General features: G+C 47.6%; 2 protein-coding genes across 2 annotated transcripts; one reads left to right on the top strand and one right to left on the bottom strand.

Annotated features, from left to right (window-relative positions):
- Window positions 1-26,213: 26,213 nt before the first annotated feature.
- Window positions 26,214-26,886, bottom strand: LOC141027563 (uncharacterized). The gene is made up of 2 exons (XM_073504630.1): window positions 26,455-26,886; window positions 26,214-26,402 (listed from the first exon to the last, which is right to left on the bottom strand). Exons 1-2 carry the CDS (start codon window positions 26,884-26,886, stop codon window positions 26,214-26,216), a joined length of 621 nt encoding a protein of 206 aa, XP_073360731.1.
- An 841-nt stretch (window positions 26,887-27,727) lies between these two features.
- LOC109784787 (transcription factor GTE12) lies at window positions 27,728-34,024 on the top strand. Its single transcript, XM_020343384.4, has 10 exons — window positions 27,728-28,250; window positions 29,362-30,121; window positions 30,220-30,268; window positions 30,364-30,428; window positions 30,543-30,597; window positions 30,670-30,729; window positions 30,886-31,007; window positions 31,131-31,197; window positions 33,220-33,341; window positions 33,428-34,024. The coding sequence occupies exons 2-10, from the start codon at window positions 29,417-29,419 to the stop codon at window positions 33,794-33,796; spliced, it is 1,614 nt and encodes a 537-aa protein (XP_020198973.1). The 5' UTR covers window positions 27,728-28,250; window positions 29,362-29,416; the 3' UTR covers window positions 33,797-34,024.
- Window positions 34,025-72,089: the final 38,065 nt, after the last annotated feature.

Raw genomic sequence — 72,089 nt, 5'->3', positions numbered from 1 at the left:
CAATTGGGTCGGCCTGCGTCTTTCTTGGGCCCGAATGATTGGGGCCTTCACACATTGCGCCAGGCCCAAACTTACACCGGCCTATATTTTAGTTGGGCCTTTTGTCGACCCAGCGCTTAGTTTGGCCCAGGTAGCGTTGGGCCATTAACAGGCTGAATATTGTACTGGCCTGTTACGGCCGAGATGAAACCACGGGCCTTTAGCAGGCCAAAATGCATGTTGGGCCTCAATTTTCACTAGTCATCGACGGGCCTTCAGCAGGCCGAAATGTAGACCCGGCCGTTTTGGGCCCAGTTAGCTCACGGGCCGTTACCAGGCCGAAACATATCTCGGGCCTTAGTTGGCCCACTGATATCGTGGGCCTTTAAGAGGCCGAAAGCTTAGCACAGGCATCAACGGGCCGAATTACGCGACAGGCCTTTAACAGGCCCAAAGTCACGTTGGGCTTAACTGTTGCCACCTTTAGCACGGGCCGTTAGTGGGCCCAATGTCCCGTCGGACCATATATGGCCCATGGGCAGCACGGCCATTCCCAGGCCGAAAGTCACACCAGGCTGAAATGGGCCCATGTCTACATCAGGCCTCTAACAGGCCGAAAGTCACTGGGCTGTAGTTGGGCCCAAATATTCGGCGAACAATTAACGGGCCAGATCTGGCTTCGGGCCACAAATGGGCCCAAATATTGGGCAAACAATTAACGGGCCAGATCTGGCTTCGGGCCGTAAATGGGCCCAAATATTGGGCGAACAATTAACGGGCCAGATCTGGCTTCGGGCCGTAAATGGGCCTTTATTAAGCGGGCCGTTATTGGGCTGGCCCACTAGTACCTGATTAAGTTCTACGGGCCTTTGACTGGGCCGGCCTTTTTAACCTATATGGGCCTCTGTTGGGCCCAGCCACGTGTCGACGTATCATAGGCATGTCTCCTCCAATGGACGGGCGACATCTGGCCCACTGACGAGCTGACAGGTGTTCCCTTCGGCCAATCAGAATTTTACACGTGGAAATTTCCCATTGGTCAGGGCTGTTAACGGGTTATCGGATCCAAAATCCGACCCGATAGCTTAACGGCATTCCGTTACGGTGGATGCCACGTGTCGGTCACCCTTGACGAAAGCACTTCTGTGACACGCGATTTATCGTCATGGAAGTGGACACTTCCGTGATGATAATTTTGGTAATGTCATGGAACACTTCTACGACAGCACAGGTATGACTATCTTCAGTCTGTCATAAATTTGTCATGGATGTATATGCATGACCAAAAACGCGACCTACTGTGACAAACACGTATCATCACGGAAGTGTATTTTTTTATAGTGTTGGATCGGTCGGATCGTGAAGACGTACGACTACATCAACCGCGTTGTGCTAAGGCTTCCGCTTTCAGTCTACGAGGGTACGTGGACAAACACTCTCCCCTCTCGTTGCTATGCATCACCATGATCCTGCGTGTGTGTAGGAATTTTTTTGAAATTACTACGTTCCCCAAAAGTGGCATCCGAGCCTGGTTTATGCGTAGATGTTATATGCACGAGTAGAACACAAGTGAGTTGTGGGCGATACAAGTCATACTGCTTACCAGCATGTCATACTTTGGTTCGGCGGTATTGTTGGATGAAGCGGCCCGGACCGACATTACGCGTACGCTTACGTGAGACTGGTTCTACTGACGTGCTTTGCACACAGGTGGCTGGCGGGTGTCAGTTTCTTCAACTTTAGTTGAACCGAGTGTGGCTACGCCCGGTCCTTGAGAAGGTTAAAATAGCACTAACTTGACGAACTATCGTTGTGGTTTTGATGCGTAGGTAAGAACGGTTCTTGCTCAGCCCGTAGCAGCCACGTAAAACTTGCAACAACAAAGTAGAGGACGTCTAACTTGTTTTTGCAGGGCATGTTGTGATGTGATATGGTCAAGGCATGATGCTATATTTTATTGTATGAGATGATCATGTTTTGTAACCGAGTTATCAGCAACTGGCAGGAGCCATATGGTTGTCGCTTTATTGTATGCAATGCAATCGCCCTGTAATTGCTTTACTTTATCACTAAGCGGTAGCGATAGTCGTAGAAGCAATAGTTGGCGAGATGACAACGATGCTACGATGGAGATCAAGGTGTCGCGCCGGTGACGATGGTGATCATGACGGTGCTTCGGAGATGGAGATCACAAGCACAAGATGATGATGGCCATATCATATCACTTATATTGATTGCATGTGATGTTTATCTTTTATGCATCTTATTTTGCTTTGATTGACGGTAGCATTATAAGATGATCTCTCACTAAATTTCAAGATAAAAGTGTTCTCCCTGAGTATGCACCATTGCCAAAGTTCGTCGTGCCGAGACACCACGTGATGATCGGGTGTGATAAGCTCTACGTTCATCTACAACGGGTGCAAGCCAGTTTTGCACACGCAGAATACTCGGGTTAAACTTGACGAGCCTAGCATTTGCAGATATGGCCTCGGAACACTGAGACCGAAAGGTCGAGCGTGAATCATATAGTAGATATGATCAACATAGTGATGTTTCACCATTGAAAACTACTCCATCTCACGTGATGATCGGACATGGTTTAGTTGATTTGGATCACGTGATCGCTTAGATGATTAGAGAGATGTCTATCTAAGTGGGAGTTCTTAAGTAATATGATTAATTGAACTTAAATTTATCATGAACTTAGTACCTGATAGTATTTTGCTTGTCTATGTTGATTGTAGATAGATGGCCCGTGCTGTTGTTCCGTTGAATTTTAATGCGTTCCTTGAGAAAGCAAAGTTGAAAGATGATGGTAGCAATTACACGGATTGGGTCCATAACTTGAGGATTATCCTCATTGCTGCACAGAATAATTACGTCCTGGAAGCACCGCTGGGTGCCAGGCCTGCTGCAGATGCAACTGACGACGTTAAGAACGCCTGGCAGAGCAAAGCTGATGACTACTCGATAGTTTAGTGTGCCATGCTTTACGGCTTAGAACCGGGACTTGAACGACGTTTTGAACGTCATGGAGCATATGAGATGTTCCAGGAGTTGAAGTTAATATTTCAAGCAAATGCCCGGATTGAGAGATATGAAGTCCCCAATAAGTTCTACAGCTGCAAGATGGAGGAGAATAGTTCTGTCAGTGAACATATACTCAAAATGTCTGGGTATAACAATCACTTGATTCAACTGGGAGTTAATCTTCCGGATGATAGTGTCATTGACAGAATTCTTCAATCACTGCCACCAAGCTACAAGAGCTTCGTGATGAACTATAATATGCAAGGGATGGATAAGGCAATTCCCGAGCTCTTCACAATGCTAAAGGCCGCGGAGGTAGAAATCAAGGAGCATCAAGTGCTGATGGTCAACAAGACCACCAGTTTCAAGAAAAAGGGCAAAGGGAAGAAGAAGGGGAACTTCAAGAAGAACAGCAAACAAGTTGCTGCTCAAGAGAAGAAACCCAAGTCTGGACCTAAGCCTGAGACTGAGTGCTTCTACTGCAAGCAGACTGGTCACTAGAAGCGGAACTGCCCCAAGTATTTGGCGGATAAGAAGGATGGCAAGGTGAACAAAGGTATATGTGATATACATGTTATTGATGTGTACCTTACTAGAGCTCGCAGTAGCACCTGGATATTTGATACTGGTTCTGTTGCTAATATTTGCAACTCGAAATAGGGACTACGGATTAAGCGAAGATTGGCTAAGGACAAGGTGATGATGCGCGTGGGAAATGGTTTCAAAGTCGATGTGATCGCCGTCGGCACGCTACCTCTACATCTACCTTCGGGATTAGTTTTAGACCTAAATAATTGTTATTTGGTGCCAGCGTTAAGCATGAACATTATATCTGGATCTTGTTTCATGCGAGACGGTTATTCATTTAAATCTGAGAATAATGGTTGTTCTATTTATATGAGTAACATCTTTTATGGTCATGCACCCTTGAAGAGTGGTCTATTTTTGTTGAATCTCGATAGTAGTGATACACATATTCATAATGTTGAAGCCAAAAGATGCAGAGTTGATAATGATAGTGCAACTTATTTGTGGCACTGCCGTTTGGGTCATATTGGTGTAAAGCACATGAAGAAACTCCATACTGATGGACTTTTGGAATCACTTGATTATGAATCACTTGGTACTTGCGAACCATGCCTTATGGGCAAGATGACTAAAACGCTATTCTCCGGAACAATGGAGCGAGCAACAGATTTGTTGGAGATCATACATACTAATGTATGTGGTCCGATGAATGTTGAGGCTCGCGGCGGGTATCGTTATTTTCTCACCTTCACAGATGATTTGAGCAGATATGGGTATATCTACTTAATGAAACATAAGTCTGAAACATTTGAAAAGTTCAAAGAATTTCAGAGTGAAGTGGAAAATCATCGTAACAAGAAAATAAAGTTTCTACAATCTGATCGTGGAGGACAATATTTGAGTTACGAGTTTGGTCTACATTTGAAACAATGCGGAATAGTTTCGCAACTCACGCCACCCGGAACACCACAGCGTAATGGTGTGTCCGAACGTCGTAATCGTACTTTACTAGATATGGTGCGATCTATGATGTCTCTTACTGATTTACCGTTATCGTTTTGGGGTTATGCTTTAGAGACGGCTACATTCACGTTAAATAGGGCACCATCGAAATCCGTTGAGACGACCCTTATGAACTGTGGTTTGGCAAGAAACCAAAGTTGTCGTTTCTTAAAGTTTGGGGCTGCGATGCTTATGTGAAAAAGCTTCAACCTGATAAGCTCGAACCCAAATCGGAGAAATGTGTCTTCATAGGATACCCAAAGGAAACTGTTGGGTACACCTTCTATCACAGATCCGAAGGGAAGACATTCGTTGCTAAGAATGGATCCTTTCTAGAGAAGGAGTTTCTCTCGAAAGAAGTGAGTGGGAGGAAAGTAGAACTTGATGAGGTAACTGTACCTGCTCCCTTATTGGAAAGTAGTTCATCACAGAAACCGGTTCCTATGACACCTACACCAATTAGTGAGGAAGCTAATGATATTGATCATGAAACTTCAGATCAAGTTACTACTGAACCTCGTAGGTCAACCAGAGTAAGATCCGCACCAGAGTGGTACGGTAATCCTATTCTGGAGGTCATGTTACTTGACCAAGGCGAATCTACGAACTATGAAGAAGCGATGGTGAGCCCAGATTCTGCAAAATGGCTTGAGGCCATGAAATCTGAGATGGGATCCATGTATGAGAACAAAGTGTGGACTTTGGTTGACTTGCCCGATGATCGGCAAGCCATTGAGAATAAATAGATCTTCAAGAAGAAGACTGACGCTGACGGTAATGTTACTGTCTATAAAGCTCGACTTGTTGCGAAAGTTTTTCGACAAGTTCAAGGGATTGACTACGATGAGACTTTCTCACCCGTAGCGATGCTTAAGTCTGTCCGAATCATGTTAGCAATTGCCGCATTTTATGATTATGAAATTTGGCAAATGGATGTCAAAACTGAATTCCTGAATGGATTTCTGGAAGAAGAGTTGTATATGATGCAACCAGAAGGTTTTGTCGATCCAAAGGGGGCTAACAAAGTGTGCAAGCTCCAGCGATCCATTTATGGACTGGTGCAAGCCTCTCGGAGTTGGAATAAACGTTTTGATCGTGTGATTAAAGCATATGGTTTTATACAGACTTTTGGAGAAGCCTGTATTTACAAGAAAGTGAGTGGGAGCTCTGTAGCATTTCTGATATTATATGTGGATAACATATTGCTGATAGGAAATGATATAGAATTTCTGGATAGCATAAAAGGATACTTGAATAAGAGTTTTTCAATGAAAGACCTCGGTGAAGCTGCTTACATATTAGGCATCAAGATCCATAGAGATAGATCAAGACGCTTGATAGGACTTTCACAAAGCACATACCTTGACAAAGTTTTGAAGAAGTTCAAAATGGATCAAGCAAAGAAAGGGTTCTTGCATGTGTTACAACGTGTAAAGTTGAGTCAGACTCAATGGCCGACCACTGCAGAAGATCGAGAGAAAATGAAAGATGTTCCCTATGCTTCAGCCATAGGCTCTATCATGTATGCAATGCTGTGTACCAGACCTGATGTGTGTCTTGCTATTAGCCTAGCAGGGAGGTACCAAAGTAATCCAGGAGTGGATCACTGGACAGCGGTCAAGAACATCCTGAAATACTTGAAAAGGACTACGATATGTTTCTCGTTTATGGAGGTGACAAAGAGCTAGTCGCAAATGGTTACGTCGATGCAAGCTTTGACACTGATCCGGACGATTCTAAATCGCAAACCGGATACATGTTTACATTGAACGGTGGAGCTGTCAGTTGGTGCAGTTTTAAACAAAGCGTCGTGGCGGGATCTACGTGTGAAGCGGAGTACATAGTTGCTTCGGAAGCAGCAAATGAAGGAGTCTAGATGAAGGAGTTCATATCCGATCTAGGTGTCATACCTAGTGCATCGAGTCCAATGAAAATCTTTTGTGACAATACTGGTGCAATTGCCTTGGCAAAGGAATCCAGATTTCACAAGAGGACCAAGCACATCAAGAGACGCTTCAATTCCATCCAGGACCAAGTCTAGGTGGGAGACATAGAGATTTGCAAGATACATACGGATCTGAATGTTGCAGACCCGTTGACTAAGCCTCTTCCACGAGTAAAACATGATCAGCACCAAAACTCCATGGGTGTTAGAATCATTACTGTGTAATCTAGATTATTGACTCTAGTGCAAGTGGGAGACTGAAGGAAATATGCCCTAGAGGCAATAATAATGTTATAATTTATTTCCTCATATCATGATAAATGTTTATTATTCATGCTAGAATTGTATTAACCGGAAACATAATACATGTGTGAATACATAGACAAACATAGTGTCACTAGTATGCCTCTACTTGACTAGCTCGTTAATCGAAGATGGTTGAGTTTCCTAGCCATGGACATGAGTTGTCATTTGATTAACAGGATCACATCATTAGGAGAATGATTTGATTGACTTGACCCATTCCGTTAGCTTAGCACTTGATCGTTTAGTATGTTGATATTGCTTTCTTCATGACTTATACATGTTCCTATGACTATGAGATTATGCAACTCCCGTTTACCGGAGGAACACTTTGTGTGCTACCAAACGTCACAACGTAACTGGGTGATTATAAAGGTGCTCTACAGGTGTCTCCGAAGGTACTTGTTGAGTTGGCGTATTTCGAGATTAGGATTTGTCACTCCGATTGTCGGAGAGGTATCTCTGGGCCCTCTCGGTAATGCACATCACTATAAGCCTTGCAAGCAATGTGACTAATGAGTTAGTTGCGGGATGATGCATTACGGAACGAGTAAAGATACTTGCCGGTAACGAGATTGAACTAGGTATTGAGATACCGACGATCAAATCTCGGGCAAGTAACATACCGATGATAAAGGGAACAACGTATGTTGTTATGCGGTTTGACCGATAAAGATCTTCGTAGAATATGTAGGAGCCAATATGAGCATCCAGGTTCCGCTATTGGTTATTGACCGGAGACGTGTCTTGGTCATGTCTACATAGTTCTCGAACCCGTAGGGTCCGCACGCTTAAAGTTTGGTGACGATCGGTATTATGAGTTTTTGTGTTTTGATGTACCAAAGGTAGTTCGGAGTCCCGGATATGATCACGGGCATGACGAGGAGTCTCGAAATGGTCGAGGCGTAAAGATCGATATATTGGACGACTATATTCGGACACCGGAAGTGTTCCGAGTGGTTTCGGAGAAAAACCGGAGTACCGGGGGGTTACCGGACCCCTCCCCCCCCCCCCACGGAGAGTTAATTGGGCCTCATGGGCCTTAGTGGGAGAAGAGGAGGGGCAGCCAGGGCAGCCGCGCGCCCCCTCCCCCTCTAGTCCGAATTGGACAAGGAGGGGGGCGGCGCGCCCCTTTTTCCTTCTCCTCCTCTCTCCCTTCCTTCGTTCTCCTACTCCAACAAGGAAAAGGAGGAGTCCTACTCCCGGTAGGAGTAGGACTCCCCCCTTGGCACGCCCTCCTCCTGGCCGGCCGCCTCCCCCCTTGCTCCTTTATATACGGGGGCAGGGGGGCACCTCTAGACACACAAGTTGATCTATTGATCTATTCCAGCTGTGTGCGGTGCCCCCCTCCACCATATTCCACCTCGGTCATATCGTAGCGGTGCTTAGGCGAAGCCCTACGTCGGTAGCAACATCATCACCGTCATCACGCTATCGGTCTGACGGAACTCTCCCATGAAGCTCTGCTAGATCGGAGTTCGCGGGACGTCATCGAGCTGAACGTGTGCTGAACTCGGAGGTGTCGTACGTTCGGTACATGGATCGGTCGGATCGTGAAGACGTACGACTACATCAACCACGTTGTGCTAACGCTTCCGCTTTTGGTCTACGAGAGTACGTGGACAAACACTCTCCCCTCTCGTTGCTATGCATCACCATGATCCTGCGTGTGCGTAGGATTTTTTTTTGAAATTACTACGTTCCCCAAAAGGGGGGAGTCCTACTAGGACTCCACTCCTAGTAGGACTCGCCCCCCTTCCTTCCAACAGAGAGGGGAAAGGGGAAAGGGGGGAGAAGGAGAAGGAATGGGGGGCCGCGCCCCCACCCCTTGTCCAATTCAGATTGGGAAAGCAAGGGGGCACCACCTCCCGTGGCCTGCCTCCTCTTCTCCACCATGGCCCATGAGGCCCATTAACTTTCCCGGGGGGTTTCGGTAACCTCCCGGTACTCCGAAAAATCCCCGATCTTCTTCGGAACCATTCCGGTGTCCGTATATAACCTTCCAATATATCAATATTTACCTCTCGACTATTTCGAGACTCCTCGTCATGTCCGTGATCTCATCCGGGACTCCGAACAAACTTTGGTCACCAAAACACACAACTCATAATACTAATCGTCATCGAACGTTAAGCGTGCGGACCCTACGGGTTCGAGAACTATGTAGACATGACCGAGACACATCTTCGGTCAATAACCAATAGCGGAACCTGGATGCTCATATTGGCTCCTACATATTCTACGAAAATCTTTATCGGTCAAACCGCATAACAACATACGTCATTCCCTTTGTCATCAGTATGTTACTTGCCCGAGATTCGATCGTTGGTATCCTCATACCTAGTTCAATCTCGTTACCGGCAAGTCTCTTTACTCGTTCCGTAATGCATCATCCCGTAACTAACTCATTAGTCACATTGCTTGCAAGGCTTATAGTGATGTGCATTACCGAGAGGGCCCAGAGATACCTCTCTGATACACGGAGTGACAAATCCTAATCTTGATCTATGCCAACCCAACAAACACCTTCGGAGACACCTGCAGAGCACCTTTATAATCACCCAGTTACGTTGTGACGTTTGATAGCACACAAGGTGTTCCTCCGATATTCGAGAGTTGCATAATCTCATAGTCAGAGGAACATGTATAAGTCATGAAGAAAGCAATAGCAATAAAACTAAACGATCATTATGCTAAGCTAACGGATGGGTCTTGTCCATCACATCATTCTCTAATGATGTGATTCCGTTCATCAAATGACAACACATGTCTATGGTCAGGAAACATAACCATCTTTGATCAACGAGCTAGTTAAGTAGAGGCATACTAGGGACACTCTGTTTTGTCTATGTATTCACACATATACTAAGTTTCCGGTTAATACAATGCTAGCATGAATAATAAACATTTATCATGATATAAGGAAATATAAATAACAACTTTATTATTGCCTCTAGGGCATATTTCCTTCAAAAATCACGACCCCATTAAAAGCGTCAATTATCGCATGCAATCACGATCCCATTAAAAGTGGCAATTATTCTCACGTTGACTCTCCTCTCAGTTTATGATGTCTACTATGCAATTTTTATTCTTGTAGTCTCGGTTGGGCCTAGGACAGTAGCAAATTTCTCAATTGGATGACCTAAGGTTTATAAATTCATAGGAGGTGTAGAATGAACATGGTCTCTCTCAAACAACTCTGCAATCAAAAACAAGAAATCTCTTCTGTCGTCAACACACCCAATACAATGGTAAATTGTATAGGTACACTAGTTCGGCGAAAAGATGGTGATACAAGTGTAGAATAGATAGTGGAATAGGTTTTTATAGTCTAAATAAATAAAAACAACAAGATAGCGAGTAACAAAAGTGAGCACAAACGGTATTTCAATGCTTAGAAACAAGGCATAGGTTCATACTTTAACTACTGCAATCTCTCAAGTGCTAACATAATTGAATAATATAACAATTTCAATGTGCGACAAAGAATCACTCGAAAGTTCTTATCAATAGCGGAGAACATAAGATGGAATTGGTGTACATAGCAAACCATCTCAAAGTTATCCTTTACGATCAATCTATTAAGTCATCCCTATAAGTGCCACAAACAACCCTAGAGTTCATACTAAAATAATATCATATGATATGCATCAATTAATTTTAATGTCACCTAGATACTCCAATGTCACCACAAGTATCCGTGAGTTAATTATTCGACATGCATGACGTACATCAAGTGTTTCAAATCCAAAAAACTCAATCCGATAATAATGAAACCTCGAAGAAAAAGACTCAATTAATCACAACAAGATAGAGAGGGAAGAACACCACATGATCCAACTATATTAACAAAGCTCGTGGTACATCAAAATCATGCCAAATCAAGAACATGAGAGAGAGAGAGAGGGAGAGAGAACACATAGCTACTGGAACATACTATTAACCCCGAAGGTAAACTACTCCTCCTCGTCATGAAGACCGTCGGGATGATGAAGATGGCCTTCGGTGATCTTTTTCCTCTCCGGCAGGGTGCCGAAAAAGGCCTCTAGATGAGAGTGCTTCGATGCAGAGGCTTGCGGCGGCGGCGTGGAAGTTCTAGATTTCTTTCTAGGGTTTCTGCGTTTATAAGAATTTTAACATTGATTTCATGCATGTGGGACCCACGAGCTCCGAGGACTGCGAGATTGTTCGAATCTATATAAAAAAGTTTGGTTGGCCAAATAACTTTTTTGTTCCTTATTATTATCTTATTAGAAATGAAAACCTTGGTTTCACACAGAGCTGGCCAAATGGGCCTGCCCGGCCCGACACGGCCCACCCACCTTAATCATGCATCGCACGACACGACCTGCCGTGGCACATTTAATAGCCGGGTCGTGCCGCGCGGGCCCGCGTACTGGAGCCTGCAGCCCAACCATGGTCTAGATGTTAATTGGGCTGACCAACCAGCACGCCATACACGTAGGCCCACCTACTGTTTGGCATGTGGGGCTATTTTTACCTACTGGGCTGGTATTAGGCCATATATGCATACATAAAAAACAGAAAAAGATAAAATGGGACGTGTTGTGCCAGCCTGCATGCTCAGCCTAGCAGCCCAAGCACGTTCCAGGGTATGCCGCATGCCTAGCATGGCGCGTTTAGCCCGGTGTCATGCCTGGCCCGTCACATGTCGTGCCAGCGTGCTCGTGGGCTGGCATGCCAGGCCCGGCCCGTTTGGTCAGCTTTGGTTTCACATGGGACTGCTCCCCTTAACTTATGGTTTAAGTATTTTTTAAACTGGCTCGTGGTTCAAGCTAGCCTATAGTAGAAAAACTTGTCATTGGTGCACACCATGATGCAAAAACAATGGCAACAGTAACCAGCCTGTTCTTGTTAAACAAATGCCACATCAAGCTCCGGGTTTTGTACTAGCCGTTCTGCAAGTTTGGATCTGGAGTAGGAGAGTAGTGGGACACACACTAGAAAACTTCTTGGGTTGTGTCAGGTGGCATGCCCTTTTATTTATGATGTCGTGCCTGGGTCTGGAGGCTGGGCGAGGGACAACACAATAAGGCTTGTGTACTAAACGTGCCCTCGCAGGCGGTGCTGTGACATACACGTTTAGCCTTGGGGTGGGTCGTGTCGGCCCAGGTGGCCAGGTCTGGGAACAAACATGCTACGGGTCAAGATAGATTCCTCCGTCCGAGGGGCACATTAAATTAAATGTCGATGGACTGGCCGCAAAGACACAAAACAATGGTGCAGTGGGCTTGATTTGTCGCAACGAGCAAGGGGCTTTCCAGGGTGCGTCGGTGGTCGTATTTGATGGCATAGTCGATCCTGAGATCCTCGAGGCTCACGCCTGTTGGGAGGCCATTTTTTTGGCTGAAGACCTAGGACTAACCAAATTACATGTTTCAACCGACCGCCTGAGAGTCGTCCGGGAGCTTCAAGCCAACAAAAACTTCAGAAGCCACTGTATGATCTTGCAGAAGATTAAGAAGCATAGTCCGTCTTTCACAACGCTTCAAATTTTACACGAGGGGTGTAAGGCCAACTCCACCGTGCGACTCCAAACGGACGTTCGCTTTGCCCGGAATCGGTCCGTTTGGGTAGGGCAATGGGGTCGTGTCCGGACCTGTCCTGGGATCCGTTTGCCCCATCCTGTCCGCCAGGGCAAAAAATGCTCATATTTTCAAATCAAAACAAGTTTGCACGTCCAAATATTAATTGTCTGAAAATAAAAATAACCCAATCGAAATTGTCTCTAATAAAATAGTTTTACAACCAAATCGAAATTGTCTTGAATAAACATAAAATGAACCAATACATCTATTGGTTGCCAATGTGATCCCACATGTGCTCAACCAAGTCATTTTGAAGATCCAAATGAGTGTGCTAATCACGCAGCTCATGATAGAATTGGACAAAATATTCAAATGTGGCCGGTTCTTGGTGCAGGGGCTCAACATTTTCACCTTGATAATCAAATCCTTGGTCGAAGATACTCTCATCACGTTCGTCCTCGACGATCATGTTGTGCCTGATCACACAAGCAGTCATCACCTCCCAAAGCTTCCTTTCATCCCATGACAGTGCAGGGTTTCGAACGATACCCCACCGGGATTGAAGCACACCAAAAGCATGTTCCACATTCTTTCTAGCACTCTCTTGCATTTGGGCAAATCTCTTTCTCTTCTCACCTTGGGGGTTCGAGATTGTCTTCACAAAAGTGGACCACCGAGGATATATACAATCAGCTAGATAGTATCCCTTGTTGTACTGGTGGCCGTTGATCTCAAAGTTGACAGGTGGGGAGTGGCCTTCTGCAAGCCTTGCGAAGACTAGAGAACACTGCAGCACGTTGATATCATTGTGAGAACCTGCCATGCCGAAGAAAGAATGCTGTCGTGGAATTGCCACGGAAGATGTCCTCGTGCAAGGACTTAGTCGTGGAGCCATCGCAGCTAGGAAGCTTAAATGGGTTAAACGGGACAAGGAACACGAGGGTTATACTGGTTCGGCCCCTTACGGTGAAGGTAAAAGCCTACGTCCAGTTGAGGTGGTATTGCTTAGGGTTTCGATGAGCAGGGAGCTTAATCGCTATGCCCGGTTCTCGATCTGTTGTCTCCCGTCCTAAACCGCCGCCGGGTCGTCCCTTTATATAGAGAGGTTGACGCCCCGCGGCTTTCAGAGTCCCGGCCGGCTTATAACAGTATCCGGCTCGGACTCTTAACTACTCTTGCCTTACATTACAAGTCTTGCCATAACGGCGGTTTATCACTACGGGCCTTAAGCCGCCTCCGGGTCTTAAGCCCACTATGAATCCGCCATCTTCTAGGCTGGTATTGGGCTTTACGTGATGATCATTATCACATAACCCGGCCCCTCCTGGGCGGGTGACTCTGATGGTTATATCCTCAACATTAGGCCCCAGATTGATTTGAACCGGTTCATGTCAATCTTCAATCCCTTTGAGAGAAAATCTTCCGGCTTCTGCTTGAGCCAAAGTTATAACCCGCCGTGACGTCATCTTCTGGATTCTTGATAACCCGCCGTGACGTCATCTTCCATTAAGTTCATTTTTTATTCCGTCATATCCCAACGGATCTTATCTTTAATGATCATCCCGAAAATCGAGGCGTTTTTGTGGCGAGATAATCACGTCTTGGCCTCCTCGTTTCTCGCACCCATTTATCAGCCACCCTTATAAATAGGCCCGGCCCATAAGCCTTCATTCTCTCCTCTCCTCCATCGTCTTCCTCCTCTAACGCCCGAGAGCTCGAACTCCGCCGCCGCCGCCGCGCCCCTTGTCTTCCTCAACCTTGGCCGCTGCATCACCCTGAACTGGTTCAGAGAAACGGCGGTGACCTCCGCATCTCATCAGCGCCAGTATGTCCTTGCACCTCCCTACAGTAGATTCGCATTAGGGTTCCGTCGTTCTTCCCCTGTTCTTCGTAGTTCATCCCAAGTTCTTCACAGTTCCGCCACCGCGACCTCTTTTGATTCGGAAAACAGGATAGAACTCCTGCGGTAGTGGTTTCGCACCCATTTCCAGTACTAGCAGATCCCTCTTGCTTGCAAAGAGGCCTCATTAGAACTTATGAACTTCTCTGTGCCAGATTTTAGGTCTAGAAAAATTTTCTTTCTAGACGACCGTTTGATCCAAAACAATTACTGCGATCGGTGAAACCTGTTTGTGCCACACTTAGTCAAAAATTGCATCTGTTAGCTATGGCGGCTCATATCTCCGGTTTAAAAGAGGTCATGCGCTGTGAAATTTCCGGCTCATTTATGATAGAGTTTTAAACAACTTGAATTACTCATGACGCCCACAACGGCTTAGATAACCTGACACAATTAGCCATATATCATTAGGCCCCTTCATAAGCCGCCATCTTGAATACTGAACTGGAATCTTCCTCTGGCTTATATTTGAACCGGACATTTCCTTTTGTCCTAGGCTTTCGTCTTTCACAATGCCGCCCAAGGCTCCCAAGGCACCCATTATGTGCAACTGGGTGAGGTCCAACATTACTGATGACACCTTAGATGATTTCGTGAAGACGGGTTACCTGCCTAAGAAGGAGGTCATGTCCTATCGTGCCCCTGACCCGTCGGAAGAAAGACCTCAACCAAGAGATGGAGAAGTTGTGATATTTGCTGATCACATGAGCTGGGGTTTTGCACCTCCCGGCTCAAAATTCCTTAGAGACGTTATGAACTTCTTCGATCTGCGACCTCAAGACATTGGACCCAATTCCGTGTCAAACATTTGTAACTTTCAAGTGTTCTGCGAAGTATACCTTGGAGAAGAGCCCAGCCTACTGCTCTTTAGGGAGCTGTTTTATCTGAACCGCCAGAATGAGTGCGCCAACAGGCCTAGCTTGGAGCTTGACGGAATTTCAATCCAACGACGCAGAGATTGCCTCTTTCCTTATGCTGAACCGCCAAGCCACCCAAAGGACTGGAACCAGACATGGTTCTACTGCCAGGATACTTCTCCGGCTGATGAGAACCCTCTGCCCGGCTTTCGCGCCCTGCGTCTGGAGTCAAATCATCCCCTGCCAGACAAGCTATCTCAAGCTGAGCGACAACCGCTTATCCCCACCATCAACAAGATCAAGGCTCTTCTGGGAAACGGCCTTAACGGTGTTGATCTGGTCCGGTTCTGGATTGCTTGGCGGGTGATTCCCTTGAGCCGCCGCCCCGGCTTAATGTGTGATTACACGGGCCGGAAGGATGATCCTCTGCGGCACAGCCCCAACGACCTACCTGAGGACGTCGTTGACGACATGACCAAGTCCCTTTTGAACGAGAGCTTAGTAGACTGCGGGAGGACAGGCTTAAGTCCCTTCTGCAAGGCTAACCCGGCTCCGGCGGTAAGCTACTGACCTGAGCACCTTACTTTCCAATTTTAACAATTTTCATCTTAACCTCAAGAAACCTTTGTTGTCTTTTTCAGGCTAATGATAAGTTCTGGAAGGTCAAGTATGATCATGAGGCTGCTAAAAAAGCCAGGAAGGTTAAGAAAGCCGCCAGGAGAGCCGCTCCCCGCAAGAAGGGGAGTAAGCCTAGCGCCTCAGAGCTGCTTCAGCTGGATGACTCCTCCGAGTCAGAGGTAACCCTTTATTCTTATGCTCTTCTCTTGTTTTTTGTTTGTTCTTAACCACCTTATTGACATTGATTATCAGCAGGAGGACACCGGAGCGAGTAACCCGATGATTGAAGAGGTAACTATACTTTCCTCCGACTCGGACCCCTTGCCAAGGCTGAAAGTCCGAAGAGTAACCCGGAAAGTAAGATTTTCCCATCCTTTAACTTATCAAGATCCTCAATTTCTTTTGAAGCAACAGATTCATGAGAGCCGGAGGCAAACCCGGGCCAACAAGGATGCAGACCTCTCCTCCGGCTTACCTGAAGCATCAAGGAAGCGCCGGACCGAGGTTATCTCCAACTTATATCCTTTTCATCCTTTGGCGGGCATCACTCGCCAACCACTCAATTCTTCTGATTCAAACTATCAGGACACTTCACCTTCCTCCGGTGACTCCATGCAATCTAACTTGCCGGCTTTCAAGACTGCACCCGGGTAATGATAATCATCTTATTTTGTGCTTATCTTACTCATGTTTTTGCACTAACCTTTTGACTTTCAGCGCACAAGCAAAACTCAACAAGAGGGCAAAGAAACGTCACCCGGTCGAAGACCCGGTCTTGACTGAACCCAACGCCTCTGCTTCTGAGCCGCCGTCTGCACCAGCTCCAGAAACCACCGCTCCAACTGAACAACAAGCCATGGAGAGTTCTGACAACCCGGAGATCCCCAGCTCCGCTCAACCGGCCGATGACCCGGATGTGGTGATTACCCGGATCGAATATGTTGAGCCGGGAAGACCCACTGTGCTGGCCAGATGCTCTGCTAAAGAAGAACTGCTGGAGCGCTGCAGGGCCAGACTGGATATCACTGACTATACTAACTTGAGCATTGGAGACATTGTTTCTGGTTATATTGGTCAAGTGCACAACAGCCGGGACCTGGAGATTGACATGGTGAAGCAGATACAGCAAAAATCTGAAGTACAACTCCCTTGTTTACTCCATAGTCATCCTTACCATGCTAGCCCCCAAGTCTATTACTTATGATAGAATATGTTGTAGACTTAACTTCCGGCTTACCTTCATGAACCGGCACGATAAATAGAATCTTTCAGCATACATTAGCCCCCAAGTGCCAAGTGTCTTTGCTTGCAAAGTGCTTGGGACTTTAATGTTTCATGATAACCACTCAAATTGTAACCCAGAATTTGTATAGGCTGCCTGCAAGAATTTCGAATCGGAAATCGCTGAGCTGAAGAACCGCCTGAAGACTCAGGAAACTGAGACCCGGAAGGCCAATGCCAAGTTTGAGTTCAGTGTTGCTGCACAAGAAAAATTGAAGAAAAAATTTGAAACAGAAAGAAAGACTTGGGCCGAGGAGAAAACTGCCTTGCTCAGCCGGGCCGAACAAGCGGAGGCTGCTCTGACTGAAAGAACCGCCGAACTCTCCGGCTTAAAACGCCATGTGTCACAGATGGTCTCCGTAATCTTCGGTAAGTCATTCTGCAAACTTTTAACAAGTTCACATCATTCATGTCTCATGAATCCCACCATTGTCATCAGCTCACCTGACTTTGCTATACAGGTCCCAGAAGCTCCAATCTGAATCAGAACGTGCTGACCAAGTTGAAGGCGGTTTACACCTTGGTGGAGCAACTCTACACCGGGTCACAACGTGCTTTAGCCGTTGTGGCTCTGTCCAATGAGGTTCCCACTCACCTGGCAGACGTACTCAGGCGGCTTGCCGTTCTTCCTCGGCGCTTCCAAGAGCTGAGACGTGCTTCTGCAAGAGCCGGAGCTATAGCTGCTCTGAGCCGGGCCAAGGCGTTTCTCCCGGAGCTAGACCCGGCCGACATCGCTCTTGGATACCCCAGCCTGAAGGAAGACGGTACCCCCTTTGACCAGAAAGACTTTGCCGCCTGTGTGAAGAGCGTGCGCCCAGTGGCTACCTTGATTGGGAATGACACAGATCTTACCAAGTATCAGCCGGGCTATGACGCGGAGAATTAGAGGATCCCAACCCCACGATATGAAGCAGTCAGCCTGATCCCGCCGACTCGTAAGCACACCTTCGCCCCAGAAATTGACCCGGCCGGGTTAATTGATGATGAGGCTCAATTTGAAGCTTTGAGCGGCATTGACTGGAAATCATCAACCTTCCAGGTCATGGGAACAGCCGGAGAAGCGGAGAGGGATGAGCCGGGAGCTTCAACCCAATAAGCATCTTGATTTCTTAGGCAGCTCATGGTTACACCTTAAAAACAATGCCTCACCTTTTGGACTCGGGGAGTCTTGTAATAGAGTAGGACAAACACTTAATTCCATCGTGCCATCGTGCACGTGTGGAGTACTTAACTCCGTTGAAGCTGCTCTTCATATCCCTCCGGGTTATGTTTGTTCTTTTACTTTCCTTAAACGTAAAAAGCTATCTTTAATTGTCCTGCATAGAAAGCAAATCACAAGTCTTTTAAGCGGCTTACCGCACTGAAAATCATATATTTTACAAATAACCCAGAATATGAACCAAAGTCATAAAAGACCGGCTCTCAATTATATCCTCGAGGTAACCATAACAGCATACTTGCAAGCCTTCAAGCACACTTCCGGTTTATGTAACCCAAATAATAAGGTTGAGAACTCAACTCCGGTTCACCAGCATCAATAATGCTTATTGTGTGCTATCAACATTGTTAAACAAAATTAAGCCGGCGGAGTAAGAACCGCCCTTGCACACTATTGCAAACCAGAAGATCAAAACTTAGGGGCTTCTGATTCGAATACAACCAGAGAACCGTCCCAAAGGGGTTAAGCTAAGATTCGAATGCGATCATATAGCCCCCAGTGGCTTTGGCGTTGCCGATCAAGAGGGTACCGACAGCTATGTTCTCTTCGGTTCGAATACGACCTATGTTTGAACAAGAAGCCCCCAAATGACCTTGAGAGTTGTTTAACGACGCTGATTCGAATACGATCCACGTCGGTTCCCAAAGGGGGTTGAGCTATGATTCAAATATGATCAAGAAAAACTCCCCAATGAGCTCGGCAATTTGCCAATCAAGTGGGTATCGACAGCTATGTTCTCTTTGGTTCAAATACGACCTATGTTTGAACAGGAAGCCCCCAAGTGATCATATTGTTAACGGCTAGATTCGAATACGATCATAAGCCGGATCCACCTCCAAGTGACCATGTGATGTTGTAATGGAAATAACACATTTACCTTTGGAGGAGAAAAGGACAGAGGTCCTGCTTTATTATTCATCATAATATATACATGGCTATAGAAATATGTACATTATGAGAGCCGGTGGCTCAAGTGTAGTAAGGCCGAAGCTGAGCTATGTTCCACGGCCGACGGGTCTCTTCCTCCGACTTACATGAATCTTTGTGCTCCCGAACATCGATAAGGTAGTATGACCCGTTGTGCAAGTTCTTGCTGACCACAAAGGGCCCTTCCCAAGGCGGGGATAACTTGTGTGCATTTGTTTGATCTTGGATGAGCCGGAGCACTAGATCACCTTCCTGGAAGACCCTCGACTTAACCCGGCGGCTGTGATAGCGGCGCAGGTCTTGTTGGTAAATCGCCGAGCGAGCTGCTGCCACATCACGCTGTTCGTCCAATAAGTCAAGAGCATCTTGACGCGCCCGCTCATTATCCGCCTCAACATAAGCCGCCACTCGAGGCGAGTCATGACGGATGTCGCTAGGGAGGACCGCCTCCGCTCCATAAACCATGAAGAAAGGCGTGTAACCCGTAGACCTGTTAGGAGTAGTATTGATGCTCCATAACACGGAGGGTAACTCCTCCACCCAACAACCCGGCGTCCGTTGCAAAGGGACCAAAAGCCGGGGCTTGATGCCTTTCAAGATTTCCTGATTAGCTCTCTCAGCTTGACCATTGGATTGAGGGTGAGCCACTGATGAAACATCAAGCCGAATATGCTCTCGTTGACAAAACTCCTCCATGGCGCCTTTAGACAGATTGGTACCATTGTCAGTTATAATGCTATGTGGAAAGCCAAAGCGAAATATCACCCTCTTCATGAACTGAACCGCTGTGGCCGCGTCACACTTGCTAACTGGCTCTGCCTCAACCCACTTTGTGAACTTGTCAACCGCCACCAAGAGGTGGGTCTTCTTATCCTTGGACCTTTTAAAAGGCCCAACCATATCAAGCCCCCAGACCGCAAATGGCCAAGTAATTGGAATCATCCTCAATTCTTGAGCCGGCACATGAGCCCGTCGCGAGAACCTTTGGCAACCGTCACATTTACTGACCAAATCCTCTGCATCAGCATGAGCCGTCAACCAATAGAAACCATGACAAAAAGCCTTGGCCACAAGGGATTTTGAGCCGCCATGATGGCCACAATCCCCCTCGTGAATCTCACGTAAAATTTCTTGACCTTCCTCAGGGGAAACACAACGCTGGAAAGTTCTAGTGACACTGCGACGATGCAGCTCACCATTGATGATTATCATTGACTTAGACCGCCGGGTTATTTGTCTGGCCAAAGTTTCATCCTCAGGCAATTCTCCCCGGGTCATGTAAGCCAAGTATGGTACTGTCCAGTCTGGGGTGATGTGGAGAGCCGCCACCAACTGTGCCTCCGGGTCAGGGACAACCAAGTCTTCCTCTGTAGGCAACTTAACGGAAGGGTTATGCAAAATGTCCAAGAAAGTATTAGGCGGCACCGGCTTTCGCTGAGAGCCCAGCCGGCTTAATGCATCAGCCGCCTCGTTCTTCCTGCGATCGATGTGCTCTACTTGGTAACCCTGAAAGTGTTCAGCAATGGCATCAACTTCGCGGCGATAAGGCGCCATGAGAGGGTCCTTGGAATCCCACTTGCTTGACACTTGTTGAGCCACTAAATCTGAGTCGCCAAAGCACCTTACCCGGCTCAAGCTCATCTCTTTAGCCATCCGAAGACCATGGAGCAAGGCCTTGTACTCAGCCGCATTGTTAGTACAGGGAAACATCAACCGTAGCACATAGCAAAACTTGTCACCTCGAGGGGAAGTTAATACAACTCCAGCCCCCGAGCCCTCCAATTGCCTAGACCCGCCGAAGTGAATAGTCCAGTATGTATTATCCGGTTTCTCTTCAGGCACCTGCAGCTCTGTCCAATCGTTGATGAAATCCACCAATGCTTGAGATTTGATGGCAGTGCATGGCACGTATTTCAGACCATGAGGCCCAAGCTCTATAGCCCACTTAGCCACTCTTCCTGTGGCTTCTCTGTTTTGGATGATATCCCCTAAGGGAGCAAAACTAACCACAGTGATAGGGTGACCCTGGAAATAATGCTTAAGCTTCCGGCTTGCCATGAATACCCCATAAACAAGCTTCTGCCAATGTGGATACCGTTGTTTGGACTCAATGAGCACTTCACTGACGTAGTAAACCGGCCGCTGAACCGGATACTCCTTACCCTCTTCCTTGCGCTCCACCACCACAGCCACACTGACGGCTCGTGTGTTAGCGGCTACATACAGCAATAGGGGCTCCTTGTCAATAGGAGCAGCAAGAACTGGGGGCTCAGCTAGCTGTCTCTTCAAATCCTCAAAAGCAGCATTAGCAGCATCATTCCAGACAAAGTCATTTGTTTTCTTCATCAACTGGTATAGTGGCATGGCCTTTTCACCCAAACGGCTTATGAACTGGCTCAAAGCAGCGATGCGGCCCGCCAGACGCTGGACGTCGTTTATGCACGCCGGCTTAGCCAGAGGGGTGATTGCCTTGATCTTTTCCGGGTTAGCTTCAATGCCTCTGTGAGAAACCAGAAAACCCAAGAGCTTGCCTGCGGGAACACCAAAAACACATTTGGCCGGGTTAAGCATCATCTTGTAAACCCGGAGATTATCAAAGGTTTCTCTAAGATCATCTACCAGGGTCTCCTTCTCCCTGGATTTAACCACGATATCATCCACATAGGCATGAACATTGCGCCCAATCTGGTTATGAAGACAATTCTGCACACAACGCTGGTAAGTCGCCTGTGCACTCTTGAGCCCAAAAGGCATAGACACATAACAGAAGGCTCCAAAGGGAGTGATGAACGCCGTCTTCTCCTGGTCCTTAACTGCCATTTTAATCTGATGGTATCCAGAATAAGTATCCAAAAAACTTAAGTGCTCACAACCCACCGTAGCATCGATAATTTGATCAATACGGGGGAGAGCAAAAGGATCAGCCGGACAAGCCTTGTTTAAATCCGTGTAGTCCACACACATCCGCCAGGTGCCGTTCTTCTTGAGCACGAGCACCGGGTTAGCTAACCATTCTGGATGAAAAACTTCAACAATAAACCCGGCCGCCAAGAGCCGGGCTACCTCCTCACCAATGGCTTTCCACCTCTCCTCATTAAACCGCCGAAGGAATTGCCTGACCGGCTTAAATTTCGGATCAATATTGAGAGTGTGCTCAGCGAGTTCTCTAGGTACACCTGGCATGTCAGAAGGTTTCCATGCAAAAATGTCCCTGTTCTCACGGATGAACTCGATGAGCGCGCCTTCCTATTTCGGATCCAGATTGGCACTGATGCTGAACTGCTGAGATGAGTCACCTGGAACAAAGTCAACAAGTAGTCTCATCAGCTGACTTAAATTTCATTGCCGGCTTATGCTCCGTGGTCGGCTTTTTCAAAGACGTCATATCTGCCGGGTCAACATTGTCCTTGTAAAACTTCAACTCCTCCGTCGCACAAACAGATTCAGCGTAAGCCGCGTCACCTTCCTCACACTCCAAGGCTATCTTTCGGCTGCCATGAACCATAATGGTCCCATTGTGACCCGGCATCTTGAGCTGCAAGTACACGTAACACGGTCGTGCCATGAACTTGGCGTAAGCCGGTCGCCCAAATAAAGCATGATGCAGACTTCTTATCTTAACCACCTCAAAGGTTAATTTTTCCGCCCTGTAGTTGTACTCATCTCCAAAAGCCACTTCCAGCTCGATCTTACCAACTGGATATGCCGACTTACCAGGCACCACACCATGGAAAACAGTATTGGACTGGCTGAGGTTCTTATCAATCAACCCCGTACGACGAAAGGTCTCATAATAGAGGATGTTAATGGTGCTGCCTCCGTCCATGAGCACCTTAGTGAATTTATATCCCCCCACCTGAGGAGCCACCACCAGGGCCAGATGACCCGGATTATCAACCCGGGGAGGGTTATCTTCCCTACTCCACACAATAGGCTGCTCAGACCATCTTAAATAGCGTGGAACTGCCGGCTCAACAGCATTCACAGCCCTTTTATGAAGCTTCTGATCTCGCTTGCACAGACTGGTGGTAAACACATGATACTGTCCACCATTGAGCTGCTTTGGATTGGTCTGGTATCCCCCTTGCTGCTGGTGCTGATGACCCTGGCCGGACTGCTGATTAAAGCCCCCTTGAACATTCTGAGAATTGGAATTTGAACCGCCGCCCGGGCCATGAAAACCGCCAGCGCCTGAGCCGCCGCCCGGGCCACTGTTGCCACTGAAAGCATTGGAATTTTTAAAGGCCTTCATGATTGCGCAGTCCTTCCACAGATGAGTGGCCGGCTTTTCCCTAGAGCCATGCCTTGGACAAGGCTCATTTAACAATTGTTCAAGCGTCGGGCTTGACCCGCCGGCTCGGGGAGGTGGTCTCCCCTTGCGCCGGTGGTTGTTACCCTGTGAGTTGGTGTTAGCCACAAATTCCATACTGCCATCAGCCTTACGCTTGTTAACTCCTTGGTTCGCCGGGTTATGCTGGGGGCCCTTGCCATTGCCATTCCGTTTTCCCTTCCCTGTCCTTTCATCATCCGACGCGGGATCCTTGGTACTATCAGAGTCGGCGTACTATCAGAGCCGCCATCAGCGTACCCATATCATTGCAATCGCGCTTGAGCCGCCCGAGCTTCATCTTCAGGGGCGTAAAACGACAATTCTGCTCTAACATTAAGACTGCAGAGCCGGCATCCATCTTATCAGATGAATGTATTATCTCTTTGACCCAGCGAACCCAATGGGTCGTAGACTCACCCTCCTGCTGTTTGCAATTAGTCAAATCCACAATTGACATAGATTGCCTACATGTATCTTTGAAGTTTTGGATGAACCGGGCTTTTAGTTCAGGCCAAGACCCGATAGAGTTCGGTGGCAGTCCTTTCAACCAAGTGCAGGCAGTCCCATCTAACATCATGGTGAAGTACTTGGCCATTGCCGCTTCGCTGACCTCCAGCAACTCCATAGCCATCTCATAACTCTCGATCCACGCTCCGGGTTGTAAATCAGCCGTGTAATTAGGTACCTTCCTAGGCCCCTTGAAATCCTTGGGCAGACGTTCATTACGGAGAGCCGGCACCAGACAAAGAACACCTCCGGTCCTCGTAGGTATACCCGCGTCGATGGAAGCCGTCGGATAAGCCGGGAGTGGCTGGTAAGCCGTCAACTGAACCGCCCGCTCCGCCTCTTGCCGTGCTCTGTCTTGGTCCACCGCGTTAAAAGCTTCATTTTGATCCGGGCCGTGCCAGGAGGCAAGTCACGGCGTCGGACATTGCTTGAGCCGGTCGCTGTGACCATGTGCCTGCTATAACTCGGGCTCCGGCCTGGACGAGGGGTTGAATGAATCCTGTCCCGGCTATAAGAATATGCCTCCTGTTGCGCCAGAGCCGTCTGAAGGAGCTCTCTGACCCGACGGGTTTCGACCGCCGTTGGAGAGTCGCCATCGATTGGGAGAGCCGCCAGTCGGGCCACCGCGGCGACCATGTTTTCCAACGGGTTGGCATAATGACCCGGTGGTATTGGCACGTGCTGAGGCGAGGTAGTGTTCACCCGGGGAGGCCCCATCACTTGGGGCTGGATTGGCGTTCCAGCTCCGGGCGCCGTGATCTCTGGCGGGTTACTGGGCCCTGCACCAGGCGTGTTGAAGAGGTTTCGAGGATCGTAAACCGGAGGGAGTCGAGATTGGGCCTTTTGATGCCTCCTTCTCATGACCTCATTGGACGCGTTCTGATCCATCGTGAGCCGGAAAGACTGCGCTTGAATCAGCTGAGTCTGGGCGTCGAGAGCCGCCCTCTCTGCAGCCATCCTGATCCCTTCCGCCGCCAGATCCTCCTTGGCCTTTGCTAGATCGAGCTTTAACTGTGCCACCTCCGCGTCATGCTGAGCTTGATCCGCCGTGGCGACCGTAGCGGTTAACAGGACCGTCATCTTGTCTGTGAGATCCATCAGCACCTGAGCCGGCGAGGGCACAGGGCTTCCTGCCCCGGCGGTGGGGTTTTGAACAGGTTGTGCGCCAGCCATGAAGATTCCAACCCGGCTCGGCGGCTCAAAGGGGTCCGGAATACTGTCGCCATCGGAACAACCCTTGAGCCTGCCATCTTGAAGTTGGTATAACGAATCGGTCTCTTCTGTGGATGACTCGCCGTCAGAGCGAGCGGTTGTCTCATCACCAGATCCAGATCCTTTAGAGAGCTCTCCATGGACGCATCCCACGAAAGCACGCTTCAAGGCAGGCAAAGTCCGAGCGGGTCTTGCACGTTGAGCCGTCTCGATGAGATCGGCGCAGAGGTCCGGCTCACCAATCTTGCCAATAAAGACATGGATTCCGCCGAAGGGGACCCGGTACCCGTACTCAATTGAGTCGGCGTCGGGGCCCCAATTTGCATCATCGATGTAGAGCTTGCCGCGACGACTCTTGGTCATCCGGCCCACAGCGTATCCCTTGAGCCCTTCGAAGCTGCCCTTCAAGAACTCAAATCCACCGCGCGCGAGCCCCACGGTGGGCGCCAACTGTCGTGGAATTGTCACGGCAGATGTCCTTGTGCAAGGACTTAGTCGTGGAGCCATCGCAGCTAGGAAGCTTAAAGGGGTTAAACGGGACAAGGAACACGAGGGTTATACTGGTTCGGCCCCTTACGTTGAAGGTAAAAGCCTACGTCCAGTTGAGGTGGTATTGCTTAGGGTTTCGATGAGCAGGGAGCTTAATCGCTATGCCCGGCTCTCGATCTGTTGTCTCCCGTCCTGAACCGCCGCCGGGTCGTCCCTTTATATAGAGAGGTTGACGCCCCGCGGCTCTCAGAGTCCCGGCCGGCTTATAACAGTATCCGGCTCGGACTCTTAACTACTCTTGCCTTACATTACAAGTCTTGCCATAACGACGGTTTATCACTACGGGCCTTAAGCCGCCTCCGGGTCTTAAGCCCACTATGAATCCGCCATCTTCTAGCCTGGTATTGGGCTTTACGTGATGATCATTATCACATAACCCGGCCCCTCCTGGGCGGGTGACTCTGATGGTTATATCCTCAACAAATGCCATATCCAAAGATCCTGCGAAGCCACCGCTTCTAATATGACAGTTCACGCTTTGACATGCCCCTTGTACTGGCCCTGCCAAGCAAATGGATAGTTCTTCCACTCCCAGTGCATACAATCTATGCTGCCAAGTATGCCTGGAAAGCCTCTAGCTGCATTGGTCGCCAACAATCTCTCTGTATCAGCGACAGTTGGCTGCCTAAAGTACTCCGGGCCAAACACCTCGATCACAGCCTGGCAGAACTTGTACATTTGACATCAGACATGTTGTCTCACTCATACGCACATACTCATCCATCAGATCGCCTGGAATTCCATATGCAAGCATGCAGATGGCCGCGGTGCATTTCTGGTAAGAGGAGAATCCAAGCTTGCCAAGGGCATCCGTCTTGCACTCGAAGTATGAGTCATGAGCAACCACTCCCTCTCGGATACGATTGAACACATGCCTTGCCATTCGAAAACGGCGACGAAATTTATCCGGCTTGAAGAGCGGGGTGTTCGCAAAGTAATCGGCATAGAGCAGGGCGTGGCCTCTCTCCCTGTTGCGGTTCAGGTTGGGAGCACGGCCAGGGAGTGACCCCCTGTACCGAGGAAGCTGCCGTTGAATGTGGTCGTGAACGACCAGTGCAGCCACCACAAGATCTTCATCATCCGACGACGAATCGTCCGATGAACAAATGAAGTGGTGGAAGAAAAACTCATCTCCATTATCCATACCTTTGTGGGCAAAGTGTTGAACACCTTGCGGTCGTGGTGGAAAAGAGGCCGCGATGATCACCTCAATGCAGCAGGGGTGGTTGGCGGCCGGCTAATGGCCGCTTTGGAGCACTCGTCAGAAGCTGTCGTGGCCGCCGTGGTACGTCGCCGGCGGTCGTATCCCCTCTACCGCCGGCTGCAACGGCGACGGCCAAACCTCCTCCGATCGACGGCCAAAACTACGGCGAAAGCGCGGGCGTGGTGGCGGCCATGTCGAGACGTGGTTTGGTATGGACGGCTGGGGCTGCGCGGTGAGGAGGCAGCCGGAGAATAGCGGCGGTGCCGGCGGCGTGGCGGGGAGAGGGGGTGGAAGCGTTGGAAGCGAAGGGACTGCTTGTGTCCCCGACAGGCGGGCCATGGGGGGACAAGGGCGAGCGGCGAGCCCGTCCGCGCGATGTCCATTTCACCCCAAACTCGGCGCAAGTTTGGGCCGGGGATGCGTCGAAAACGGACGGAATCCGAACATTTGTCCGTTTAGGGCCGCGCGTTGGGCCGCGCTATTCGTCCATTCTACCCCAAACGGACACACCCGAATAAAACGGGGTCGCGCCGTGGAGTGGCGCCTCAGACGGGCTGCACGCCATGGAACGGGACGCGATGACTTCTTGGTCTTAGCAGCTCCGACCGAAAAAGAACCAATTTTTTTTGACGTTTTTTGCGGGTGCATACATTTTCTTAACAAAACCAGACACACACACGCGCGTGGGAGGACTTGAAAAAAAACCCGGGGGAGATTTCCTGATTGTAACAAAATATCGCTAGTTCTAAGTTATTAGCCCCTGGAACGAGCCTGTATTTACGCCGATATTGCCACTCCATCCACGAAACGAGCCGGCCCTTCTCTCCCCGCCCCCTCTGCCCTCTCCCTCTCCTCTCTCGCACCAAAAAGAAAAAAAAAGCTCTCGCGCTAGGGTTCCTCCAGCGCCGCCGCTCCCCTACCCCCCCGCCGTCCGGCGGCCCCCATCCTCCCGCCTCCGCATCCACCCCCAGCCGCTCCTCCCCCGCCCGCCACCGACGCCCTCCCGCCGCTCCTCCGCCCCCGCGACCGACCACCCACCGCTCCCGCCCAAATTCCCCGCCTTCCGCCGGCCCCATCCTCCCGCGTCCGTCCCCCGCCGGCCTGTTCCACCGCCCGCCCCCCGACGCCCCGCCTCGACGCGGAGGCCGCGCGCCGCGGAGCCCGGGCCGAAACCCTAGCCTCCGCGCGCGTGCAAGTCTCCGGCTCCCCGCGACGCCAGCGGAGGCTCTCCCTCCGGGGCAAAGGCTTCCTACGGAACTCCCAGGGGGTCTGCCCTCCGCCCGCCCCGCCCAAGACACGCTCAGGTTGGTTCTTTATCTCTCTCTCTCTCTCTCTCTCGCACACGCCACGAGGGTACGATCTATGAATCTAGGGTTAACGGGTTGGGGTTCTTGGCAAATTTGGGGTGGCTCCTTCGACTGGGGATTGGATAGCCGGGCGCCTAGCCTCGCATAATAAGGACTCGTAGTATCGTGTCAGGGAATCTCATCTCCAATAGGCCGTTAACCCTAGAATCATAGATATCTTGCGCTAATTGGGCTGCCCACTCTTGCATAATTGAGGCTTTTAGGGTATATTGGGGAATCTCCAATAGGCCGTTTCTTAGCTTCTTACTAGGAGAAGAGAAAAAAACAATTTTTTTTCTAGAAAAGGCCATTCGGCTAGCCTTGTTGATTAACAAATGCCATGGAACCAAGTTAAGGATAATACCCTGCTTGGTAGTATGCCGCCTCCATCGTGGTGACATAATCGCAGTAGTCCGTGGGGGATCCGTAGTAGACCCCAGCTAGTATATGCTTGGTAGTAGGGGTCATAACGCACACCGTTTCCCATTGTTGGCAAAATAAAACTAGGGGGATCAACATCCCGAACACAGGATAAGGAAAGTTGTCCCTTTTTGGAAAAATTGTCTATGAACTCTAACAATTACTTGGAAACATTTTATGATTGTCCTGTGTGTTCTATGCATGTTGCATTTACTGTGTTCACCCTTCTGTTTTGTTACTAGCTGCCACAGATTATGGGGCATTAACTCCATGCTTTCAGCACACATTTTGTTCCAGATTCAGAGTTCTTACTTTCCTCTTTTGAAAAATAAGAAATTGAAATTTAGTGACCACTCGTTGTCTGTATGAGCTGTTAGTGTTGTTACTTCATACTCCCTCTGTAAACTAATATAAGAGCGTTTAGATTACTAAAGTAGTGATCTAAATGCTCTTATATTAGTTTACGGAGGGAGTAGATTTTATTTTATCTGTACTGCCCTAAGTTCTGTCCAGTCAAAATAAACTGTTCATCCTAGAATGGATAGTACATGACCAAGTCTCATTGTCCTCCGTCTTCTTTTTCCTGTCTGGCCTATGATTATCTCGGCATTTTAAGCAGCTTGCTTCTGACTGAATATTCTGTTTTCAGCTGACTGAGAGAAGCTGTGCTGTATGTACCATGTGTGTCTATCGGAGAGGGCATCATGAAGCCTGAAGTTACTGCTCATTTGCCAAAATCAGAAAGTACTAAACCAATCACAATGACCACGCAAGCCTGTAAGAGGCGGAGGTCAGTTTATATAAGCAGTGGGTCAGAAGATTCTGGTACAGATTCAGAGGTTGAGGGAAGTAAACGGTCTCAAAAATCTGGGACGACGTCAATATCTTCATCTGAGCATCGACCATCTTCTAACAACAAGGCTGGAAGCATGAATGCTAGCAAGACAAGGGTCTGTAGAAATATTCTGGGGAAGCTCATGGATCACCCGGGTGGTTGGCTGTTCCATAAACCGGTTGATCCAGACCTATTTGGCATTCCTGATTACTTTGATGTTATCCGCAATCCAATGGACTTGGGCACTGTCAAGAAGAAACTCACAAACAAGAATTATTCAAGCACCGATGAGTTTGCAGCAGATGTGAGACTAACATTTTCAAATGCAATGACGTATAATCCTCCTGGAAATCAGGTCCACACAGTAGCTGAACAGCTGAATATAATGTTTAATTCGGAATGGACATCATATGAAAGAAAATGGAGCGACAGAAATCTGAAGCCAGTGCAGTTGCCGATGAAGGTAATTAAGGCTCGTGTGGCTGTCAATTCAAAGCCAGTGGTTTCTGGAGGGTTGGTCGCATGCTCAAATTCATCTGCAAAGAAGACATTGACAAATGCAATATCCTCCAAAGTAAGACCACCTGATACCTTCATTCACTTGGTTATTTGGTATTTTGTCTTTCTAACGGCAATATGATTTTAATGTACTGCTATATGTTATATGGACAGGTAAAAATTAAGTTTTGTGTGCGTGGATCGGGGCAGACCTTATCCAAAGGTGTGAATGGTGTAACTTCTTTTCATTATGTGCCACAAACTTTTCAGGACTATACTTTTCTGTCATGATTATAGATGTTTTTTTTAATAATCCAGAGACACCTTTGCAAGCAGCTGGTAGCAAGGAGGGCTCTTTAAATCATTCTATCCCATGCACCAAGGTTTTGACAACGAGTTCCCTTCTGTTCGATGCATTTCTGTATTTAGTTTTATGGCACATCATTAGTGAAGCAAATTCTCAGTTGTCCCTCCTAAGACTTGTATTCCATCTTTAGGAGAGCGCTAACACAACTAAGGTCCAGTCAAGTGAGCACAGAGTTCAGTCGATTGGTATGTTGATGAATTCCATCTAATTGTATCCCATGCCATCTGTTTTGTTAATGCTTTTGTTTGCTCTCTTAGGAAATGAATCACGGTCTTGCAGTGATACTTCAACTTCGCCTCTTTCTTCCTATGGACAAGGTTCTATCAGCTTGCCCTCTTTTATCATATCTTTGTTCATCTAATTATTGTTTAATTCTTTATCTGTGGTGATAACATAACAGTTAGGAACTTGGCACAATCTTGTTGACATATATTTTGTTGCTAATGCAATGCATGTTGTGATGTGAATCTCAGGAGACGGAAGTTATTTACAGGCTGAACCTTTGTCACCAACCAAGGCCCTGCGTGCAGCAATGCTTAAGAGGCGTTTTGCTGGAACGATTGTGAAGGCACAGCAGAAGGCACTTCTGGACCATGTAATTTTCTGTAATATGTATGCTAAAATTTGTACACTAGTATTACAATTGTGCTATTTAGTCAGCAAGTTTTCTGCTGCACTTGCAGTTCTGGCTGATGTGCTGTTTTGATCTCTTTCTTAGGGGCAGCAAATAGACCCTGCAAAATTACAGTTGGAAAAGGAGAGGCTGGAAAAAAGGCAGCAAGAAGGTAATAATTAACCACGAGCTTCTGATCAGCAATTTTATATAGGCTGGATACATTTTGCTGTCCACCAGTTCTGTGAGTTTGGTCAAGTATCTTACATGTGCACTGAGCTCTCTCTCGTAGTCATGTGGACTTGTAGTTCCCGTTCTTTAAATGTGATACTTTTTCATTTAAACCCAAAATAAACTACACTTGTTTGAATGTTTTACGCAGAAAATAAGCTAAACTTGTTTGAATTCTCATGCCCAAAATAAGATACTTTGAATTCTTATTCCAAAACTAAGATATATACTTGTTTGAATTGTACTACCTCTGTTTCTAAATGTAAGACGTTTTGGCAGTTCAAATTGAACTGCCTGAACTGCCAAAACATCTTATATTTGGGAACAGAGGGTTTATAAGATATGAGATTTTTTTGGTGTTCACAATGGGCCTGTTCGATGCTTCACTATAGTCTCACATGCTGATATGGCACTAATAATAAGTGAGGCGAAAGTGAGGCTTGATATTTTATCTTGAATAGTTTGTTAATGGATGGATTATGTTTTTTGAACAAGTTTATTAGTCATCAGACCTTAATTCTTGTGCACAACTACAAAAAGAATGCCAAAAGTGTCCCTTCCCCAGATTTATTTGTACAGTCCGTAATTTGTGTATTTCATGCCTTGGCTTATAGTGATGTTTCACCTAGTTCAGCTAATTTTGGCATTGTTAGCTACCATTGTGTACTGGCTAGGAACTGATAGTTATTGTGTGCTACGTATATGGTTTATATGCCTTAACCCCGTCCACTCTTAAAATGGTTGTTGATGAACCAAGTATCTTCTTTCTCATGTGTGGTTCTCTGAATTGCCTTTTCCTCTTGCTCGAAACCATCCATGTGCCAGCCAATTTGAAGAGTTCAACTTTGTCTCTAGTCATTCTACGTCCTATTTTGCCATATGTTTCCATTACCAGTGGAGTGCCCTTACATTGGAACATTGTATTTTTTACTTTGCTAGCATGATATGATACAGATATTACTGTAATTCAACATGAAAGTTGTTAAAAGGAAGAGCATCCCTACAAAATTGAGGCATATGTACACATTGGAAAGGGTCATGAATACCACATGATCAAGTTTCAGGGACCATTGCTGTACTTACTTTGATCTTATCTGAAGTAAGTTGGCAATAAGTAAAATACAATCTGGTTAGTAAATGAAAGATGCTTATGCATTAAGCATTAGCGGTAGCTGATAGATACGCATCAGTTAATTATAGACAGTTGCCTGTCAGCTAGACAATCAGTTTATAGCTTCTCTATTAAAGGAAGTCCCGTTGCTTGTAGGCAATCAAGGAAGGAAGAATTCACAACATGAATTGATATTTTTTCAAAGGGTAGCTGTTATTTGTCTGATATGTTAAGATGGATGAGTTGGTTCTTGGTTCTGGGAGTTTTTTCCATTACTGTAGCGTCTGGTATGTAAGTCTAGGTACTAAAGGTTGTGGGTTGTTTGGAACAAACCGACTTACCCCTGTACCGGCCTAGTACTCTATACTCCTTCCATTCCTTAATGTTAGTTATATTTTTGGGCACAATAATGGAGGATTTGGGATAGAAATATCCCTGCTTAGTTTGGTGATTACAGGCATAATTATGGGTGATAAATTAATTATCCTTCCAAAAAATAACTTGGACCACTGCATACATGAAGCATGGCTTCCAAAAATAAATGGCTGTTGGATTTATTTTGGGTAGAATCTGCAGTTCAATGGAAATAAAGCAAATACACCTAACAAATTGGAATTTCTCTCAAAAACATATCTACCTAATAACATTAAGAAACGGAAGGAGTATATAGCAGTATGGATGATGGGCAACAACATGAACTCCTTGAAAATGGAGAACAGAAACTCTAAAAATATATTCTGTATGGCTCATTTTTAGGTCGTACTCTTTTGTGCCGCGTTGACATTGAGTTACACCATTGCCGTTAAATGCTGGCCTTATTATGGCTTCCTCCAAATTCGTTCTGTGCTGCAGAGAAAGAAAGGATTGAGGCCCAGGTGAAGGCCGCTGAAGCTGCTGCACAGTTCAAGTTAGATGAAGAACTAAGGAAGAAGAGGGAGCGAGAAAGGGAGGCAGCACGGCTGGCACTACACATGGTAGTAGCTGCTTGTCCTGTGACCATCCAGCGAGTCTCTAAGCTTGATGTCCCACCGTGGCTATTCAACCTTTTTCCATTTTGCAGATGAAGAAGACCGTTGACATTGACAACAGCGACTTCCTAAAGGACCTGGAAAACATCAGCAAAAAGTGGGAACTAAACCCTCCTGCCAAGCTAATTGTGGATTTCGTCGACGGGATGGAGCTCCCACCTGGCCTCGGAAGCCCGCTGGAGAGGCTCGGGCTTTTCATGAAGAGAGACATCGAAGAAGAGGTCGAAGATGAAATGGAGGACAGCGTATCACCACCCTCCGTGGATGTCGACAGCGTATCACCACCCTCCGTGGATGCCCACAGCATATCACCACCCTCCGTCGATGTCAACAGCATATTACCACCCGCTGTGGATATGGATATTGACGGGGAGGAAGGAGAGATCGGCTGCTGTGGGTAGCATTTTTTTCCTTGTGATTTGTTTCTCATACGTATTGTGTACCAACACGATCGTACATCGTGGTTATAAGGTTACGATGTGATTCTGCCCCGCAAGCGGGCTATGTCGACATAAGCGGAGTGCACTGTAACTGTTGTGGTATTCAGAGTGAGTTTCTCGTACGAATGTTCTGTAAAACAATTGGAAAAGGAGAAAAAAAAAGAGATAGTAGTGAAGTGCTTGTGTATATATATTACGCTTGCGATGGTGGTGTATTATCCCAGTGAAATGGCATTTTGCCTGCAGTCGTGACCAGCACATCCGGATGGTGATGCACAGAATGGCGGACAGGTACGGCCAGGGTAACTACGCTAGGACTTCACTCATACATGTGATGGCTGTCAGATCAACTTGTGTAATCTGAAACTGACACTCGGGGGAGTTTCATGCGTGACCATGAACATGAAAGATGCTGGGTGTCCTGCCGCTTCAAGTCCAAAACTTCTAGGTGCAATGGTCACTTGGCTCAGCTGATGAACACCCAGAGCAATTTGTGCATGGGGTTGCTCATCCATGGTGTGGTGGAATGCGCAGGTATGTCGTGTTGCAACCGTCGGATGGTACATGAAGGGTGCAGTTGGTTCCCCAACGGAGTGTAATGGAATGTCATGGTTCCGTTTCACTGTAATGGGTTGGTTCCGTCCTTGTGTTTGGTGTGCGTAATTCAAAGGAATGGAATGATTACATTTTAGTGTTTGGTTAAATTTTGTAAGTTTGATGCACCACCTTAAGCAATAAAGACCTCCTTTCCCCCGCAAAAATTGATAGCCAAGCACATAATGGCTTATAGCTGGACACACACATGGGTTCTAAATGAGCTGCACTGGACATTTTCCATTTGTTAGTTTTTTCTTTTCTACAATTTGGTAAAAATATGTAAATTATAATCACAGTAAAAAATAAAGTTAGAATATTCGTTCATTATAAATAATATACATACAAATAAAATAACTTACTTGAAAAATATATTTGTGCATTATATATTTGAATATATGTTCATATAATTTTTGAAACTGTTCACATATTTAATAAAATATTCATGTAGTATACAAGAAATATTTATGTTGTTTTAAAGTGTTTACATGTTTAAATTTTTTTGTGTGTTTGCCAAAATATTTATATATTAAAAATGACAAGGCAAATAATATGTATGAAAACAATATATTTTTAAACAACAATATGTAATTCTTAAATTTATATTAATACTTCTTAAATAATTCTTAACTGCTTTACTTTATAAAAATATAATTTGTAAGTATTATTTTAGTTTTATATGCATGGTTTGTCAAATAATACGTGAATATTGTAACAAGGGAAAAACTAAAAATGGGCCATAGTGGTTACAGCCCATTTAAGAGCCATGTGCTTATTTCCTTTCTTTTTTTCATTTCATTTTTTTCTTTTCGAAGTCATGAACATTTTTGAAATTCAAATATTTTTCTTTCAAATACGAATATTTTTATTTAAAATTTCTGAAGATACTTAGAATTTAGGGACATTTTTTCAAATTTGCATTTTTTTTGAAATTACGATTTTTTTCATCAACCTCAAAAAATAGTTTTCGAGATTTAAAAATGTTTAGCAATTTGAAAAAATGTTCATCAATTTTAAATAATGCTCGTAGAGTTCAAAATTTGTAGATCATATATAAAAATGTTCCTGAATTTTCATAAAATATAAAACATATTCGTTGAATTCATAATTTATTCATCATATACAAAAATGTTCAATAAAATTCAAAAAATTTCACGAAAAATTTAAAATTTGTGCATTATAAGACAAAAAATGTTCATCAAAATTCGAAATTTTTTATAAAAATTCAAGAAGTTTTTTAAATGTTAGTTTTTCTAAATTGGCAAACACTTTTGAAATTCATGAGTTATTTTGCGATCCTCAACATTTTTTGATTTTTTTGAATTATCGAACTATTAGAAAGAAGCAAAAAGGGAAAACAGAAAATAAAAAGAAACAAAAAAAGAAAAATAATAATAATAAGGAAACAGGGGAGCCCTGCCCAGGTCTTGGGTCGGCCCAAGTCCGCGCGTAGGGAGCGAGGGTGTGTGCGTTTGGTCGATACTCAACGCATAGCGCGTGGAATAGGAGCTCCCTTGCTATCCTTCGTATGCGGAAAACTCAATTGGGTCGGGTGGCTCTTTGTCTGCGCTATAGAACGAGGTGTTTAGTTCCAGCCCTTGTGGTGAACATTTTTCGTATGAGTTTTCCCTTTGCATCTAACAGGTGGGACCCAATGGTCATAGAGACATAGTGGCGTTTCAGGGGCTTTATATGAGATTCCCTATTAATGTAGGGGGTTTGTGCCAAAACAAAACGATTCATCTCTGCTCAATCGCTAACAGTGGGCCAGGTGCCACACTATCACATGACACGAGCGGCGTATACGGCTGCAAACGAAAAATTGTAATATATATGCACAATAAGGCAAGTTGGTACTAGTTTTTCGTATTTTGCAACTTTCGGCACCAAACAAATTGCACATGCTATGCAACTTTGTGTACGACGTAGGGATGGCAATGGGTACCCATTACCCGCGTACCCTGTGGGTAAAAACCTTATTAGGGTAAGGGTATGGGACAAAAAATTACCCATGGGTACTTAAATGGCAAAATATCATACCCATCGGGTAGAGAGGGTACGGGTATGGGATCGTATAACCCATGCCCGCGTACCCATGTACCCATCTAAAATGTTGACAGGTGGGTTTCCGTTAATATCCCAATGTATTCATTTCCCCTCCTAATCATGCTAGGTAAAAACTCTAATATGTATTCAAATTATCTCTATAATTTATCATGATTTCGTGAAGTTAAAGTGTATGCATATGTGTTGTTGTTTAACATTTTTATATGTCACTTTATAGGCAAGTACTTTTGTTTATGAGAATATGTTGTTGTTACAATATGTTGTTGTACATTGTTGTTTAAGATGTGTTGCTATTAATAATTTATGATTATATGTTGCTTTTTACAACTATTTTCTACTCAATTGATGTGTTCTAAACGCGGGTATTTCTACCCGCGGGTACCCATAAGCCCTGTCGGGTGACGGGTATGGGTAAAAATTGTACCCTTGACGGGTATGGGTATGGGTGTTGGGTAAACTCATGACGGACGGGTAAGGGTATGGGGTAGCTCCACCCGTACCCATACCCTGCGGGTGCCATCCCTAGTACGACGAATGTATTTAACTCCGTTGGCAAAACATAAGTAACTTCCATACGAAAGAACTGCAGCATGGGTACAACTGACACCAACTCGACCTGGCTCATCTACAGAAGCTCCCCCATGCTTGCTATATGGCATCACACTCCTTTTTAGTCAACACAACGTCTTGATGAAATACCAAATGAACAACTTTACTTAGGACAAGATAAGTTCGTTTGCCTCCTACCAGGCTATCTTGCTCGATTGAGACGGGCACGCTGATACGTCTTCAATGTATCTATAATTTTTGATTATTTCATGCTATTATATTATCATTTTTGAATGTTTTATATTCATTTTATAGCAACTTTATATCTTTTTTAGGACTAACCAATTGACATAGTGCCCAGTGCCAGTTGCTGTTTTTTGCTTATTTTTTACTTCGCAGAATATCCATATCAAACGGAGTCCAAAGGCAGCGAAACTTTTTGAAGATTTATTTGGACCAGAATACAACTTGGGAGCCAAGGAAGCACCAGAGGGGAGGCCCATGGGCCCCACCACCCACCTGGGCGCGCCCTGATGGGTGGTGGAGCCCATGGAGGTCCTCTCCACCGCCTCTTAGCTCTATAAATTCCCAGATATCCCAGAAACCCTAGGAGAGCGATCGAAACACAATTCCAGCCGCCGCAAGTTCGAGAACCATGAGATCCAATCTAGATCCCTATTCCGGCACCTTGCCGGAGGGGAACACGATGACGAAGGGGTTCAACATCCTCATTGGTGCTCCTCCGATGATGCGTGAGTAGTTCACCATAGACCTACGGGTCCGTAGGCAGTAGCTAGATGGCTTCTTCTCTCTTTTTGATTCTCAATAAAATGTTCTCCTCGATATTCTTGGAGATCTATTTGATGTAATGACTTTTTGCGATGTGTTTGTTGGGATCCATGAAGTGAGAGTTTATGATCAGATCTATCCATGAATATTATTTGATTTTTCTTTGATCTCTTATATGAATGATTGTTATAGCCTCGTATTTCTTCTCCGAATCTCCAACTAGATCGATTTTTCTTGCAATGGGAAGAGGTGCCTTGTGATGGGTTCGATCTTGCGGTGTCCTCACCCAGTGACAGAAGGGGTAGCGAGGCACGCATGTATCGTTGCTATTAAGGATAAAAAGATGGGGTCTATTCCTACATGAATAGATCTTGTCTACATCATGTCATCGTTCTTATTGCATTACTCCGTTTCTCCATGAACTTAATACACTAGATGCATGCTGGATAGCGGTCGATGTGTGGAGTAATAGTAGTAGATGCTGGCAGGAGTCAGTCTACTAATCTTGGACGTGATGCCTATATACATGATCATTGTCTTGGATATCGTCATAATTATTTGCTCTTCTATCAATTGCCCAATAGTAATTTGTTTACCCACCGTACGCTATTTTCTCGAGAGAAGCCACTAGTGAAATCTACGGCCCCCGGGTCTATCTTTTATCATATTGTTTTCAGATCTATTATTCCAAAAACCCAAAAATACCTTGCTGCACCTTTTCTTTACTTATTTTATTTCGTGTTTTTGCAAGATCTATTTATCCAATCTAGCACAATTTTATCTATCTTTTTATCGTAGAGGGATTAACACCCCTCTTGCGCGTTGGGTTGCAAGTATTTATTCTTTGTGTGCATGTACCATTTACATAGTGTTGCTTGGTTCTCCTACTAGATTGATAACCTTGGTTTCATAACTGAGGGAAATACTTACCATAGCTGTGCTGCATCATCTCTTCCTCTTTGGGGAAATACCGACGCAGATTCAAGCCACGTCACACGCTCGCGCCCGAAACAACGTGTCGCATGTCGCGCCTTACTATGTGGGGCTGAGGGGTTTGGTCAGGTACCTTAATTTACACATGCTCGGATAATGGATGCTGGCCGGCTGTCATCTACCTCTCGTTGGACTCGACGTGCATGTGCCATTTCTTCCACTTGTGCGGGGGCATGCGATGCTTGGGCCACCGTGTAGAGGCAGCTGTGGAAGGATATAGAAGAGGGGTCTAGAGGGGGGGGGGGTGATTAGACCCTTAGCGAGTAAAAGTGGCAGTTTTTAGTTTCTTCAAGTTAAGGTTGAGTTTAGCACAAGTTAAAGGGCATCCAATACATCTAAAGCAAGCATGACAAGCATATAAGCAGCAGAAAGAGTAAAGCATGCAATTTGCAAGAAAGTAAAGGGATGAGATTAGAGTGTGCAAACGCAATGGAGACGCGGAGAATTGGCGTGGTTCCGATAGGTGGTGCTATTGTACGTCCACGTTGATGGAGACTTCAACCCACGAAGGGTAACGGTTGCGCGAGTCCACAGAGGGCTCCACCCATGAAGGGTCCATGAAGAAGCAACCTTTTCTATCCCACCATGGCCATGCCCACGAAGGACTTGCCTCACTCGAGTAGATCTTCACGAAGTAGGCGATCTCCTTGCCCTTACAAACTTCTTGGTTCAACTCCCCATCATGAAGGAGGCTCCCAAGCGACACCTAACCAATCTAGGAGACACCACTCTCCAAAAGGAAATAGATGGTGTGTTGATGATGAACTCCTTGCTCTTGTGCTTCAAATGATAGTCTCCCCAACACTCAACTCTCTCTCTTGGATTTGGTAGAAACAAGATTTGAGTGGAAAGCAACTTGGGGAAGGCTAGAAATTAATGTTCAAATGGTAGGAATAGAATCTCTTGATCTCAACACATGAGCAAGTGGTTCCCTTTTAGAAACTGAATGGTGGAAGTGTAGGCATGTTCTGATGGCTCTCTCTTATGAGAAGAAGGGGGTGGAGGAGTATACATAGCCTCCACACAAAATCCAACCGTTGCACACTTTTGACCCATCTCGGTGGCACCGATCAGAAAATTCGGTGGCACCGATTTGTGCAAAAATATGAACGTTGGGAATCTCGGTGGGACCGACTGGAACAACTCAGTGGGACCGATGTGCCAGGGATTAGGGAAAACTTCATCTTGGTGGCACCAATTGCATCATATCGGTGGGACCGAAGTGAATGCAATGAGTAACATAGAATCAGTCAAGCCAACTCGGTGGGACCGAAGTGAATGCAATGAGTAACATAGAATCGGTCAAGCCAACTCGGTGGGACCGATTGCAACATCTGGTGAGACCGAAGTGATTGCAACAAGTCATAGAGCACTGGCAAGGCCATCTCTGTGAGACCGAGATCCGTATCGGTGAGATCAAATCGTTAGGGTTTTGGCAGCGGCTATGTCAAGATGAACTCGGCGGCTCCGGATGGGAAAACATATCGGTGGGGCCGAGTTGGAGTTTAGGTTTTGGACATATTTGGATAGAGAAAGTGGCTGAGGGTTTTGGAGCAATATCAGTATGCACTTGAGCAACAAGATCATTAAGCAAAATCTCATCCCCTTTTAATAGTATTGGCTTTCCTATGGACTCAATGTGATCTTGGACCACTTAAACAAAAATGTAGAGTCTTGATATTTTGCCAATCCTTGTCCTTATCATTTCTAAGGGGTTACACAGCCTCTTCTCCATGCCACGCCACTGTTGAACTTTTCTGAAATACACTAGATAAAACTATTAGTCCAACAAGAGATATGTTGACATTAATTACCAAAATCACCCAGGGAGCACTTGTGCTTTCCCTTTTTGGTAATTGATGAAAACATACATCAAAGGTTCAAGTAAATAATATGAAGAGTAGTAAGTAAAGGTTTGGAAGAACATGTAACTTGCATGACCTGCCCCTACATGTATGCAATCATGTGATGATAGAATTGAAAGTACATGTGAATGCACAACATGACAAAGTAAGTAATGAGTTACATGTATCTTGGCCATATGCATCAGAGCAAAAAGTGAAGTGAGATGTACCTTCATGTTTATGAATCCCTCTTGCAAACAATATGTGCAAAAGCAAGAGATCATCATGCACATGAGTGTGATGCATATACTTACCTTGTGGTTCTTGAGCTGACTCTTGAAGAGGTAGACTTGAGAAAACGTGGTTAAATAACACAAGAGAACTTCAAGCAAGAGAGATTTCAAGATCTACCAGAGTACCAAGACTGGGATGACATGTAGTAGCTGTGTATCACAGAGTGACTAGTTCATTTGAGTATTAACATGTCCCCAAAGAATTAAGGATTTGCAATAAATTCCAAGGATTTTTCTCCCCAATATCTAGGTTTCCTCTCCCCCTGAATCTAACATCTGATAATGGGAGTAGGTAGGGTGAGATAAAATCAGAGCAAAAAGATATTATAGTAGAGTAGGCTCAAAGCAAATTAAAGGCTAAAATAATGACTGACATATCTTTCCCCTCTTAAAGATATGTGAATTCTCTCCTCTTATGAAAATGCATCTCTCTTAGAAGATCTTTAATGTGCTCTCTCTCATTACAGACAAGCTTTGATGTGCTCTCTCTCCCCCTTTGACATCAATTTCCAAGAAGGGTCCTTCATGGATATAATTCAAGTGAGTGTGGTCCTAGAGAGACACAAGTAAGCAGTATGCAGCTTAAGATGCAGGTAGAGGGAAAGAATCATTGAGTGGAGCTGATAAAACATAAACACTTTAAGATGACAAAACTATTTTCTTAGCAGTGAATTGGTGGCGCCGATTTGTATCTATCAGTGACTCCGAGATGAGGCAGTCACAGACAAAGCATATCGGTGAGACCGAGTTAGTCCGTTGGGCAAAACCGATGAACTGTTTTGCAAGTAGAACATGCGCTTCGGTCTAGACGATAGGCTTGGATCGATGGAACCGAGTTCAACGCAGAGGAAAGATTTTGTCAACTCAACTCAGTTGCAATAGAAATTTCTCAAAGATTTTCCAGGAATTTGACAAAATTTGCAATGAATTTGCTTAAAGATACAAAACAGAAAAGAAATGAAATAAAGAGAATCTAGATGAAGTTTTTTTTGCTTTAGAAGGGAAACACAATAGAAAGATAAATACAAAGAAATGCAATGAACAAAAAGAACACTAGAGAACTTCATCTAGGGGTGGTCGGCGAGATAGTCACCTATGTTAGAGTATATTGACTTAGGAGTCAAGTGAGATCACTTGATCATAGGTCATACTCATCGTTAAGCTCAATATGGGGTTGCCATTTTTCATTTAAGCATCTTGATGTATTCTCATCTTGTTGAGTTACTTTGGCTCATGACTTGGAGCAAATCTTCTCTAAGATGGAAAGACATACCTTGGGTTGTGGTGTTGAACTTGATCATGTAGTTGAACTTCTGGTGGATGCTCAATGTTGATGTGGTCCATCAAGAGTTGGGAGCATCCTTAGGAATTTGATGCTCATCTTCTACATGGGTTAGTCTTGCAAGGAATAGCACTTGTGTATCCAAAATGACAAGAGTGAAATTCATCATATTGATATTGTCAAAGGATATGTTGAGTGTGTTCATGCTTCCTTGATTTCAACAACCAAAGCATAGATACTTGGTGATGTAGAAATTGCTCAAGATGTGAGTGATTTGCTATCTCATAGATTGAGGCTCATCCGAGTACCTACAAGGATTAGATACCATACAAGGGTGCAAATGTATCCAAGATAAATGATAGTCATCATTCACTAATGCAGGATGCTGCTAATGCGACACTACAATCAGAGAACCTTCGAGAAACTGTGTGCGATGCCATAATCGCAAACGGTGCTGTATGAAAACCGTCAGAAATGTATAAAACGTTTGCGATGACGGATGCATCAAACACGGTTCAGGTTTTAGTTGCGTGTGCGATGAAGGGCATACGGTTCAGTTCAATTAACTGTTTGCGATGAGGAGAAACAAAAGAAACGGGCAGCCAGATGAAGGCGTGTGCGATACACAACATACGGTTCACTGGGATGAACTGTGTGTGATTAGGCAACACAAAAGAAACGGGCAGCCAGATGAAGGTGTGTGCGATATACAGCATACGGTTCACTCGGATGAACTGTTTGTGATTAGGCAACACAAAAGAAACGGTCAGCCAGATCAAGGTGTGTGGGATATACGGCATGCGGTTCATTCGGATGAACTATTTGCGTTGACACAAGAGTACAGAAACGGTTCAACTTAACAAGACGTGTGTGTTGTGCGATGGGATTGCATGCGGTTCAATCGGCCCTTGTCGTCAGTGTGTGACCTCTGTGGCAACCGTTCGCTCCCCAGGCGCCTCTTCGTGTACCGTGGCAACCGTCCACCGACTCTTCGCCTTTCCCTCTTGATTTGGAACTGCTGTCGCACGCTAGCTCTTCCTCCCTCCTCCATTTTCCTTCACCCTTCCTTCTGCCATTCTTTGATCGTCTTCTCCATGGAGGGAACAAGCCGGAAACGACCCCGTTATTCTTGCCCCGATCTGAATGATGATGCGGTGGAGGAACTCATTGATCGGTGCGACGTCATCACCTCGGCTAGCATGGCAGGTTCGTTCAAGACCATTCTTGACTCAACTAATAACATCATTACAAGGAACCCAAGGTTCAGGAGCGGTTTGATCTCCCCTATCTTCTTCGCCGTGACCCTGCTGACTGGCGCGGGGACGAGGGAAGCATCGCCTTGTGTAAGTTGATGCCGCTTGATAATGATACGTATGATGTTAAGATGCCATCGCTTGAGGGCAAGGCTTGGGCAGGCGCAAATAGAGATTGGGTTATTTATATTGGGTACAACTGCGAGTGGGAACTTGTGAATGTGTACACTCGTCACCGGGTTCCACTTCGAAAAATCTCAGACGACTGCCCAGAGGTTGAGTACACCTGTATTCTACGTGAGTTCAAATACGATCATGCTGACTGTCGTCTACGGAAGATAGCAATTTGTCGAGTTCCCAACCGCTCTTGGGGTTATAGGAATGCTTATGTTGTTGCTATCTTCGACAAGCTTGTTGCCGTCCTTCGTTGTTCGACTAGATGGATATTGCTCAAAAATCAGTTTCTATACACGGATGAGTACCGTGATGCAATTCAATACGAGGGTCTTGTGTTTGCTGCCACCACTCGTGGCACTATTTTTTCCTGGAATCCTCATGATTTCGGTACGTCTGTCTTCCACTAATTCTAATTGTTTCATCCACATGCATGCGGGTTAGCTAGTTTCCCTTTACTAATTAACCTTCTTGTGTTTCCAAGGTCCTGTGAACATTCCACCACCTATACTTGAAAATTTTATTCACGAGCATGAGGACGAGCAGGACCCATATACTCAGTGGCACCTGGCAACTTATTCTGATGGATCACCTCTTCTTGTCTATATACGGGGCACTGCTGATGTTACTAAGGAAGCATGTGTTGTCTCGTATGGTCGCACTCTCCGGACCTATTCCAACATCCGTTGCAGGGTATTCGGGATGGATACTGGTGTACTAGCGCCAACACCTTCTCCCTGGTTCAGTATTGAAAGTCTTGGAGGAAACTCACTCTTCCTTGGACAAAACTATCCAATGATGGTGGAAGGCGATCCATCTACTGTTGACACAACGTTACTACCATTTATCAGAAGCAACTATATCTATACCTCAGACATTACTATGCTTCCCTACCGTCCCAATATGGGTATTGAAATAGGCCGCTTCAACCTGGATGATCAGTCCTGCGTTGGTCTCGAGATTGACAGTAGCTGGCCCTTCCCAGAGAATCACTTCTGGTTCAAAGCAAGCGTTTCCAACGCCGACGAGTGGTTGAGCTGAAGTTCATTTCACCGCTTTGTTATTTGTTGTGTGAGAAAAACTTTACTAGAATGTTTTGTTGGAAATGATGTATAATCCAACGTGTATCCTCGTTGTCGTTGTGGGTTGATGACTTGTTGTATGTAATCAATGGTACATTTGCATATGCGTCCATGAACTCACGCCTGCTAGTGGTGTCCATATGAATAGTGCTAGTGATTTTTAGTTGCAAAAATTAGATAGTGCTAGTGATTTGTAGCTGCATATTTTGACAAATCGCAGTGTTACAAGGTTGACAAATGGCAATGTTACTAGATAAACAAATGTCAGTCTTTCCAGTTTGAGAAATGGCAACATACCCAAAATGACAGATATGCAAATCTTACCCAATTGTTTGTACGTTGTTGCACACGGGTCATGCAAAACAACCTTTTGTGTTGAAGGGATGCAGAAATCCTGCTCGGCACATTTTCCCTTGGCTTCCTGGGGAAGCTGTCGGTTTGCATACGGGTGTCCTAACTAAAACATTTGCGATGAGTGTTTTATATTTAAAAACCATTGACGTTTTTTTCAAAAGAAAATCGTTTGATAAGTCTGTACATTAAGAGAGAAAAACGCAAGTTCGTTCAAACCATATCTTTCATTTAGTCACACTGCGAATTTATATTCATATGATCGAGAATTCAAGATACATTATTAAACCCCAAAAAAATATTTCCGGCGGCGGCAGAGGCGGCGTGCCGCGCCGTGGTTGTCGTTGTCGTCCTCCGGGACGCCGTTGTTGAAGTCTTCAAGGCAGCACAAAATGTTCTTCACATGTAAATCAAACATCATGTCGTCGCGCGATCAACGGGCGGGGCGCAGGAGGACGGCAACTGGCGCCGCTGAGAGGTAGCGGTCGACGGTAGCGTCCCATGCCGCTGAGGGGGGGGGGGCATGGGCACGGGCGCGGCGAGTGCAACCAAACGCACGGGGACCGGTGCCGTGGTGGGTGGAGGGGCACGCAAGGGCGCGGCGGATGCAGCCAAACGCACGGGGGCCGGCGGTATGGTGGGTGGAGGGGCGCGCACAGGCACGGGCACGGGCGCTGGCGCTGGCATGTACACGAGCTCGCGCGGGTCCGCGGAGACTTCGCTGACGCCCGCGGCTTCTAGCTCTGCGATAGTGCTCGGCGACCAGCCCGCCAATGCTACGGGGATGGTCGCTGGCGCAGGCGCGTGGATGGGAACTGGGACGGGAGCGGGGGCAGCAACCGCCGCAGCTAGCTCGTTCTGGGCCATGTCCATGAGGCCCCATTCCTCCTTATTTTCTATCTCCTCCGGCTCGGAGTCGACTTCACCAAACTTGAAGACTAGTGGCAGATGATCATTCCGCGCCATGGCGGTGGAGGTCTGCAGGGGGGGGGGAGGGGAATGGGAGGCGAACAGTAAGGCCGCCCGTATTAAACCGCGGCTCGGGCGCCATTAATGGAGAGGAAGGCGGGCGGCCATGGAAGTCAAAGGGCTCACTTCCCAGTGAGCCTGCGCAGCGTAAAGCTTGCACGCTTCCCGGTGAGCCTACGCATTGGAGGACAGCTTGCACGCCTTTCGGTCAGCCTGCGCACCGGACTGCGCTCGCACGCCTCCCGTTCAGCCAAGGTCAAGCAGCTGTCTGCACGGCACCTCCTACAGCCATTAAAACCAAGACAAGTGGCGCCCCATGAATGGTTAACAGAACGCACACGTTTTGAATTATACAAACGTTTGAGATATTGAGTGGCAGCTACTTTTTCAAATGCCTTTGATGGCTGTCATTATTCGAGTGCGCCTTGTCTCAAAATGGACACGAAAAATACCACATCATGTCGGGCGCCATTCCATGATAGAATGCCAAGTTTCATGAATTTCAAACGAGTTTTCGATTTACTAGAATTTAAAAACCAGGCATCTCAATGTTTTGTCGGCAATCAACGGTGCCCTGGTGTTTGAAATTCATTCCCACTTATTGCGTGGGACCTAAGCATGCACCCAAGGACACATATTTGATTTTTCAACCAATTTATATGCACTGGAGCATGTGCATGTAGTTCAAATTTGAATTATGCACATAAATGCATTGAAAACTCAGTTAATGCATAAAAATGTCCAAAAGAACCCAAAAAATCCCAAAAATTGACACAACACTCCTGTGGTTCTATGTTGACACGAGAAATTTTTTGGAAGCAATAAGAGGCAGTGGATATCGTTTCGTCCCCAAAGGTGGGACGTTCCCTACCGAAACCATGATGCTTGTTGTGAGAAGCTCTGGTTTGTGAGAAGCATATACCCAAACCTGCCCCAAACGGGACAAAATTTTTACCACGGCATGGTGATGCCGCTCCATGAAAGCATGCCAAGTTTCATGAATTCAGACGAGTTTTGGATTTACTAGAATTTTAAAACAAGGCATCTCAATGTTTTGCCGGCAATCAACGGTGCCCTGGTGTTTGAAATTCATTCCCATTTCTTGCATGGGACCTAAGCATGCACCCAAGGACACAGATTTGTTTTTCCAACCAATTTATATGCACTGGAGCATGTGCATGTAGTACAAATTTGAATTATGCACATAAATGCATTGGAAACTAAGTTAATGCATAAAAATGTCCAAACGAACCCCGAAAAACCCCCAAAATTGACACAACACTCTTGTTGTTCTATGTTGACACGAGAATTTTTTTGAAAGCAATAAGAGGCAATGGATATCGTTTCGTCCCCAAAGGTGGGACGTTCCCTACCAAAACCATCATGCTTGTTGTAAGAAGCACTGGTTTGTGAGAAGCATATACCCGAACCTACCCCAAATGGGACAAATTTTTAACACGACATGTTGATGCCGCTCCATGATAGCATGCCAAGTTTCATGAATTTCAGACGAGTTTTGGATTTACTAGAATTTAAAAACCAGTCATCTCAATGTTTTGCCGGCAATCAACAGTGCCCTGGTGTTTGAATTTCATTCCCATCTCTTGCATGGGACCTAGAAATTCACCCAAGGACACATATTTGATTTTTCAACCAACCTTAGTGCATTGGAGCATGTGCTTGTAGTTCAAATTTGAATTATGCACATAAAATGCCTAGAAAACCCAGTTAATGCATACAAATGTCCAAACGAACCCCGAAAAATCACAAAAAATGACACAACACTCCTGTTGTTCTATGTTGACACTAGAAAATCTTTGAATGCAATAAGAGGCAATGGATATTGTTTCGTCCCCAAAGGTGGGACGTTCCCTATCGAAACCATCATGCTTGTTGTGAGAAGCTCTGGTTTGTGAGAAGCTTATACCTGAACCTGCCACAAACGGGACAAATTTTTTACCATGGCATGTTGATGCCGCTCCATGATAGCATGCCAAGTTTCATGAATTTCAGATGAGTTTTGGATTTACTAGAATTTAAAAACCAGGCATCTCAATGTTTTGCCGGCAATCAACAGTGCCCTGGTGTTTGAATTTCATTCCCATCTCTTGCACGGGACCAAGAAATTCACCCAAGGACACACATGTGATTTTTCAACAAACTTTAGTGCATTGGAGCATGTGCTTGTAGTTCAAATTTGAATTATGTAGATAAAATGCCTAGAAAACCCAGTTAATGTATAAAAAGGCCAAACGAACCCCGAAAAATTCCAAGATTGAACACAATACTCCTGTTGTTCTATGTTGACACTAGAAATTTTTTGAAAGCAATAAGAGGCAACGGATATCGTGTCGTCGCCAAAGGTGGTACGTTCCCTATCGAAACCATCATGCTTGTTGTGAGAAGCTTTGATTTGTGAGAACCTTATACCCAAACCTGCCCCAAATGGGACAAAATTTTCACCATGGCATGTTGATGCCGCTCCATGATAGCATGCCAAGTTTCATGAATTTCAGATGAGTTTTGGATTTACTAGAATTTAAAAACCAGGCATCTCAATGTTTTGCCGGCAATCAACAATGCCCTGGTGTTTGAAATTCATTCCCATCTCTTGCATGGGACCTAGAAATTCACCCAAGGACACACATGTGATTTTTCAACCAACTTTGGTGCATTGGAGTATGTGCTTGTAGTTCAAATTTGAATTATGCAGATAAAATGCCTAGAAAACCCAGTTAATGTATAAAAAAGGCCAAACGAACCCCGGAAAATTCCAAGATTGAACACAACACTCCTGTTGTTCTATGTTGACACTAGAAATTTTTTGAAAGCAATAAGAGGCAACGGATATCGTGTCGTCGCCAAAGGTGGTACGTTCCCTATCGAAACCATCATGCTTGTTGTGAGAAGCTTTGATTTGTGAGAACCTTATACCCAAACCTGCCCCAAATGGGACAAAATTTTCACCATGGCATGTTGATGCCGCTCCATGATAGCATGCCAAGTTTCATGAATTTCAGATGAGTTTTGGATTTACTAGAATTTAAAAACCAGGCATCTCAATGTTTTGCCGGCAATCAACAATGCCCTGGTGTTTGAAATTCATTCCCATCTCTTGCATGGGACCTAGAAATTCACCCAAGGACACACATGTGATTTTTCAACCAACTTTGGTGCATTGGAGTATGTGCTTGTAGTTCAAATTTGAATTATGCAGATAAAATGCCTAGAAAACCCAGTTAATGTATAAAAAAGGCCAAACAAACCCCAAAAATTCATTCCCATTTCTTCCATGGGACCTAAGCATGCACTTAAGGACACAGATTTGATTTTTCAACCAATTTGTATGCACCATTTTGTAATTCAAATCAAGTAGATCCCACACAGTTTATTCTCACCAACCGTGTGAGATGTAGTACAAAATATATTGGAGCACCGTCGGTGTATAGTACGCCTATGGCTTACGCGAGAAGGTGCGTCGGCTACAGTCCACAGCCGGCGTGTCAAGCACACTAGCTCCCTCCCCCAAAACTCCCGTCTCTGCATCCCTCTCTGCTTCAGTCCCTTGATTCAAATTTTCAGTAGCCCCGGAATTTTACTCCCGCCTCTGCATCCCTCGCAATCTCAAAAATATCTGCTCGCCCTTGATCCAAATTTTCAGTAGCCCTGCCTTGTTACTCCCGCCTAGTAAAATTTTCAGTTGCCGCAGTATTTCCTCAAACACAACCTCCGCTCACACAGACACACACAACCCTCGAAACCATTGGTAGGTCGCCGCCATCGCCGGCGCCTCCATCCTCAACCTCTGCCTGTGTGCCGAGGACCTCGAGTAGCCAATGGCCAAAAAGAGGTTTATCGCGGCCTTTTCGCCCGACGCCGGCGAGGTGTCCCCGTCGTCCTCCGCAGGCCCGATCCGCCGTCGCCGGTCCCCCGATCCTCCCGCCGCTGCGCCCCTATGCCGGTTCGAGGACTTCCCCGTCTTTCCCTGGACCCGGCAGCGGATGAAGTCCTACCTAGGGGTTCGGCAGTGGCGGTGGGGGACGTGGGTCGCCTAGATTACAGATCGAGAGACCCACACTCGCTGGTGGCTCGGTAGCTTCCACACGGCCGAGCTCGCGGCCATGGAGTACGACCGCTGGCAGGTCCGCTACCATGGCGCGGCGGCTAGGCTCAATTTCCCCTTCGGCACACGTCCGGTCCACCTTGTTCTGCCGGAGCCAGGGGTGGTGAGCTCGGCTTTGGCGCGGGAGGACCGCGAGGCGTGGGAGCATCTCGAGGCCGAGTGCCAGGAGCTCGTGGAGGCGGAGTGGGCGATCTTTGCCGGCGCGGAGGGCGGCGAGGTTATCGCGCTCTCCTCCGATGACGAGGTCGAAGGCGGCGAGGACGGCGACGCAGAGGGCGGCGAGGTTATCGCGCTCTCCGCTGATGACGAGGTCGAAGGCGGCTGCGACGGCGGCGCGGAGGGCGTCGAGGTGGGCCCCCAGGACGAGGAGGTCGATGTCGACGAGTGGAGGAGTGCCTTCCCCAACGACCCCGACGACGGTACTGGCCTGGACCCGGCTCGCGGCACACCGTACATGACGAGGAAGGATTGGCTCGACCTCTACTTCGACCAAAAGTAGTTTAGCTTAGTTTAAATTTATGTTTTATGTTCGGTTATGCACAATTATCTATGTTTATGTTTGAATGCATGCTACTTTTGGTTGAACCTGCTTTGAACTTGATCAAATTAAAGTTTACAACCTTAAGTTTAGGGGATCGACTAGAAAAGGCCAAAAATTGTTGGAGTATATATATATATATCCACTAAGGGTTTTAGTCCTTTAACTTTTTAAGGATTGCCTAGAGATGTCCTTATGACTTGTTTATTTCAGTTCTTCACAATGTGATGCTCTATATGTGCAACTATTTGCTGTGCAGTTCAATTTCATCAATAACAGTTTCAACAATACCACTATGAATTATGATATTTGGTTGCTGTTAAGGATATTGCAGTTAACTTGCCTTTTCGTTTTTCAATTGTCGTTTAGCAACATGCATTGTACTGAATGACTAAATATGCAATCCCAGGCTACATAGCAACAAGGAAGAGTGTTACCTTAATGTCCTGATGATGTCTAGATATACATGTAATAAAATCTTATATAATGGGATGGATGGAATGTTGTACTACATCATTTTTTTCAATTGTTGTTTAGCTTCTAATATTAACTTGGTGCTTTTAGGTACATATATCATTGGCAAAGATCCACACTTCGACCCTTTCTGCGCATGGGGCAATGAGATATTCATGAACCAGCATCAAGTGAGGAAATTGATAAAGATTGTTACTAAAATGGGTCAAAAGATGTCAATCGAACTATTTGTTTACACTTTATGCAAGACAACAGTGAACTGCAGGATGGTAAGTTAGAACCCTGTAGCCTTCTTTTTACTGCCCGTAATGAGTTGTGTTAGATGACAATATCTGAATCTTTTTTCTTTTGCAGTGGATCCTGAAGCAGTTTACTCAAGATTACCTCTCAAACTACATGATTGGCGGCCGGCCATCACAAGGGGTTGGACTAGAGTCCTGCATGCCTTCTGCATCCAGGAGAGCACAATAGGGCCATTCCGCTTCACCTTGTTTAGCAACTGGAATGTCTGTCGCCTCTTTCTTTACCATCTGTAATAGTACAAGTATAGAACCCTGGTACATCATTCTTTATTTGGTGCTTCTGTAATTTTTAAACATATGTACCTGTGAATCGAATAATGCATTGGTTGTTTGAACCTGATGGATATGAATAAAGCTATAGCCTACTTTCAAGTTTAAATTAGGTACAATTTTAAATAGCAGCAATTAAATTAGGGCGAAATTACGTTGTGCAGGTCATTACGGCACACACGGTGGGTAAAACACAAACGTTTGCGATATACACCATAATCCGAGACGGTTCACAGAGAGGAAACATGTGCAAGCATGCACACAGTTGCCGTTCGCAAAGCGTGTGTGATGTTAGACACTATCACATATGGTGGAGGAAAACTAAATGTGTGTGATTGTCTACCTATCGTACACGGTTTATAATCATGAATTGTTTGTGATGTGTCAGGCATCATAAATCTCCTGTGCTTGGAATCTGCCTGGAAAGCTCCCGTGCCTAGAATCTGCCAGGTTTTAGGCAGAACCACAAAACTCCGACTGCGATGGCAATGCGAGCACAAACGAGTAGCAAGGATGAAGCGTTTGGGATATTCGAGATATCGGAAACGGTTATATAGGGACAACTGTATGCATCAAAGCTCCCTATCCCCGACGGTTTCTGGGTCGTGTGGGAAGGCCCCCCCCTATCGCCCACACTCACTTGGCAACGGTTCCAAATGCCGTCGCAGAAAGGGGTAAAAAACCGTTTGTTTAGGACCGACGCGCACCAGTGATTAGAGAAATATCAAGGATTAGTCATATAGGCTCATGCCTTGCATGTATCCAAATGGAATTTCTATTCCAAATTTGAGGCATCAATGATGTTCAACTCACTCCTCAAACGAAAAATATCTTTTCATCAAGCGGTTTAGTGAAGATATCCGCCAATTGCTTGTCGGTACGAACGTGCTTAAGATTGATATCTCCTTTAGTAACATGATCACAAATGAAATGATGACGAACTTCAATATGTTTAGTTTGAGAATGTTGCACGAGATTGTGTGCAATCTTAATAGCACTATCATTGTCGCAAAGAAATGGAACATGTCTCACATGTATCCCATACTCTTTAAGTGTTTGGGTCATCCAAAGTAATTGAGCACAACATGATCCGATGGCAATGTTGTCGGAGTAACTAGCCACGGGTAGCCTCATCAGCTTCCCATGGTGTTTCAAGACATCGGGGCCGACAGCGCCCCTCAAGAATCAAAGACCAAAGCGCCGCCTTCTCGCAGCCGGCTGGTCCAAGCGGCTGGCTGCCAGAAGACGGCAAGGCCCAGAAGACGGCCTCAAAGTGGACCGACTCCTAGCAGGCAGCCTCTAGAGAGGCCGGCTCCTAGTAGGCGGCCGCAAGCGTCCTCAGAGTCTACACCCAAATAAATAAGATGAGGCGAGGCGTGGCTATAACACGCCCTGCCACCCCCAAATCCAGGGCCAAGCGTGGCCTGATACGTCTCCAATGTATCTATAATTTTTGATTGTTCCATGATATATTATATTCTGTTTTGGACATTAATGGGCTTTATTATACAATTTTATATTATTTTTGGGACTAACCTATTAACCGGAGGCCCAGCCCAGAATTGCTGTTTTTTTGCCTATTTCAGAGTTTCACAGAAAAATAATATCAAACGGAGTCCAAACGGAATGAAACCTTCAGGAACGTGATTTTCCGAACGAACGTGATCCAGAGGACTTGGACCCTACGTCAAGACATCAACCAGGAGGGCACAAGGTAGGGGGCGCGCCTACCCCCCTGGGCGCACCCTCCACCCTCGTGGGCCCCATGTTGCTCCACCGACGTACTTCTTCCTCCTATATATACCTACGTACCCCCAAACTACCAGGTACGGAGCAAAAAACCTAATTCCACCGCCGCAACCTTCTGTACCCGTGAGATCCCATCTTGGGGCCTTTTCCGGAGCTCCGCCGGAGGGGGCATCGATCACGGAGGGCTTCTACATCAACACCATAGCCTCTCCGATGATGTGTGAGTAGTTTACCTCAGACCTTCGGGTCCATAGTTATTAGCTAGATGGCTTCTTCTCTCTTTTTGGATCTCAATACAATGTTCTCCCCCTCTCTTGTGGAGATCTATTCGATGTAACCTTCTTTTGCGGTGTGTTTGTTGAGACCGATGAATTGTGGGTTTATGATCAAGTTTATCTATGAACAATATTTGAATCTTCTCTGAATTTTTTTATGTATGATTGGTTATCTTTGCAAGTCTCTTCAAATTATCAGTTTGGTTTGGCCTACTAGATTGATCTTTCTTGCAATGGGAGAAGTGCTTAGCTTTGTGTTCAATCTTGCGGTGTCCTTTCCCAGTGACAGTAGGGGCAGCAAGGCACGTATTGTATTGTTGCCATCGAGGATAACAAGATGGGGTTTATATCATATTGCATGAGTTTATCCCTCTACATCATGTCATCTTACTTAAAGCGTTACTCTGTTCTTATGAACTTAATACTCTAGATGCATGCTGGATAGCGGTCGATGTGTGGAGTAATAGTAGTAGATGCAGGCAGGAGTCGGTCTACTTGTCTCGGACGTGATGCCTATATACATGATCATACCTAGATATTCTCATAACTATGATCAATTCTGTCAATTGCTCAACAGTAATTCGTTCACCCACTGTAATACTTATGCTCTTGAGAGAAGCCACTAGTGAAACCTATGGCCCCCGGGTCTATTTTCCATCATATTAATCTCCCGTCAACAAGTTATTTCTAGCGTCGTCTTTATTTTGCTTTCTTTACTTTGCATCTTTATCATAAAAATACCAAAAATATTATCTTATCATATCTATCAGATCTCACTCTGTAAGTGACCGTGAAGGGATTGAAAACCCCTTTATTGCGTTGGTTGCGAGGATTTATTTGTTTGTGTAGGTGCGAGGGACTCGTGCGTGGCCTCCTACTGGATTGATACCTTGGTTCTCAAAAACTGAGGGAAATACTTATGCTACTTTGCTATATCACCCTTTCCTCTTCAAGGGAAAACCAACGCAGTGCTCAAGAGGTAGCATGGCTACAGTGCACCGTACCAGACGAAGATCTCCCGTCCGGCGCGGCACTGTTGCCACTCCGCCCATGACATCACCCATGGCAGAGAAGGCCATGCTCCCACTATGGGCTGTCGGTACGGCGCACAGGCGGTGGGCCCTACCTGCCAGTAAGAAGCCAGAAGGCGGCGAGTTCGGACCAGTCGGCATGAGGGGAAGCCGACTCCTACCAGGCGGCCCTCCCCCTCCCTCAAAGTCCGTGCGCCATTAATCAGAAGAGATGGTGAATGGCTACAGTGATCGCCCGCCAGGCGGCGATACTGTAGCCACGCCACCCCTGACAAAGCATGCATCATTACCAGCATCGCTATAGTGCTGGGCATCCGGCCAGACCCGCAAGCGGCGGGTGCGGCCTGTCGGCCAAGTACGAGACAACCAGCGAGGCCCACCAGGCGGCGGGCCCCAGCGGCCGGTGGAGAAGCCGGCGACCGTAGAAACTGACAGCCGGGGCCTACACCCGCCCAGATTACCTTTGTACCCCTGGGGGGTAGGCCTTTATAAACCCCCAAGGGCACCCATGCAAAGGGTTCAGACCTTAGTTCATTCACCCACACATATAGAGAGAGGAAGCTAGGTCTAGCCTTGCTCTTCTCCCCTCTCTAGAGAAACAGCTCAAGGAGCAAGCTTGTAGCCACCATTGTTGCTTGAGTGATCATGCGGAGACCCGGCAGAGCAGGACTAGGGGTGTTATCTCCTAGGAGAGCCCCGAACCTGGGTAAGATTCGTCGGCGTGCATGTTTGCGCCTTATCCTGTTTCCTGGCACCGGCGACGTATTATTAGCCCCCTCCATGATAAGCCATCCTTTGGCATATGTCGCACGACACCCCCGACAAATGTATTCCGCTTAGGCGGTTGATACGTCTCCGTCGTATCTATAATTTTTGATTGTTCCATGCCAATATTCTACAACTTTTACATACTTTTGGCAACAATTTATATGATTTTCTTGGACTAACATATCCTATATACCTAAGAAGTTCACCCCCACTACCCTCAGAGGGCTGCCTCCTCGACCTCCTTGGCAAGCTCGACATCGCCAACGAGCCGGCCTCCGACCTAGAGTCGATCGGCTCCACTGACCCGATGCTTGTCGACTCTGACACGGCATCGCTTGACGCCTTCCCCACCAACATGGTGGTCATCGACGACCCTCTCCCTCGTGCTGACAGCAGCGGCAGCACCGTCACGGAGGTGCTCGTCATCAGCCATGACGGAGCCTCTGGTGGCGCTCAAGACCTGCTGCAGGCGCCCTGCGGGACCTGTCTGCGCCCATCGCAGAAGATGCTGACGCTGAGACGTTGGAAGCCCACCGCGTCTCGCTCGTCGAAAGCGCCAAGAAGTTGGCCACCATGAGACGCCTCTCAGAGGCCTATCAGCGCGAGATCGACCGCGCTATTGGCGGAACACGGGCTGCCAGCGGGCCCAGCCGCATTGGCCCGGTCCGGCAGCGTGGCCCCGCAATCGCCAGCATGTTTGGGACAGACCGCCCTGTCTATGCCACGCCCATGGAGAACATACGAGCTGCCCAGGCGGCAGCAGATGAGCTGGACCACCTCGAGGGCCAGGAGCGTCGTTACATGACGGAGCACGTCCAGCAGCTCATTGATGCGGCTGCCGTGCTGCAAGAGGCCGGCTGCCGCGCAGAAGATCCTGGCCAGCGGGTTGAGAACCCACCCCCTCGCCGAGAGCAAGACGCGACCTCCCAGACGCCGACTGGTGGCGTCCGCGACAGACGAGACAAAGAGCCGGCTGCTAGCCGTAGCCGCACACGCCTCACCATCGAGCACGACCAAGACAGTCGCCCACGAGCAGTGGAACGACGGGACGATTGTCCGCCTCCTCCTCCTTCTCGGAGAGAGAGGCGTGCTTCCCCGCCGCCTGTTGACCACCCAACTCTCGGTGACCGGCTGGCCGCCGAGAGGGAATCCGAGAGAATGACGCGCGCCACCGGATCGACTGCCTCAATCGGTCCCTAGCGCTAGAAGAAGAAGACGCGTTGGGCTCGCCTTGTTTTGGCCCCCGCATCCATGGCGAGCCCTTTCCCAAAGGGTTCACGCTTCCACGAGATACGCCCAAGTACAACGGCTCTGTGAAGCCGGAAGACTGGCTGGTCGACTACTCCACAGCCGTCAGCATAGAAAATGGCAACAAGCGTGTTGCCATGAAGTACGTTCCGCTCGTGCTTCAGGGCACGGCCCGGACATGGTTGAACAGCCTGAAGCCCCGCAACATCAACATCTGGGTAGATTTCACGAAGGTCTTTGTCCGCAACTTCACCAGCACCTACGAGCGGCCTTCCAAGCCTCGCCAGCTCTCGCTGTGCGTCCAAGGCCCCAATGAGTCCACCCTTGACTACCTGACACGGTGGGCAGAACTGCGCAACTCCTGCGAAGGGGTGCATGAGGTCCAAGCTATCGAGTACTTCACTGCCGGGTGCCGAGAGGGCACCTTACTCAAACACCGACTCCTCTGCGATGAGCCGGCCACACTCGACGAACTGCTGATCATAGCAGACAAGTACACCACTGCCGACTCCTCCATGAAGTCGGAGCTCCGAGTGGACACTTCTGGGAAGGTGCTGCCCCCGGCTCCTCGAACGCCGGCTGGAGACAACAGTCGGCGCCAGCAGCCGAACGACAACAAGCACAAAGCCCCCCAGCCGGCTTCCACCAGCCGGCAGGTGGCAACAGTTGAAGAACAACAACCCGAAGGGCAGCCACTCCCCAAGCGTCAGAAAGGCGGCAAGTCGGCCTGGTTGCCCGCTTTCTCCTTTGAGCAGACCCTTGATGCCCCCTGCAAGTTCCACAGCGGTGCGAAGCCGTCCAACCATACAACTCGGAAGTGCCACTGGCTTGTCCGCATCGCCAAGGGAGAAGGACTGCCACCTCCGCCTGCTGGCCCACCGGCTCCGCCTCCTCAGCAGCCGGCCGCCCGTCCAGCAGTCCGTGCGATCCAAGATGATTATCCTGAAGAGCATGGTGCTTACGTAGTCTTCACCAGTGTGGCCAGCGACAGACACAGCCGACGTCAGCAGCACCGTGAAGTGAATGCAGTTGCCTCAACTGCTCCAGAGTTCATGCATTGGTCTGAGAAGCCTATCAGATGGAGCCGTGCTGACCACCCAGAAGTGATGCCTTCTCCAGGTTCCTATGCCATGGTGTTGGATGCTATCCTTGCAACGGAGAGGCGAGCTGCTTGTTTCTCCCGGGTCCTGATAGATGGCGTAGCAGCATCAACATCCTTTACCGCGATACTATGGAGAAGTTGAAAATCAAAGAGACGCAGCTGCTGCCCAGTCGGACTGTGTTTCATGGCATTCTGCCCGGCTTGTCCTGCTCACCAATCGGCAAGATCAAGATAGACGTCCTCTTCGGAGACAAGGATCACTCCCGCCGTGAAGCAATTTGGTTTGAGGTGGTTGACCTGGAGAGTCCTTACCATGTGCTCCTAGGCCGGCCCGCTCTAACAAAGTTTATGGCGGTGCCTCATTATTCCTACCTCAAGATGAAGATGCCGGGAACCAAGGGCATTATCACGATTAGTGGAGACTATGAGAAGTCGTCCGCCTGTGCTGCAGCCAGCAGCCGGCTGGCCGAGTCCCTTGTGATTGCTGCTGAGAAGAAGCTCCTAGAACGGGTGGTGGCCATGGCCGGCAAGCAGCTGGACATGTCCCCAGAACCGAAAGAGTTAGAGACCCAGGGCTCCTTCCAGCCGGCCAAAGAGACCAAGAAGATTCCCTTGGACCCTGAGCACCTGGAGAGGCACGCTGTCATAGGTGCCAACCTTGATAGCAAATAGGAAAGCGAGCTCGTCGATTTCCTCTGTGAGAATCGGGACACCTTTGCATGGTCCCCCAAAGACATGCCGGGTGTTCCGACGGATTTCGCCGAGCACAAGCTACACGTCAGAGCAGATGCCATGCCAGTCAAGCAACCCCTCGGCCGACTGTCGGAGGAGAAGAGAAGAATTGTTGGAGAAGAGATCGCCCACCTGTTGGCAGCCGGCTTCATCATGGAAGTTTTCTTCCCAGAGTGGCTCGCCAACCTAGTCCTTGTACCGAAGAAGAATAACAAGTGGTGCATGTGCATTGATTACACCAGTCTCAACAAAGCCTACCCCAAGGATCCGTTTGCATTACCCCGGATTGACCAAGTGATAGACTCCACAGCCGGATGCGAGCTGTTGAGTTTCTTGGATGCCTACTTAGGTTACCACCAGATCAAGTTGAACCCGGCAGACCGCCTGAAGACCGCCTTCATCACACCATTCGGAGCCTTCTGCTACCTGACCATGACATTCGGCCTGAGAAATGCCGGTGCCACATTTCAGCGTTGCATGCAGAAATGCCTCCTCAAGCAGCTCAGCAGAAATGCCCACGTCTATGTAGACGATATTGTGGTGAAGACGAAGAAGCACGGTACCCTCTTGGAAGATCTCAAGGAAACTTTTAAAATCTGCGCCGATTTCAGATCAATCTCAACCCAGAGAAATGCGTCTTTGGAGTACCAGCCGGCCAGCTCCTCGTCTTCCTAGTCTCAGAGCGCGGCATAGAGTGCAACCCTGTGAAGATCAAGGCCATCGAGAGGATGGAGAAACCCACCCGACTGAGAGACGTCCAGAAGTTCACCGGTTGTTTGGCATCCATCAACCGTTTCATCAGTTGGCTGGGTGAGAAGGCTCTTCCCTTGTACCAGCTAATGAAGAAGACCACTCATTTCGAGTGGAATGACAAGGCGGATGAAGCTTTTCTCTAGTTAAAGAAGATGTTGACCACGCGCCTGTCTTGGCGGCTTCGACTGCTAAAGAGCCCATGTACCTCTACATCGCCGCCACCAGCCGGGTGGTCAGCACAGTCATGGTGGTAGAGCACCCAAAGGACGGCAGGGCACAGCCAGTCCAGAGGCCTTTGTACTATTTGAGCGAGGTGCTGTCAACCTTGAAGTAGAACTACCCTCACTACCAGAAGATGTGCTACGACGTGCACTTTGCCGCCAAGAAGCTGAAGCCATACTTTCAAGAGCACCCAATCATGGTTGTCTGCACTGCCCCACTTGCCGACATCATTGGCAACATAGATGCATCTAGCCGAGTGGCCAAATGGGCCATCGAGTTGGCCCCCTACACCATCTTCTACCAGCCGTGCACCGCCATCAAGTCCCAAGCACTGGCCGACTTCCTTGTCGACTGGGCCGAGAACCAGTACTTGCCGCCAGCTCCGGACTCCACCATTGGCGAATGCATTTTGATGGCTCGAAGATGCGCACTGGCTTGGGAGCCGGCATTGTTCTCACCTCTCCCAAAGGCGACAAGCTCAGATACACATTGCAAATCCATTTCGCCGCGTCCAACAATGTAGCCAAGTATGAAGCACTAATACACGGCCTCCGGTTGGCCAAAGAGATCGGCATCTGCCGGATCCTGTGCTACGGCGACTCCGACTTGGTGGTCCAACAGTCGTCTGGTGACTGGGACGCCAAGGATGCAAACATGGTGAGCTACCGTTTCCTCCTTCAGCAACTCAATGGATATTTTGAAGGGTGCGAGTTCCTTCATGTGCCACAGAATGAAAACGAGCTAGCTGATACCCTGGCACGGATCGGCTCCACCCGTCAAGCAATACCAGCCGGCGTCTCCCTTCAGTGCCTCCGCAAGCTGTCAATCAAGCCTTCTCCAGAATCTGAGTCCATCTTTGTGCCGGCTCCTCCCGAAGCAGTCGGATCCGACTCGGGGGCTGCAGCAGGCGGCGCGGGGACTTCAGCAGGCGGCACGGGGACTGCAACACACTACAAAAAAGACACATCTGTGACATTTTGGGCCGAACGAAATTTTTCTGTCATACTTATGACACTTCTATGACGATAATTGTGACAAAACCCGGTATCATCATAGATGTGGTGGGCTCCTACTTCTATGACAAAAAATCATGACAGAAAATGGGCTTTTCGTCCTGGGCGGGCCGGAGACGCAACTGCATGACATTCTTTGGGCCGTCCATGATGGAAAAAACCGTGGTAGAAGCGAGGGCGAGGAAAATTTTGGGGAGTTCCCGGTTACGGTGGGTGGTCGGGGGCCGAGCGATGCGTGTTTCTCTCGTACACGTCCGCGCGTGTGTGCGAGGCGTTGGGCTCTAACTGAACCCGAGCGAGGCGTTGGGCTCTAACTGAACCCGAGCGATTGCACTAGCTACGTTACTGAACCTGAGTGATTCCTTCGCTATACTGCTGCTAACTGAAGCCGATCGATGCTGCCTCTGGATGAACAGTGAGCGTTGCTGGGGGGGTTTGGATGAACAGTTCCCGGTGGGGGTGGATGAATAGGACCCCGTGGTGTTGCCTCTGGATGAACAGGACCCTGGTAGATCGAGCCGGTTGTGGCTGGATGAACAGGACCCCGTGGAGGGCTAGATGAACACGACCACCCCGTGGAGGGCTGGATGAACAGTAGATGGTGGAGGGCTGGATGAACACTAGCCCGTGGAGGGGTGGTTGAACAGGAGCCCGTGGAGAGGGCTGGTTGAACAGTAGCCGGTGGAGTAGCGCGCGGTGGAGGCTGGATGAACAGGAACCCATGGATGAACAGTCGCAGGTGGAGGCTGGAGGAGGTCGACGGTGGATGAACAGTAGCCCGTGGAGGCTGGAGGGGGTCGACGGTGGAGATGAACAGTATCCCATGGAGTCCCGTTTTGCGGTACGCCACACCCCTCCCGATGAACAGGACCCCCGTTTCGACCGTAGCGCTCCAACACAAGTCCGTTTCCTCTGTTTTGCGGTACACCACACCCCTCCCTATCAACAGGACCCCGTTTCGACCATAGGAGGTCCGTTTCCTCCATTTTGCGGTATGCCAGACCCCTCCCGATGAACAGGATCCCGTTTCGAACGTAGCCGGTCGAACACAAGGCCGTTTCCTCCGTTCTGCGGTACGCCAGGCCTCGTTTCCATCGGCTGTTCCATCCAAGCCCTCCCGAATAACACGATGACGCATTCCGTTCCGACCCAGCCGGTTGGCTCCCCATGAACACGATGACGACGCTGTTTCTCCGTTCCCACCTAGCCATGTACACGAGCCCTGGCCGTACGTATGCGCGACTAGGCATTCGAGACCCCGCCCGTATGTACGTATGTGGCCGTATTTTCTTTCTTGCACACTGGCCGCTGTACGTACGTGTACATGCTATGTGCGCGCCTCTACTACGACATGTGCGCGCCTCTACATCGACCAGTATGTACATACACGTTCGCGACCAGAATGACAACGCTATGTACACTTCGACCAGGTGGGCCCCGACTGTCAGGCACTTCCTTGCATGCGAAGATGTAGCTAGTGGGTCACAACAGTCAGGGGGCCGAATCATTTTTTTGCCCGGACGCACTTCCTTGCGTGCGAAGATGTAGCTGGTGGGTCCCAGCAGTCAGGGGGGAAACTTTTTTTGCGAAATATGGTGGCCCGTCCGGTGGGTCCCCGCTGTCAGGTGGAGGAATAATTATTTTGCGCGTAATAAGGAGGCACTTCCTTGCGGCTGACGTGGACCCAACTGTCAGCCTCTCCACGTACAGTACTCTTCCGATGGAAGTCGGTCGTTAACCACATTGACCACGCCGCGTCGAGAGCACCATGGTGGTGGACGACGGCGAGGCCTAGGAAGGGGACGACACGGAGCCGGGGAAGAGGCGGCAGTGGATACCCACGCGGAGAGGAGTACGAGGGGTCACTGGTTCGGTTGCGGTGTGAGGCTACTGTCGCCGCAGAATAACAGGGGGTGTGGGTGAGTGGAGGGATGGCCTGGCCAGCGGTGGGAGTAGTAGGGGGCGGTGAGGCCTCCAGGGCAGCACAGCCGGCCACGGGAGGCAGGAGCAGGCGGCACGACCAGTGCTGCTTTGGGCAGCTGGAGCAAGAAGACCAGAGGTTGAAGAAGCACGACGGCCGTTGGATGGACATCGTATGGTCACTGCAGCTAGAATCGTTTATATTGACTAAGTTGACAAAGCCCTTGGTACGCGTCAACTTAGTAGGCCCACAGGTCAGCTTTCGAAACGGGGTGCCCCAGATGTCAAGGGGAGGAATCTTTTTTTGGGTGGGTGAAGCTAGAATATCCGAGATTGAAGAAGAAGCACGGCATCCGTTGGATGGAGATCAAACGGCCACTGCTGCTAGAACCGTGTGTTGACTATAAGTTGACAAAGCCTTGCATACGCGTCAACTCTCTTTTTTTTTTGAGGGGACGCGTCAACTTAGTAAGGCCACAAGTGTGTGGCAGAGAGCTTATAGCCCATTTGAGATTTGTAAGAATGTGCAGCCAATTTTTGAATTCTAATGGAATTTACTACAGCCCATTTACAGTTTGTTAAAAGTACATCCCATTTCAACCAACCGTTCAAAACAGAATTCAATAAAATTTCCCACATTTTGATGGGATCCAAAATATTTTATCCCAAAATTTCTAGTCAGATTAAATAAAATTTCAATATAAATTTATATTACGTAAAAATCCAACAAAATATTGCGCTCGCAACAATTAATGAAATTAAAATTTTCAATATCAAAAAATAATATTTTATAAAGTAATTACGTGTTTGGTGCATTTTTTATAGTTACTGCCCAGTTTTTATAATTACAACACATTTATTATTTCTTAAAGCCCATTTTTTGTTAAGCCTAATGCATCCCTCCTAGGAAAGATTTGCAGCCCAGCGGGGCAGAGAATAACAACTTGACCTTGCCTGGGTATTCCTAAAAAAAAGTATAGCTGGGCTAGACATTTTCAGCTTGAAATAAATTAATATCCGGGCTGGATATCTGGCCTGGGCTAGACGGGCCACAACCCGCCCAGTTAATACCTGCAACGATGTTTTCGTTGTTTTTCAGAGGAGAAAAATTAATATCTGGGCTAAACATCGCTCAAGAAAAACTCTGCAGTGCTCACACCTCAAAAACACAAATACTGTTCAAGCTGCTTGGTCCCAGCTGTCGGCCGCTTCTTGTGCAATTCTCTCGTTTATTGACTACATAGGTTGACAATGGTGTGGGACCGTGATGTCAGGAAACCAGGAGGAAGCAGTTTTTTTATAGTTTTATATACTAATAAGGAGGCACTTGCGTACATGCGGCTATGGCCCTGGTGGGTTCCCATTGTCATCCTCTCCAAGTAAAGTCATCTCCTCATCCTCATATCCATTGACCATGTTGACAACGCAAGACGGAGGCACCACGGCGAGTGCAACAATTCGAAGGACGATGGGGAGGGCCTCGTGGGCCCTACGGATGGTCTGATACAACGCCTGCTGCTCATTCGGGAAGCCAGGATCATAGGGCCACATGTCCGCGACGACATTGTCGTTCGCTTGTTCACCGGTGCTCGTTAAGGAGACGGAGGTTGCAGCACAGGTCCTCCTGCGCTGGTAGCTCTTCCGCCATTAGGGCGTCGAAGTGCGGCCGCACCTGCTCTATGGTGAACACGGCATGAACCGGCTTGGACAGTGGCGCCGGCTCCTGGTCGGAAGCTACGTCCATCGTCTGATTGTCGTCGCTTAGCTCGGTGAGCTAGCTGGCGAGCCAGCATGTCCGGCTGCTGGACCGACCCGCTGCCAAGCATGAGTTTGACTGCCCTGGCCCACCCAGACCGCCTCCCTCGCCCGCGCGCGCTTTCCGCCTGAAACGGTCAGTGCCGCCCGCGCCGCTTCCCGGGGCAAGCGATTGCTCCGCCTTCAAACAACACAAGTGTCGTCCGTTCGTCCTTCTGCCACCCACATTAATGATATGCGGTTGCTAAGGCGGCTACTCCAGCGCCACACGTCCGTCTGTCCGCCGCCCACCATTACCATATAAACTGCTACGCCGGCCATAGCCGCAGTCATCCGCATCTGTTCCCTTTCTCCTGTCCACACCAGTACTGCCCAGCATGGCTTCCTCGTGCTCCAGCGCTCTTCGGGACGGGCGGACGACGGACCACAAGGAGATGGCAGCCATTGCTGCTGACTGGCTGGCCGACAGGCAGCCGGAGGACGACGACGTCCCAATGGAGAACATGGTAGTCGACGATCCGGCGCCAACCCCCTCCTCCACGCCATCCTCGCCGGTGCATTGCACCATGACCATCGGCGAGGCCCGTACCAAATATATGGGCACGGTGAGGCAGAAGCGTGAGGAGCAGTTCCGGGAGGCGCATGCCGACGCCGCCTACAACCACCATCTCCTCTAGGAGCACCTGCAAGCGGAGGAGCAGATCGCCGCGGAGCAGGAGGCACTGCTCGACTTGTACCGCTCCGCCCATGAGGGCCACCTCGAGCGCTGGCGATACCGCATGCGGGTGGCGGAGGCTGCGGCCGCCTACAAAGAGGGCGATGAAGCGGGTGAGGCGCTGTTTGGCGAGACCGAGGACAAGGCAGAGGACAATGCCAGCTCCGACGAGTCCCCGCTCCGCTGGCGTCGACGAGGCCCTACTCCGCCGAGGCCCCGCGACGCCAACAACGAGGCAGAGGACACCGCCGGCTCCGCCGAGGCCCCACCCTGCTAGCAACGAGGGGGAGGATTTCCCCCGCTCCACCGAGGCGCCGCCCGCCGGCAACAAGACAGAGGACATCGCCGGCTCCGCCGAGGCCCCGCCCCGCTGCCAAAGAGGCCGCGCCACACAGAAAACGAGGAAGAGTAGAACACGGTAGGTCGCCGCCGCTCGGGTCCAAGTAAGGCCATCGTTGCTACCCTCCGGTTGAAGCCAAGCTAGGCGGGTTGACCACTGACGGCTGGTTAGCTTCTTGGCAGCGACGTGGAGTCGGAGAGCTATGTTGGAGAAGGATGCTGCTTCTACTTAACTGCTGGTGCAGTTGGCTGATTGACATGTGGGCCCAACTGTTATCTGGGCCACATGTCAGTTAGGCAACTGCACCTGCAGTTAAGTCACTGAAGCTTCTGTTAAGCTCAGCCGGACACAGGTGGGTAGCTTCGGTTAATTAATTATACCTCCAACGCACCCCTTTTTAGTTGAAGAATGTATGAAATGTAATGAAATCCGGCATGTTTATATGAAATCCGGCCGTGTATGAATGAATTTATTTTGATTAGTTCGAATTCTTGTATGTGACGCCCCCAATTCAATCGTACACTAATCATACACGCAAATGTGTACGATCAAGATCAGGGACTCACGGGAAGATATCACAACACAACTCTAAAAATAAAATAAGTCATACAAGCATCATAATACAAGCCAGGGGCCTCGAGGGCTCGAATACAAGTGCTCGATCATAGACGAGTCAGCGGAAGCAACAATATCTGAGTACAGACATAAGTTAAACAAGTTGCCATAAGATGGCTAGCACAAACTGGGATACCGATAGAAAGAGGCGCAGGCCTCCTGCCTGGGATCCTCCTAAACTACTCCTGGTCATCGTCAGCGGCCTGAACGTAGTAGTAGGCACCTCCGGTGTAGTAGAAGACGTCGTCGACGGTGGCGTTTGGCTCCTGGGCTCCAACATCTGGTTGCGACAACCAGGAAGAAATGAAGGGGGGAAAAGAGGGAGAAAAGCAACCGTGAGTACTCATTCAAATTACTCTCAAGCAAGGAGCTACACTACATATGCATGGGTATATGTGTAAAGGGCCATATCGGTGGACTGAACTGCAGAATGCCAGAATAAGAGGGGGATAGCTAATCCTGTCGAAGACTACGCTTCTGGCCACCTCCATCTTGCAGCATGTAGAAGAGAGTAGATGGTAAGTTCACCAAGTAGCAACGTATAGCATAATCCTACCCGGCGATCCCCTCCTCGTCGCCCTGTTAGAGAGCGATCACCGGGTTATATCTAGCACTTGGAAGGGTGTGTTTTATTAAGTGTCCGGTTCTAGTTGTCATAAGGTCAAGGTACAACTCCGGGTCGTCCTTTTACCGAGGGACACGGCTATTCGAATAGATAAACTTCCCTGCAGGGGTGCACCACATAACCCAACACGCTCGATCCCATTTGGCCGGACACACTTTTCTGGGTCATGCCCGGCCGCGGAAGATCAACACATCGCAGTCCTACCTAGGCACAACAGAGAGGTCAGCACGCCGGTCTAAATCCTATGCGCGCAGGGGTCTGGGCCCATCGCCCATTGCACACCTACATGTTGCGTACGCGGCCGGAAGCAGACCTAGCCCCCTTAATACAAGTGCGAGCTTACGGTCCAATGAGGCGCGCGCTGCTCAGTCGCTGACGTCACGAAGGCTTCGGCTGATACCACGACGCCGAGTGCCCATAACTGTTCCCGCGTAGTTGGTTAGTGCGTATAGACCAAATGGCCAGACTCAGATCAAATACCCAGAACTCGTTAAGCATGTTATTTTGGAGTAACCGCGGACGCCGACCAGGACCAGGCCCACCTCTGTCATAGGTAGTCTCAACCTGCCCTGTCGGTCCGGCACAAAGTACCAGTCGGGGGCCGTCGGGAACCCAGGCCCACCTCTACCGGGGTGGAGCCACCTACCCCTTCAGCCCCCATCTCCGAACAGTATCATAAGTAATGTAACAGTATAAAGTATATAACATATGCCCGTGATCACCTCCCGAAGTGATCACGGCCCAGTAGTATAGCATGGCAGACGGACAAGAGTGTAGGGCCACTGTTGGAATACTAGCATCCTATACTAAGCATTTAGGATTGCAGGTAAGGATAACAACTGTAGCAACAATGACAGGCTATGCAGCAGAATAGGATTAACCGAAAGCTGTAACATGCTACACTACTCTAATGCAAGTAGTATAGAGAAGGAATAGGAAATATCTGGTGATAAAGGGGGGGGGGCTTGCCTGATTGCTCTGGCAAGAAGGAGGGGTCGTCAACAGCATAGTCGGTCGGGGCACCAGCAGCGGCGTTGGTCTCGTAGTCTACCTGAGAGAAGATGGGAAGAAACAATGAATACAATGCAAATAGATGCATAACGATGCATGACATGACAAAGCGTGATGCTAGGTGTGCCCAAACGCGGTAGTAGGTGATACCGGCGAAGGGGGGAAACACCCGGGAAAGTATTCCCGGTGTTTTGCGTTTTCGGACAGATGAACCGGAGGGGGAAAGTTGCGAGTTCGCTATGTTAGGGATGTGTGGCGGACGAACGGGCTGCGTATCTGGATTCGTCTCGTCGTTCTGAGCATCTTTCATGTACAAAGTTTTTCCATCCGAGCTACGGTTTATTTTATATTAATTTTCTAAAGTTTTAAACATTTTTGAAATTTATTTTATTTATTTAAATTGAACATTATCTAGAACAGTGAAAGGTGATGTCAGCATGACATCACCATGACGTCAGCAGGTCAAACCCGGCTGACTAGAGTCAACCCTAGCATGTGGGTCCAGTGGGACCCACTTGTCATTGAGACAGAGGTGAAATAGGATTTGTTTTAGACTAATTTGGATTAATTAATTGTGGGCCCCATTAGTCAGTGACAAATTAGTGTTTTAATTAACTAAATAGGTTAATTAATTAGGCTTAATTAATTAATATATTTTGTTGTTGTTTTTTTATATGTTATTACTATTATTTTAACCATTCCAGGGGCGTGGGCCCCGCGTGTCAGTGGCCCATGGCCTTAGCGGGCGCGGGCGCCAGCGGTGCACTTACAGGTGCACCCGTGCAGGGCCGAGCCCGATCGGGGAGGCGGGGCGAGGCCACCGGGGCGCGGTGGCGTTTGGCCAGTGTGGGCGACGGCCATCGGGGGTGGACCCGGGCGGCGCCGCATGGGCGAAGCGGAACGGCGAGCGGCGGCGGCCACAGCACCCAGTGCGCGGCCACGGGGAGCAGGGGCAGGGCGGAGCGCCGACGTGGAGCTCCAGCGGTAGCAGCAGCAGGGGAGAAGCGGGAGGAGCAACACAGGTGGCTGGCGAGCGCGCGTCCGTGCGCGGTGGCGCACCGAGGGAGGCGCGGACGGCGCGGGGACAGGGGACGGAGGTGGGCGGAGGCCGTGGTCTCACCGGGATTTGTAGGGACGGGGCAGCGGGGCTCGTGGAGGGGGGTCGGGGACAACGGCGACGCAGGGGAAGCACTCCGGCGAATTGGCATCGGCGACGGGGACGGGAAGCGCCGGTGACGGAGAGGACCGCGGCGGCGGCGTCCGGCGATGGTTCGCAGGGGGGTCAAGCGGCTCCGGGGTCGGGCGATCCGACGGGGAAGAAGATGAGGAGGTGCTCCGGTGACGGGGTGGCTCCGGCGAAGCAGTGGCGGGACGAGGCGGCGACGGTGTGTGGCGGCGGCGGAGGAGTCCCGGCGTGTGACGAGCGGCTGGGGCGCGTCGGGCTCGGGCACGACCTGGGTTCGTTCCCCCGATCCCGATCTAGATCGGGGAGGAGGCGAACGTGGGGGGGGGGGGGGAAGTGGGGCGACGGGGGTTAGGGTTTGACCGGGGTGTGGGTTATGGGGAGTGGGTGGGCTGGCCTGGTGGCCTGTTGGCTTGCTGGGTCGGGGCCCAGCGAGGGAGGGGGGTTTTCTCTTTTGTTTTAGTTTAGTTACTGTTTTGTATTTTCTTTTATTTGTTCTTTTCTGTTTTATTAAATTTTTGTTTTTATGAAATACAAAAGTTGTATCTAAAATAGCGTTAATAATTATGCCACTACCACAATTAACTTGGCACCTAAAATAAAATAGTTTGAAATTGTTTTACTATTTTAAAAGCATTTGAATAAACCATTTTGCCACTGTTTATTTATTATAGTGCATTTAAACTTTTTATAAAAGTGTGGTTTCTCCACCAATATTACATATGATATATTTGTCACTTTTAGAACATTTTAGTTTTGACATTTGAAAACTTTTAGTGTTTGCCTGATTTTGAATTTTGAATTTGAATCGGTTTCGAACTAACGCGAGATTAGCAACAGTAATCAAGGTGACATGGCATCATTAGTAGAGGGTTACTATAGCTTAATTATTCTTGCGTCACATTGTATCACTGGCTTTGGATGAACATGCAAAACAATAAGTACTAGCATTATTCCCAGGGTGATCACCTCGTTTGCAGCAGTTTCACATGTACTCCCTCCGGTCCTTTCTAGTCTGCATACAAGTTTTTTCTGCAGTCAAAGTATCTCTACTTTGACCAATCTTACAGAAAAAGTATGCACTTTCACAATGTGCAAAGTAAAAAGGAACCGAAGGAGTACAAAGAGTTTGAGCAGCTTTTTAGCGTTCCTGTACATTGCAATCAAACACACAGGCCTGGCAATTCATAGAGAACATTCAAAACAATCGATGATTATACATCTCAGCGATTCACATGTCAGAGCCAATATTTACTTCACAACTAAAGAATAAAGAAAAAATGGATCGACGCTGCTGAGAGCAAAGGGCGTCCCATTCGAAAATATCAAACGCATGTCTTCTTTCTAAAATCAATGAGCAAAATTTGACAAGGTAGTCCCATTCCAAAATATCAAATGCCTATGATTGTGGAATGGGCAGGGTTTGCCATCAGTTCGTACATTGACTTGGCACCTCGTGCTAAATAAACCAGCTGTTCTTTTTGTGCAGTTCCACCAAAATCAACCAAATTCACGCGTTGTATGATTTCGCCCTTATATGTTGCAACGCCTTGAACTTATCGGCACCTCCTTTCTTGTGGTGGAAATGAATGATTCGATGTATTCATGAACATTTTGTGCAGATCCCATTGAAATCAAGCTAAGCACCCCTGTTTGTACAAATACAAAAAAAGTGATTAGTATAAAGCAAACTGTACTATGAATTGATAGTTTAAACAGTCACCTACATGGTCCATGTAGAGCACACTTTCAAAAAAATGGAACTCATCGGAAAGAATCCTAGAACAACATTGTACTCGCGCATCACAGCAAGAAAATGGAGATTTGTCAGTCCTTCTGAGCTGAAGTTAGTTTGGTCTTGTGGGGGGTAATGTAACCATCCTTGAACTGCTCCTTCTGATGAGAAGATAGACAGGGCTTCTTCATCCTGGCATAATCGGAACTAGTCACTTCACGTACTCCATATTCTTCTTCAGAGGCGGATGATTCTGTTGTGCAAAGACAAGAGGACAACTAAATGCTAGCATCCCTGTTTGCTCGAAAAAAAGGAAAGGAAATATTTAAAACATCACAGATGAAGCACTTCTCAAGGACAATACCACTTTTTCATGACAGTATCTAAACAGTAGCACAACACCAATAGAGATGGCAAAGCTCAATCATATGGATGAAATCAGTGGGCGAGTACCAACCTTTGTCAGGAGGCTTATTGTGTAGAGCATACAGATGAAGCACTTCTCCGGAACCATCTGTTGCTATCTACTGTGGTGGCCATGCTTACTATATACTCCTCGATTAGTTTAATGTTTCCAACATCTTCTTGTGCAGTTCCACTAAAATATATGGTATCTTCAAAGAAGATCCCTGTTTGCACAAGTAGAGATAATTACGTATAACATTAAGAGTGGCATCAAATCAGTGGCAAAACAATTGCTCGTTCCAGCCATAGCAATAAATTAAGATGGAAAACTATATCATTACTTGTGTCATCACAGTTCCAGTGGTTCATTACAGCACCGGGAGTTGATTTTTGTTTTTCTTCCGCTTGTTCTTCCTCTTCATCACTTGGTTCAATAACAGACAAGCTTCGCCTTCAATGTAAGATTTGGCATGTCAATTAGGTTGCACAAGTATAGCACTAAACAATGACAGTAATTTTCCGATGAAAGTGGCAAAATACAGGCCAACAGTTGTGAAATATCCTTATCTTACCTCAATGGGATATTACGATGCACATACAGATTGGAAGTCTTGTCTCCACTTGTGCAGTTCACGAAAATCAAGCAACATTACCGTACAAGTAGCACAACATATGAAAGCACACTACAGAATCATGTGAAAGAAGGCTAGTACTGACCTCTCATGATGCGGAATTCAAACAACTCACAAGAAGAAGATCTGAACCAAATTTGCCAACACGGATAGGAAGTAAGATCTCCTCTTGTGCAGTTCCACTAAGATCAAGAAATTAAGCAACGTTGTCGGTGTGACATTTTGGTTGAACTGCACAAAACACTCTTAAAACAAAAGTGTTTTGTGCAGTGCAACAAAAGGTCACAATGGCAACGAGGTGAAGTAGATAACCCTTTTTACACAAAGGTGCAAAGGAAACAACTACTGGTCAATAACGGTGGATGACACAGAAGCCAACAAAAAGAAGCATCTACCTTATCTAAATGGGAAAGAAAGCAAACAGTAGCATTTCTCAAACAGTGGCATTGGTTAATATTAACAGAGAGATTATATTAAC

The sequence above is a fragment of the Aegilops tauschii genome, chromosome 7, assembly GCF_002575655.3.
Source record: "Aegilops tauschii subsp. strangulata cultivar AL8/78 chromosome 7, Aet v6.0, whole genome shotgun sequence".
Taxonomy (NCBI): Eukaryota; Viridiplantae; Streptophyta; class Magnoliopsida; order Poales; family Poaceae; genus Aegilops; species Aegilops tauschii.
The sequence above is the reverse complement of the archived record's forward strand: the minus strand, read 5'-3'. Positions and strand labels throughout refer to the sequence as shown.

What these genes read in the sequence shown, in the direction of transcription:
- LOC141027563 (XM_073504630.1), bottom strand. Translation starts at nt 26,886, where the DNA reads ATGGATAATGGAGATGAGTTTTTCTTCCACCACTTCATTTGTTCATCG. An exon ending in GCGATCTGATGGATGAGTAT is followed by an intron (nt 26,403 to 26,454) that starts GTGCGTATGAGT and finishes AAGTTCTGCCAG; the next exon opens with GCTGTGATCGAGGTGTTTGG.
- LOC109784787 (XM_020343384.4), top strand. Translation starts at nt 29,417, where the DNA reads ATGAAGCCTGAAGTTACTGCTCATTTGCCAAAATCAGAAAGTACTAAA. An exon ending in TCTTTCTTCCTATGGACAAG is followed by an intron (nt 30,730 to 30,885) that starts GTTCTATCAGCT and finishes TGTGAATCTCAG; the next exon opens with GAGACGGAAGTTATTTACAG. An exon ending in CACGGCTGGCACTACACATG is followed by an intron (nt 33,342 to 33,427) that starts GTAGTAGCTGCT and finishes TCCATTTTGCAG; the next exon opens with ATGAAGAAGACCGTTGACAT.